Raw genomic sequence first — 72,089 nt, 5'->3', positions numbered from 1 at the left:
ACAAAGAGAACAGCTAAACTTCACCAAAGTGAGCAAGGCACTGAGGTTGACTAAAAGGCACAAAATCTGACTGTTGGAGCAGAGCTGACTTAACTTTTACTGCCTTTGAAACTCAAATCCATTTGGTAAGGGAGCTTAATCATCTAGGAAAAACAGTGATGTGAAGAACAGGATGCCATATCTGATGGATTTGTGAAGGCATCAGGTTACTGAAGCTTTAGCCAGCTCACGGGAAAATGCTTTTCCTCTTATTCCACAGTGCCTGCGTGTCAGTATCAAATCATTCCCACACTGTAAAACATGCCTTAAAACCCCACGCCTTCCAGGAGACCAAGGTTTTGGCTTTTGGAAGGTTTTCTCCAGAGTCTTAAATCGATTCCCAAAACAGCAGTTTCTCTGCGGCTTTGTGCAAACTCAGAATCCTTTGGCTCGGGCTGCAACAGTAATTGAAAGAAGAAACAGACAGTCATGTATGTTGGCAGATCTCATTGACAGGACATGCCCTCCTTTCTCATCATGGTTTTATGGCACTACAATTGTTTTTTGTCTCATGTGAACATGTTTATCATTCATGCTCAATCTTTTGTTGCTGCTTAGCTATTTTTCCTTTTTATATTTTGAGAATAATTTTAAAGACATTGCTAAATACTGAATGACACATTACACAGAACGTGAAAGTAATGCATTATGGGATATATAGATATTTATAGCAGAAATACATACAATTTTTTTTTTGTGTGTGTGTGAGAGAGAGAGATACAGAAACAGAGAGACAGAGAGACAGAGTTTCTCTGTATCCCTGGCTGTCCTGGAAATTAATTTGTGGACAAGGCTGGCCTTGAACTCACAGAGATCTGCCTGCCTCTGCCTCCTGAGTGTTGGGATTAAAGGTGTGGGCCACCACAGCATGGTTAATTTCATATTTTCTTGTGTTTTTATTATTTTTTTTCAATTATTTTACATAGTAACCACAGTTTCCCCTCCCTCCTCTCTTCTTGTTCCCTTCCCCCACCTTCCACCTACCTTCCCCATTCACTCTTCCATTCAGAAAGGGGCAGGCCTCCCACGCGAGTCAACAGAGCATAGTATATCAAGTTAAGGCAGGACCAAGCTCCTCCCGGGGCATCGAGGCTGGGCAAGGCATCGCAGCATGGGGAATAGGTTCCAAAAAGCTAGCAAATGTGCCAGGGACAGGTCCTAATCCCACTGTAGGGACCCCACAGACAGACCAAGCAACACAATGATCACCCACATGCAGAGGGCCTAGGTTGGTCCCATGCAGGCTCTCTAGCTGTCATCCAGTGTCCCTGAGCTCCCACTAGCTCAGGTCAGCTGTGTCTGTGGGTTCCATATCATGATCCCCTGGCTCATACTATCCCTCCTCCCTCTCTTCAACAGGATTCCCAGACCTCCAACCAATGCTTGGCTATGGGTCTCTGCATCTGCTTCCACCAGTTACTGGATGAAGATTCTATGATGACAATTTGGGTATTCACCAATCTGATTACAATAGATGGCCAGTTCAGGCACCCTCTCCACTATTGTTAGGAATCTTAACTGAGGTCATCCTTGTGGATTCCTGGGAGTTTCCCTGGCATCAGGTTTCTCCCTAACCCCAAAACAGCCCCCTCTATCAAGATATCTCTTTCATGACTTTCCCCTTCCATCCTGCCAACTCGACTAACCTGATCCCTCGTGTTCCCATCCCACCATAGCCTATCCTCCACCACCAACCCCACCACAGTATCCCAGTAGACCTTTCTATTTCCACTTCCCAAGAAAATCCATGTGTCCCTCTTAGGGTCCTCCTTGTTACCTAGTTTCTTTGGGGCTGTGGATTGTAGCCTGATTATCCTTTGCTTTACATCTAATGTATACTTACAAGTGAGTACAAAGCATGTTTGTCTTTTAGGTCTCGGTTACCTCATTCAGGATGATTTTTTTTTTCTAATTCCATCGATTTGCCTGCAAATTTCATGATGTCACTGTTTTGTTTTGTTTTTTTGGTTTTTTTACCACTGAATAATACTCCATTTGTAAATGTACCACATCTTCTTTATCTTTATCCCATTCTTCCGTTGAGAGGCATCTATGTTGTTTCCTGGTTCTGATTATTATGAATAATGCTGCTGTGAATATAGTTGGGCACGTGTCCTTGTAATATGATTGACCATCCTTTGGGCATATGCCCAAGATTGGTATCATTGGCCCTTGAGGTAGATTGATTCCCAGTTTTCTAAGAAGTCACCACACTGATTTTCAAATTGTCTGTACAAGTTTGCACTCCCACAAGCAGTGAGGTCTTCCCTTTACTCCACGTCATCTCCAACACAGGCTGTCATTAGTGTTTTTGATCTTAGCCATTCTGATAGGTGTAAGATGGTATCTCAGTCATTTTGATTTGCATTTCCCTGATAGCTGAACATTTCTTTAAGTGTTTCTCAGCCATTTGAGATTCTTTCGTTGAGAGTTCTGTTTTGAACTCTACCCCATTTTAAAGCTGGATTATTTGATATTTTGATGTCTAGTTTTTTGAGTTCTTTATATATTTTGGAGATCAGCCCTCTGTCAGATGTGGGGTTGGTAAATATCTTTTCCCATTCTGTAGGCTGATGTTTTGTCTTATTGAAAGTGTCTTTTGCCTTATAGAAGTTTTTCAGTTTCAGCGGGTCCCATTTATTAATTGTTGTTCTCAGTGTCTGTGCTACTAGTGTTATATTTAGGAAACAGTCTCCTGTGCCAATGCATTGAAGGCTACTTCCCACTTTCTTTACTATCAGGTTCAGTGTAACTGGATTTATGTTGAGTTCTTTGATCCACATGGACTTGAGTTTTGTGCAGGGTGATAGATATGGATCTATTTGTATTCTTCTATATGACAACATTCAGTTATGCCAGCACCATTTATTGAAGAAGATTTCTTTTTTCCATTGTACAATTGGGGTTCTTTGTCAAAAATCAGGTATTTATAGATGTGTGGATTTATGTCAGGGTCTTTGATTTGATCTCATTTGATCCACCTGTCTGTTTTTATGCCAGTACCATGTTATTTTTATTACTATAGCTCTATAGTAGAGCTTGAAGTCAGGGACGGTGATGCCTCTGGAAGTTCCTTTATTGCATAGGATTGTTTCAGCTCCCCTGGGTTTTTTGTTTTTCCATATGAAGTTGAGTATTGCTCTTTCAAGGTCTGTAAAGAATTTTGTTGGAATTTTGATGGGGACTGCATTGAATTTGTAGATTGCTTTTGGTAAGATTGTCATTTTTTACTGTGTTAATCCTGCTGATCCATGAGCATGGGAGATCTTTCCATTTTCTGATATCTTCTTCAATTTCTTTCATCAGAGACTTAAAGTTCTTGTCATAAAGGTCTTTCACTTGTTTGGTTAGAGTAACCCCAGGATATTTTATATTATTTGTAGCTATTGTAAAGGGTAATGTTTCTCTGATTTCTTTCTTAGCCCATTTATCATTTATATTTAGGAGGTTTAGTGATTTTTTTTTAGTTAATATTGTATCCCACCACATTACTGACGGCGCGTATCAGCTGTCGGAGTTCCCTGGTAGAATTTTTGGGGTCACTTATGTATACTACCATATCATATGCAAATAGCAAAAGTTTGACTTATATCTTTCCAATTTGTATCCCCTTGATCTCCTTTTGTTGTCTTATTGCTCTAGCTAGAATTTCAAGTATTATATTGAATAGATATGGAAAGAGTGGACAACCTTGTCTTGTTCTTGATTTTAATGGAGTCGCTTTGAGTTTCTCTCCATTTAATTTAATGTTGGCTGTTGGCTTGCTGTACATTGCTTTTTATTATGTTTAGATATGTTCCTTTTATCACAGATCTCCCCAGAACCTTTATCATGAAGGGATGTGTGGGAGACAAGCTCCCACGTTTATTTACCCCAGGAACTCTTGAGGGATGAGGGATAAGAGATTTAGATAGGAATAAAGAGGGAGGAGAAACAGAGAGAAATGCAGGATAACCTCGGGTGGGCCTGCATCCTTATCCTTCGGCCCCAAACTTTATTCCAAAGGGCTATTTATAACAATGCCAAGGGGAAGGGACTCCCCTTGCTAGTTACAGTCAAGTGTAAACCCCTACAAACACCTGGTACTCAGGCCCGTGGTAAAATCACCCTCTTCATGCAGTCCTGCTGGGTAAAGCTACTGGGAAGCCTAGATGGGCTTTAACAGGAGTGTTAGATTTTGTTAAAGGCTTTTTTGGCATCTAATATGATTATATATATATATATATATATATATATATATATATATATATATATCAGTTTGTTTATATGGTGGATTACATTGACAGATTTTGGTATGTTGAACCACCCCTACATCTCTGGGATAAAGCCTACTTGGTCATGATGGATGATTTTTTTTTTTTGATGTGCTCTTGGACTGTTTGTCAGTATTGTATTGAATATTTTTGCATCAATATTCATTAGGGAAATTGGTCTGTAACTTTCTTTCTTTGTTGCAGCTCTGTATGGTTTGGGTATCAGGGTAACTGTGGCCCTATAAAAAGAATTTGGCAATATTCCTTCTGTTTCTATTATGCAGAACAATTTGAGGAGTATTGGTATTAGCTCTTCTTTGAAATTCTGAAAGACTTCTGTGCTGAAACCATCTGGCCCTGGACTTTTCTTGGTTGGGAGACTTTTAAAGACTGCTTCTATTTCCCTTGGGGTTATAGGTCTATTTAAATTGTTTATCTGGTCTTGATTTAATTTTGGCATGTGGTACTTATCAAGAAACTTGTCCATTTCTTTTAGATTTTCTAATTTTGTGGTGTACAGGTTTTTGAAGTATGACCTAATGATTCTTTCTATTACCTCGTTGTCTGTTATTATGTCTCCCTTTTCATTTCAGATTTTGTTAATTTGGATGCTCTCTCTCTGCCTTTTGGTTAGTTTGGATAAGGGCTTGTCTGTTTTGTTGATTTTCTCAAAAAACCAACTCTTTTGTTGATTCTTTGTATTGTTCTCTTTGGTTCTAGTTTATTGATTTCAGCCCTCAGTTGGATTATTTCTTGCTGTCTACTCCTCCTAGGTGAGTTTGCTTCTTTTTGTTCTAGAGCTTTTAACTGTGCTGTTAAGTCAGTAGTGTGAGATTTCTCCAAATTCTTTATGTAGGCATTTAATACTATGAACTTTCTTCTTAGCACTGCTTTCATAGTGTCCCATAAGTCTGGGTATGTTGTGGATTCATTTTCATTGAATTCTGGGAAGTCTTTAATTTCTTTTTTTTATTTCTTCCTGACCAACTGGTGATTCAGTTGAGGGTTGTTCATTTTCCATGAGTTTGTAGGTTTTCTGTAGTTAGTGTTGTTGTTGAACTCTAACTTTAAACCATGGTGATCTGATAAGATACAGGAGGTTATTACAATTTTTCTGTATCTGTTGAGATTTGCTTTATGACTGAGTATGTGGTCAATTTTAGAAAAGGTTCCAATGAGGTGCTGAGAAAAAGTATATTCTTTTGTGTTTGGATGAAATGTTCTGTAGATGTCTATTAAGTCTATTTGAGTCATAACATTTTCTAGTTCCCTTGTTTCTCTGTTAAGTTTCTATCTGGCAGATCTGTCTATTGGTGAGAGTGGGGTGTTGAAGTCTCCCACTTTTATTGTGTGGGGTTTGATGTGTGATTTAAGCCATAGTAATGTTTCTTTTACAAATGTGGGTATCCATTTATGTATTTGTGGGTACTCAAATATGTATTTGAGGCATGAATGTTTAGAATTGAGACTTCATCTTGATGGATTTTTTTTCCTTCAATGAATATGAAATATCCTTCTGCATTTCTTTTGATTAATTTTAGTTTGTAGTCTATTTTGTTAGATATTATGACAGCTACACCAGTTTGCTTCTTAGGTTCACTGATTGGAAGATATTTTCCTAACCCTTTACTTTGAGGTAATGTCTGTCTTTAAAGTTGAGATGTGTTACTTGTATAGCCAAAGGATGGATACTGTTTTTGTATCCATTCAGTTAGCATGTGTCTTTTTATTGGTGAATTGAATCCACTGGTATTAAGAGATATTAATGCCCAGTGATTGTTAATTTCTGTTATTTTTTTGGTTTTGGTGATGGTGGTGGTAGTCTGTGTGCGTGTGTGTGTGTGTGTGTGTGTGTGTGTGTGTGTGTGTGTGTGTATGTTCTTTGGGTTTTGTTGGTGTGAGGGTATCTATTACCTATGTTTTTGTGGATGTAGCTAACTTCCTTGGTTTGGAATTTTCCTTCTAGTACTTTCTGTGGGGTTGGATTTGTGGATAAGTATTGTTTAAATCTGGTTTTGTCATGAAATATCTTGCTTTCTCTGTATACAGTGATTAAAAGTTTTGCTAGTTATAGTAGTCTGAGCTGGCATCCATGGTCCCTTAAAGTCTGCAAAACAACTGTCCAGGACCTCCTTGCTTTTAGAGTCTCCATCTAAGAAGAAGAGAAGTCAGGTGTAATTCGGATATGTCTGCCTTTATATGTTACTTGGCCTTTTTCCTTTGCAGCTCCTAATATTTTTTCTTTATTCTGTATGTTTAGTGTTTTGATTATTATGTGGCAGGGGGACTTTTGTTTTTGGTACAGCCTAGCTGTCATTCTGTAAGCTTCTTGTGCCTTTATAGGCATGTCCTTTCATTTGGGAAAGTTTTCTTCTATGATTTGTTAAATATGTTTTCTGTACCTTTGAGCTGGAATTCTTCTCCTTCTTCCATCCCTACTATGCTTAAGTTTGGTCTTTAATGGTGTCCCAGATTTCCTTGATGTTTTGTGTTAGGAATGTATTGGGTTTAGTATTTTCTTTGACTGATGAATCTATTTCCTCTATTGAACCTTCAATGCAAGATATTCTCTCTTCCATCTCTGTAGAGAGCTGTGCACGGCCGTGCCTCAAAGATGGCGCCAGCGTCCGGCTTCTGCCTTCCCGATGGCAGCTGCTCCTTATTTGGCTAAGGCTAGGATCTGGCTTGCTTCCGCACACCTGGACCTAATCTGGCTTGCTTGCGTATGTCTGACCCTATCTGCATTGTCCACGTGGCACTATGGGGTTGATTGCCCAGTGGCTATAAAGGGCGTGGGCTGGCTTTCGGGGGGGGGGGGGTGGGGGGGGTGGGAATAGAAGATCGGAGGAGATAGAGGAGATAGGAGATGGGAGATCGGATGTAGAGAGAGATCGGAGGTAGAGAAGAAGATGGCTTTCCCCGGGGTCAGAAGATTGTTTCAAGGTTCTTGAATAAACTGCTTGGAGAAGAGCCTGGCGTCGTGTCTTCCTTGCTGGTCGAGGCGGACGCAGCACATCTCTTGCATTCTGTTGGTGATGCTTGCACCTGTAGTTCCTGTTAGCTTCCCCAGATTTTTCATTTCCAGAATTCCTTCAGTTTGTGGGTGTTTTTGTTTCTGTTTCAATTTTCAAGTCTTGAACTGCTTCCTTCCTCTGTTTGATTGTTTTCTTGGCTTTTTTTTTTTTCTTCCGAGACAGGGTTTCTCTGTATAGTTTTGGTGTCTGTCCTGGATCTCGCTCTGCAGACCAGGCTGGCCTCGAACTCACAGAGATCCACCTGGCTCTGCCTTCCAAGTGCTGGGATTAAAGGTGTGTGCCACCACTGCCCAGCTTTTTTGGCTTTCTTGAAGGGATTTATTGATTTCTTCCAATTTTTGTGTCTTTTACTCAGTTTAAGAGAATTTTTCATTTCCTCTTTAGGGGCCTCAATCATCTTCATAAAGTTATTTTTAATATTTTTAAGGTTGTTTTCTTGTGCTTCAACTGCATTGGAATATTCAGGTCTTGCTGTGGAAGGATCACTGGGTTCTGGTGGTTCCATCTTGCTCTTTCAGTTGTTCAATGCATTCTTACACCAGCATTTACTCATCTGTTCTTCTAAGTGTTGTGGGTCATGCCTATGTCTATATAGTCTGTTCTTCCAACTGGTGTGGGTTGGACCTGAGCCTGTTCTTCCAACTGGTATGGTTTACATCTGTGCCTATGTAGTCTGCTGCGGTTGCAGGGGAGGGCTAGCCTTGGGGACGATGTTCAAGTTCATGGGGTTGGGTGGTGGAGTGGGTCTTGGAGGGAAAGAGTCCAGTGAGTGGTGAGGGTCCATCCGGGAGGCAGATCTCTCCCCTAGTTGCAGGCTGGTGGGGACTGCACTAGGGCAGTGGAGTTCCACTAGAGATGGGGTTGGGGCTCAGCTACCTTGCTGGTGCTGGGACGAGAGGGGGAGGGGCATGGGATGTGCCCTGGGGTTTAGGGTCTGGACTTTGGAGCAGTTCAGGTGGGAGGTCATTCACTCACCTGTTCTTCCACCTGGAGTGTGTTGTGCCTGTGCCTATGTAGTCTGCTGGGGTTTCAGGTGGGGCTGGCTACATGGAGGATGTGTAGGTGAATGGGATTGAGCAATGGAGTGGGTCTTGGAGGGACCAAGGTCAGTGGGTGGCCAGGGTGGTGGTGCAGCCTGGAGGCAGATCTCTCATCTGCTTGTTGGCCGGTGGGGACCATGGAAATTTATAAATTCTTGTGAATTTGGAGTTCATATATAAGTATGTGGTCTTGGGGGCATTTCCTGTTATTTTGGGAGGACAATACTTATATAACAGAAAAACAAACAAAAAAAACTTTTAATGAATTGCAACTAATTACAATATAGCAAGAATCTGTTTTTGCTTTGTTGGGTTATATTTTCCCTAGAAATAGTACCCTGAGCTGTAGAAACTGAGGGGAGGGTTATATTTTCCCTAGAAATAGTACCCTGAGCTGTAGAAACTGAGGGGAGGGGTATTTTCAAACAGAGGACTCAAGTGAAACTGGGTGGAAGAAGTGAATACAGAAGTTATCTGCTGTCTAAATGCACCCTGCTTTTTCCCCCCTGTTAACTGGGTTTCATCCTTTTTCCTTGAGGGGGTGGGATGCTTGCCATTGCAATCACTATCCTTATGACTAGAACCATACTTATGCTCCAATGCATGTGTGAATTAATCTTTTTGATAAGGAATTTTATCAAGTATCAATAAACGAATTTTGAATAGGAAAATATTCTTTTCTTTGCAGAAGGCAAATCATCACCACGTTGCTTAGAAAAAAGTCTCTGTCTTTTCACTTATGCTAGAAACTGTAATTGAAAGAGAATCAATCAACCCATTATTAAATTTTATCATATTATTTTATACATTAATCAAGATATTGTCCTTGAACTGTCCAATGATGTCTTATAATAAAACTATATTTGTTTTGCAGGTACCATACACCATGTCTCGTATAGAGACAAGCTCACATCATTATTTTCTCCATTTCTCACAAAAATAAACTAAAGCAAGGTGTAAGCCATATGCTTGAGGCTACAGTTAGTAAAAATTGTCATGAATTCCGACCCTCACGTTCTAACCTAAAAACATCGGGTAAATTAATACAAGTATATGTCACATCTTCCTTTTTAAACACGCAAAGAAAAGAGAATCATTGTTCACTTGTATTTGACACTGAGCAATGAATGGACCTGTCTCTAGAAAGGGCTGACAACTGTATTAGTAGTTGAGTCGATGTAAGTGGTGCTACCAGCTCAACTGAGAGGTTCCAAGGAGAGAGTTTTTATCAGATCCAAGTGTCTCCTAAATCATTTGGATGTAGTCATTTACCCTGTGGCACCACTGCCGTAAGTCATAGGCCCTTATCAGTCTATGAATAATGGTGTGACTATTTTGCAGGCAGGTAATTACCAGTTCCTTTAGCTTTAAGATATGCTACATTGGAGTATAAGGAGAAAATTTCTAAAAATAAAACAGTGGGTTTGGGAGGCCTTACACACTCAGCTTCGAGTAGATGAAAATCCAGGGGGGATCTTTAGTAATAGTCAATTGCTCTGTGGCATTTGGAGCTGTTCCTCTATAGAGTTTATTGCCATGGCCCCTGCAATGAAATCTGTCAGGTATTCAATCCAGAAATTATAAGAAAGGTGCTTTAAATGACATGAACAAATACATACAAAATGAAGGGAAATAAAGACTTAAAACACAGTGAAAAAAACTTACATAGTTTGGTACAAGGAAAAGTGCACGGTCTCGCCACCTCTCTTCTTACTACATCTGAGTACAGTCCCTGGCTCTGAATTTAAATTATCCAGTAAGTCACCAGAATGGTCTCACCTAGAATTTGACAACAAGTAACTAAATAGCCACTTGGATCACTTTGATCGCAAGTTCTGCTCACTTTATCCTCAACATGGCATCCAGATTGATTCTTATAAAATTCCATTCTCTTCCTTACAGCCCTCAAAGCCCTCACTACTGGCTGTGAGACAGTATGTTAGCCATCTCTCTGAGGCATCTCTGAGTTTATCTCTACCCATAGTCTTCCTTGATGATTTCATTCCAACCCCATGGACATCTTGATGGTCCAATATGCTAGGCCTACCTTGATGCATGCTATATATACACAGAAATATCTGTTCTCTTATTAACTTATAATGTGTAACTTTCAACACCCTTTGTAATTTTGATGTTTACTACTTATTACTTTGTGCATTATTTATCTATGTTACATGACTAGATGCTGGTCTAAACAGAGACTATTGTCCTTTCTGAATACAGCAGAATAGTGCCTAGAAAATTATAGACACTTATTTCAGGCTTACAGAATGAATGAATAGGAATAGATGCATATTTCTACCATATTTAAACATACTGTTAACCCAAGTATTGCTCTAAATGAAAATGATGGTCATATCATAAATTGGCATTCAAAGTCCTTTTCATTGGCTTCACAGAAAGTGAAGTGTGATGCTGGGGAAGGACCTTGGCTCACAAGCTTACCAACCCACAGAAGCCCTGTCACGACCAGCCCAGGTAACTTCAGCTAAGCCACCATTGCATTCTAACCCTTACTTTTCTCATTTGTGGGACTTAAAAATCTTCAACGCCTACCTCTCATGGTTGCCATGACAAATGAATTATTTTCTATATGCAGTGTGCTCAATAAGTAGTACCAATGGTAGTAATAAATGCAGTGGCTTTTACAAATAGGTAGCCATGGAATGGTCTGAAAGAATCAAGTATAATAACTCTTAGTGTTAAAATCAATATTTCTGGATAAATATTAGTTATAAAAATTACAAAAATAGGCTTTTGCTTTTCTAGAATCCCAAAGATGATAATGCACAAACACCTCATCTGGTTAATACAAAGTGTAACTTCTCAGATTCATCAAACCTCTTACCCTAAGGACTCTTTATATACTTAAAAATCACTGGGACCTCAAGGAGTAATGTGAGTTATTCCTGTAGATACCTAATACATTCAAAATTAGAATTAGGGCGGCAGCGGCGCACGCCTTTAATCCCAGCACTCGGAAGGCAGAGGCAGGCGGATCTTTGTGAGTTTGAGGCCAGCCTGGTCTACAGAGTGAGATCCGGGAAAGGCACAAAGCTACACAGAGAAACCCTTTCTCGAACCACCCTCCCCCCCAAAAAAAAAATAGAATTAATGACATTTGCACTATACATTGATTCATTTAAAACATCAACCGTAAGCCCTTTATGGTTCTAAAAAAATCTTTTAGGAATCTACATTTTTTTTTCCAACACCATTAATAAGAAGGGTAGCATCGTTACAGGTTCGGAAATCTCTTTAGTGTTTCTTAACAGAAACCAAGCCCTCTTGTCAGCTTTCTGTCCAGTTTCTAGAGCTATTATATTGCACATCACACAGCCTTTGGGAGACCTCATAGTACACGCATGAGAAATGAAAACAAAACAAAAAAAAAACCAAAAAACAAAGACAATTAGCTTCCCAGTATGATTTTGAAAAGTGTGGACTATGAGGTGGTTTTAGAAACTTTCTTCTCTTAATTCTTTGAAACACATTGGGATTCACAAGGCTGGGTTATGGGCTTTTCTTCTTGGGGATTGATAAGAATACAACATTCTATAATTTTCCACAAATCTTTTCAAACCTTTCTGATCGGAAAACGTAAAAGATGGAAATTATGCCTTTTTATCTCTTTCCTTTCCCTCCTCACCTGAGGAAATTAAGTCACACATCAGAGATTCAGTGTTCCCAGTGTAGTGAGCACCAAACTGTGGCGTCCAGTATTCAACCCTGGCTTTATATGGTTCTTAACATAATTGTATGAACCCCTGAAAGTTCCGTGAAAAACAAACACTTTGAAAAAATAAACTCAGAACAACGTTTTCCCCCTTGGGCATCATTAAATGCAATCCTAGGAAACAAAAGTTAAGTGTCATTTGCTTTCATTATATAGCCACAAAAACAAATGACAAGTTTTCCATTAAAATGCTCACGAATCAGCGTTGGAAACTAGAGATAACTAATCAATATGTACTAAAAAAAAAAAAAAAAAAATGGAGGTCATTTTCCTAAATAAATCACCGCTTGGACCGAATTTTAAAGCATCATAAATGTTATATAATGAATAACACGTGTATCACTCCCAGAGCCAAAGTAGGGGAAACGACAGTCAGCAGTCCTCAGTCCTCTGTTCCCGGCTTCAGCTCCTGCCTGGAAGGAGGCAGCGCAGACCTGCAGAGGAGTCATGCTACAGCCCCTCGGGGCTTCTGCTATCTCTGCAAACCAGGGTCATGGAAACCTTGCCATCAATCTAAAACGAGCAGATTTTTCAAGAAGGAAAATGCTTGACAGTCCCTCGAGACAGAATTTTAGCTGAAGCAAGCTAAGTCCTTGCGGAAAGATTTGAGGCTTGGGTAACTCGGGTAGAAGTGAGTGTGGGGAAAAGGATCCAGAGGAACACTGTAGAACTTACTTTTGCATCTGCGTGCCTGGGGCAAACGCAGGATGAGCTGAAGGAAGTGGGCATGGTGGTGGAAGCTGGAGTCCTGTCACCTGGATAGTGACTAAATAGCATGCTCGCCTCCCCCACCTCTCTGAACCACAGCCTGAACGCCACAAACTCTCCAGGCTTACACCTCTCTAAGCTTACACCTGAGTGATCTCTCTGCCTGGCTGGAAGGATGCTTTGATGTTGGTTAGGACTTGCCAGGCTCTTGAGCACTGCCAGTGGCCTCTGAGGGAGCCAAGCAGACTCTGGACTGCTGAAAACAAGAAAGGAAAGGAGATTGGCCTGGGAGAGTTCCTCTCCGTTCTTTCATTGTAAATGAAATGAAGCCTAAGTACTCCCCAAACATGTCTAGACCAGAGTGGTATTCCTAACAGCTTTCATCCTGCTGTGCCAAGCCTCCTGGCCCTCTCTGAAAGTCTGTTAAGTCTGGCTTAGGAGAGCTCTGCAGGCCTAGGGTTCTCTTTGATCTTCTTTTGTTTTTCTTCTTCTGGTTTCTGTCCCATAGGCTTATAGCAGATGATGCCTCTTCCTACCTCCCCACATGGGAGGAGGCTGTTTCTTCATTCCACATGTCATCATCCCACGTGGTTTCCATGGGCTCCATGCCCTGGGAGTAAGAGGGACTCCATCCTGGGGACCCTCAAAGGTTCTTGTCTTGTTCAGCCAATGCTCAAAGCTCAAAGCTACAGAGCTAGATTACTGGGTCGACAGGATCAGGATCCTTCCAATAAGGAGAAGAGTGTTTGCCTTTTTTTTTTTTTTTTTTTTTAATAGGGTAGCATATTTGAGTAGTGTGCCTGACTCCACAGATTCCAACACTGTTGACTTTGGGCAGGAACTTGGAAGATAACCCTGGAATATGGAGAAAATGAATAAGAGCAAAGCTTGAGAAAGGAACTCAAGAAGGGAGGACATTCATATGACCCCAAACCATGGGTGGTCTTCTCAAGAAAGGCCACGAAACAAAAGGGTCAAAATAAACAGCACAAGGAGCCTGTAGGTCACAGCGGCACATGGTGGCACTCCTATGGTGAGGTGGGAAGTGCAGACATGAAAGCTGGTCAGAGGCCCGAGTGGGTGGGCTAGCCTAGAGTACAAAGTACAGTAGCAAAAAAAGTGAGATCCTGCATCACCGAGGTGAAAGTTGAGAACCAACTCCTGAAGAGTCACCCTCTGACCTTTAAACATGTACCATGGTGTGTGTGTGTGTGTGTGTGTGTGTGTGTGTGTGTGTGTGTGTGTGTGTGCAGGTGTGCATGCATGTGTGTCTGTGACTGTGTGTGTGAGTGCATATATCTATGTGTGTATGTGCAAGTGTGTGTGCAGGTGTGTCTGTAAGTGTGTGTGCACATGCATATCTGTGTGTCTGTATGTGTGTGTGTGTACAGATGCATATCTATATGTGTGTTTTAAAAGACTGAGGGTGGTGGTTTAAAACTACAATTACAATGCTCTGCAGGGAAGAAAATACATAAAGCTAGGATTCTCCAGTTGGTGAGAGAGAGGAGAGATACTGCAGGCGAGGGACATCGAGATCATGATGTGAGGACGTGCAGAGATGACTGGCCACACTAGTGGAAACCCATGAACTGTGGACTGGTGGCTGTGGAGCCCCCATGGGACTGGACTAGGCCCTCTGGTTACGGAAGACGGTTGTTTGGCTCAAACTGTTTGGGGGGCATCCAGGCAGGGGGATCGGGATCTGTCCCTGGTCTATGGGCAGGCTTCTAGAAACCGGTGCCTGTGGTGTGACACCTTGCACAGCCTTGGTGCAGTGGGAAGGGACTTGGACCTGCCTAGGCTCAGTGTGCTGGGCTCTGCTGACTCCCCATGGGAGACCTTGATTTGGGGGATGTGGGGATGTGGGCTGGCTTGGGAAAGAGGGCTGGGGGGTCGGAGGAGGAAGGAGGGAGGAGGGGGGATCTGTGGAAGGTATGTGGAGTGAGTAGAAAATTTCTTAATAAAGAAAAAAATAAAGAAAGAAAAAAAAGCTAGGATTCCCATTCCCATTTTGTTAGTATCCCCTCTCCATCCTTCCAACACACCTTCCCCTAACACAGTCACAATTTGAAATTCATGTCTACTATGAAGCAATTTCCTTCTTTTCTAATCTTACCCCTGTATCTTTCTCTTCTTTTTTTTTTTTTTTTTTTTTTTGGGAAAGGAGGTGCTCACCCCAGAGCTTCATACATGCAACCAGATTACATCCCCAGCAGTATCTTACTCTTCTAAATGCTATCGAAGTTTTACTATGTTATCTCATTGTCAGCTATAATACCAAAAGGTCCTTGTATAAGGTAAGATCTCCTCACATGTCAAGAGCAGACAAAATGAGAGGGAAATATCTGTGAAAGAAATTGGAGGAAAGGTGTCTGAAAGACTGGGTGTGGGGGATGGAGGATGACACAAACCTTAACCCCATTGACTAGGAGAGGCCAGGCAGGGCTGGGACATCTTCCTGTCCTGGGCAATACTGGAAAGGTCTCAGAGCCTGCTGTGAAGCTGGAGAGCCAACACTTGTGAGTAAAGCAGCCCGGTGTTTCTGGGAGATGAGTCTGCTTCAGAAGTCTGGAGTATAGGCAGTGAATCTCAGAGCACAGCAACCAGTTTTCAAGGAAGCTGCACAGTGGCAGGGCCTGTCAGTTACTTCCGAGTGCTAACTCCAGTATTCAAAGGAATCAGTACAATAATCGGTTATTAAAGGAGTAAGGCACCAAGCTTCATGCTGAGCCCAAGTACACATATTTGTTATACAAATGTGATGCCTTTTACAGAGCTCAGAATGTAAAGGTAAGAGGAATGCAGGGAATATGTGCATGCCACAGAATGGAGCATGCTAGTGTGGAAGCATATCTCTAATACTATAGGATCTTGGTGATTAAGTCAGTTTGATCTGGTGATACTGGTGATATAGCAGCAAAGAGGGTGAAGGTTAGGATGTGCAGCCTGGAAAATTTTAGCAATGAAACCACCCGGTCTTGGATTTTTCTTTGTTTAAAAACATGTATCATTCATTTAATCTCACTGCTTACTTTTGGTTTATTTAGGCTTTTAAAATATCTTAATTCAGTTTTGTCCCATAAATTTGGCCATTTCCTCCAGATTTTCCAATTTATAGCATATATTTTTCCCCAAAATCATCCCCATGGATGAATTTATATGGTATTAGTTGTTATACCATCTTTTTAATGTAGTTTTGTTCTCTCCCTCTCCCTCTTCCCAAGCCTCTTCTTCTCCTTCCCCCTCTCTCATTTCTCTCTATCTTCACATGTGTTTTGGTTATTGCTGTTTTGTTAGTCTTGCTAAAACTATTAATTCCCTCTTTTCAAAGGAATTTCCCCTACTGCTGTTCTTTAAAGTTCGATTCATTTGTTTCTCACTGTGCTTTATTTTTCTTTCTTCCCACTAATTTGGGTTTGTTTTGTTCTTTCCAAGTTCTTGAGAAGCATCCTTGGTTTGTTTATTTGAAGTCTTTCACTCTCGCTCTTATGACATGGACACTCACTGCTGTCAACTTTCCCCCTTAGTACAGCATTGCTGTGGACCACAGCTTTTAATATTTTGTGGTTCTACTTTCATTGGTTTCAAAGAATTAAAAATTTTTTCTGACCTCATTGGCCCACTGCTCAACTGTTTATTATTCTCTCTTCATCTATGTGTCATTTCTAAAATTCTTTATTTTATAACTAGAAGAGACACAGCATATGACTCCATTCATTTTTTAATTTGATAACTCTATTTTCAGCCTTATATATGGTCTACTCTAGAGAAAATTTGCAAGCATTGATGAATAGAAAGTTCTACAATTATATGTAAGTCTTATTTCTAGTAATACCTATCATTTTGTTCATATTCCAGTCATTTTGATACTTTGATTAATTTTTCTTATTCATCATCAGGGTATTTTATAATGCCTAATTCCTCTCTGTTCTCTTCCATATGTCTATTTTTTCATATTTCATCATGATGGAAATTATCTTCCTTTCACTTTTGGATCTTCTATAAGGCTGGTTGATGAACATGATTTTCTTCAGTTTTATTTATCTTAGGTCTATTTCTCCTTCATTTCAGAGTAGGAGATAGAGGTATAGTCATTTGGTTGGTGTTTGTTTTCAAGATGTGACATATGTCATTCCATGTCCTCTTGATCTGTAGAATTTCTACTGAGGAATCTGCTGTTACTGGAACATAGTGACTCTAATGTATAAATTAAAACTTTTGTGTGTCTGGGGAGGGGGTGCACAAGCAGGTCAAAGGAAGATGTAGGGTATCTTTGTTATTTTCTTTCTGCCTTATTGCCTTGAGATGGGTCTCACTGAACCAAGAGCTTGCTGTTTTAGCTAGTCTGGCTCAACACTGAGCTCCCAGGATCTGCCTGTCTCTGTCTCCCAGTGCTGGGGTTACAGGCATGTGAATGTCTCCATGCCTGGCTTTTCATGTGAGTGCTTAGAATTTGAACTCAGACCCTCCAGCTTGTGTAACAGGAGCTCTTACCCACTGAGCCATCTCCCCCACCTTGTTTGGCATTTTTCTCTTGCAGATTTAAAAATTCCTTCTTTTTGCTGTATTTTGACAGGCATATGTAATGGTCAGCATGTCTCCTGATTGTGCCTTATTGTTGGGAGTCTGCACATATTTGTTTGTTTGTTTGTTTGTTGTTTATTATATATGGATGTCCACATCTTGCCTGAGATAGGGGACATTTTCTCCAAACTATTTTATTGAATAAGTTTTCTATTTCTTAACCTTTATTTTTTGCTCTCCACACATGACAAGATGAGGACTCTAGATCACTTTGTATGTAGTCCCAGTAATCTTGAATACCTCCCTATTCTCTGGTGTCTTCTTTTTTCTCTTTGACTGTGATGTTCCTGCAGAACAGTCTTCACATCTCAGTATTCCTTCTCACATTTGGCCTAGCTTCCTGAGCTCCCACTCTGTTTTCATTTGGCTTACTGAATTTTTCTCTTCCTATTGTTTTTGTTTGATTTCTAACTCTATATCTTTGCTGTGTCTCTCATTCATTCATATTCTGAATTGTTTTCCTATTTTCATTCAAATCCTCATCCCTAGTCTTTTGGAAATCAGCAATCACTCTGAGTTCTTCAGCAAGAGTTTCATCTTTACTATATCTTTGGAGTGAGTTACCAGAGAACTATGATCTTCGGGGCATGGCCTGTCTCCTGATTTGTGCACCTGGGATGCCCTTCTTTAGTACACAACTTTCTCTCCTGCAAAGGTGTCAGTTGTTAAGCAATTTTGTGTTTATTTCTAGCTGATAATCATGACAAAAGTCTCCATGTAGCCTCCTTAGCTGTGGTGAGTGTGGCCACAGTATATACACCCCAGTGTCAGGGAGACCCACTGCCACTGAAGGTCACGCAAGAATAGAAAATGTTGTGTAGATAACAGCGTATGGGATGCATGTAGTAAGGCTATCCCTATTAATAGGAGTAGTGACCCCCATGATGTGGTGGGGTTCCATCAAGCACTGTTGATGCTATTTATGTCACCAATAGGTGTCTCTGGTACTCACAGTTCAGTAGTGTTGAGAGGCTAAGTCAAATTCCTCTGACTAAACACTGGTGTGGGCCCAGATGCTTCCTGAGAGGCAGTAACAGGGTGACAGCACCCCTTTGTGGCACTCCCATCTGTTCATCAGCACAGAAGGATGAGACAAGGTACGGTGATGATAGGGATCTGTGCAGGTTTGGTGACAGCAGCGGTTTATACCGCTTCTCTCTGCAGCTACTGTGGGCCTGCCTGCCCAGGAATGTCACTTCAGCCTAGATAGAGACAGTGTTGTGACTGGAAGGTTTTCTCTCATGCATCCTGTTAGCTGTTTCAACCTTCGTTGACTGGGAGTGAGTGATGCCTACAGTCACAAAACTTACCTTAGCTGATGTGTGAACAAAAGGAGAATATAGGTTGGCATCAGGATATGTTTCTCTCCAGATACTGTGTGCCTCATGGGCAAGATGACAGTTACAATAGCTGTGGTTCCCAAGAGCACCCAACACTCTCTACTGAGTGAGAGAGCCATGGAATCAGAGGTGAGGTGAGGTGACAGGCACCATACATGATGCTGGTGGTAGGGACAGAGGGAACCACATGAGTGTTTTCTTCTGGCTCTGCTGTGAGGCCAATGCATGGCTGAGACTTTGTCCTCCAGATCTCTAGTCTTAAGATAATACTGCAAGATTTTAATTCTATGCCAATATCCAGTAGAGAAAAGCTCACTTCTTTAAATTGAACAAGTCATTTAAAAGTGTACTTTTCTTCTGGATTCATCTATATGTGGTTTCTCCAGTATTTAATAAAAAGAACAATGAAGTGATTCCTTTAAGGCAACAGTTTAAACAAACATCCATTTTTCTTTGTCTACAAGGACACAGCTCTCTCTCCATTGTTGACAAGACACACACTCTAGGTTATTTTTGAATGGTTTCACCCCAAGCATGTTGTCTTAGTTTGGGTTTCTATTGCAGCAACAAAACACCATGACCAAAGCAAGTTGGGGAGGAAAGGGTTTATCTGGCTTACACTTCCACAGCAAGGACATCCCACCCATGGCTTATGAGCTATTGACAATTTATAGTTACTGAGAGAGGAAGAGTCACTTTGTGTTAAAGGTATGACCTCTAGTAGGGCAATCTAGCTCTGGAGGATGGCCCCAGAATATTTCAGAAGTACTAATTCCACTTGATGGGTTAAAAAAATACAGGACACAAAGTTGACTAGGTAGGGAAGTAGGGTTAATCTAGAAAAATTTGAGGGAGGGTGGATGTAATCAGAATATATTGTGTGAATTTCTGAGAGAAGTAATAAAATATTATTAGAAAAGAAAATACTTGTATAGTACAGATATGGCCTGAACTTCAAATATTCCATGCCAAAAATTTCTTTGGCTTCTAAAATTCCATATTAGTAGTACATTAGGTGACATTTTAATAAGTGCTTGGGACAGCATGTTGCCAAGCAGATAACCTTTGAAAACTAGATGAAACTAGCTACTTCAGGGTGAAAAGTGATGTACTTAAATTGTTATCGTGCTGTGCTGTGATTTGACAACATCATGTTTTAATTATAGTCCAACATTATTATTTCTTTCTGAAAACACATGCTTTTTATTAAAAAGAAAACATTTCCCAAAAGTTTCAAAATTTGGAAACAAAATGGCAACTTGCTTTAAAAAAAAAACCTGCTAAAACTACCATAACCAAAAATATGGGCTTTATTCAACACTACTGTATCAATATCATCTCATTACTAATATGAGATTTACATATTTGTGCAAGAAGCTAATAATAGAGCAAGATCAAAGTGGGCATATGTGAACTATATGCTATGTGGAACTTTTACTTAAATTTAAGTTTCTTCCAGAAATAATTTATTTAAGATAGCTTTTAAGTAACATTTAATTATGTAACTACTCTCATTATCAACACATAAAATATTTCCATTGCACCTAAAAATTCCCTGTGCCTTTTACCTGGTCCATGTATCTGATCCAAGTCCCTGTATACCATTGACTTGATGTATTTTGACTATGGATTGTATGTGCTAAAATATCTAGCCGAAAAGATAGGTAACAAAGAGAAGTTTTGGAAGTTTTGCATGTCAATTGTGAAAGTAAAAATGTGCATATGAACTATCAGAAGTGAAGAAATCTTTTAATAGATTTCTCAGCAGACTAGGCACAGTGGAAGGAACCCTCACTGAACAAATGAGGACAGTAGAAATTATTCAAGTGAAAACACAGCACAAAAACTGAGAAGAAAAGAGCAATCAAGACCTGTGAGACAATGCCACAGTCTCTAACGTGCAGTATTGATGTCCTCCTTGGAAGAGAAGAGGCAAACATTCCAGAAAGGATAACCAAAAGTAATGGTGAAGAGTTTTCCAAAATCTGGCCCACTCTGGTAATCAGATTAGTGAATACCGTAACTGTCATCATAGAGCCTTCATCCAGTAACTGGTGGAAGCAGATGAAGAGATCTACTGCTGGGCACCAGGCTGAGCTCCAGGATTCCAATTGATGAGAGAGAGGAAGGATTCTATGAGCAAGGGACATTGAGATCATGATGAGAAAACATACAGAGACGACCAGCCACACTAGTGGCAACAAATGAACTGTGGACCAATGGCTGAGGAGCCCCCATGGCACTGGACTAGGCCATCTGAATAGGTGAGACAGTTGTTTAGCTTGAACTGTTTAGGGGCCCCCAGACTGTGGGATTGGGATCCATCCCTGGTACATGAGCAGGCTTTTTGGAGCCCAGTGCCTATGGTGGGACACCTTGAGCAGCCTTGGTGCAGGATAGGGGGCTTGGACCTGCCTCAACTGAATGTAGCAGGCTCTGCTGACTCCCCATGGGAGACCTTGCCTTGGAGGAGGTGGGAATGGGATGTGGGTTGAGGGGGAGAAGGCTGGGGTGCGGGAAGAGGGAGGAGAGGGGGATCTGGGGTTGGTATGTAAAATGAATAGAATATAAAAATTTTAAAAAAGTTTTTCAAAATCTCTCGTGGTGCTCTGGAGTGAGAAATATTCCCCATTGCCCCCTTTATCTGGACACTTGGCACTTGGTCTCCAGTTGGTGACACTGTTTGGGAAGGTCAGGGAACCTTTAGGAAGTGGAGCCTGGAGGGAGGAAGTGCTCGTGGGAGGGCGGGGCTTTTAGAGTTTGCACTTGATTTATTTCACCTCTCTCCCTTTTTCCCTCCTCCTCCCTCTCCCCCCACCCCACTGTTTCATTTTGCATTTGAAGATGTAATCAGCCAACTTCCTGCTTGGGCCACATGCTGCCACACCTCCCCCACCGTGATAGACTCCCATTCCAGAACTGTAAGGCAAAATAAACTGTCTTCCATAATTTGCTTTTAGTCAAATCTCTAATTTGGATTCGGCCACCTATAACACAGAAAAAGAACAGCTCAAAACTCCCCCTGGGCCTGTACTACACTGATCATATTAAAATTCAGAATGCTCAGGAAAAATAAATAAATAAATAAATAAATAAATAAACAAACAAACAAACACTTAAACGAGCACTGATTTCCTTAATATATGTGCGGCGTAGGGATTTCTTGGCTGAAACCTGCAATTATACATTTGAATGAATGACAGGTAGAGATGAGAAAGGAGAAGCATGATGTTTCTTATGCAGCTCTCTTAACCCCCAGCCTTTCTCTGAGGAGTGGTGGGCTCACACTTGGGAAGAGCTTTCTTGGATGCTAATTCAAAGGAAGTTCAGATCGCTAGAGTCCTCCTCTCCGTCATCTTCTGTTCTCTCATGCACACAGAGGCTTACATTTCAGCACAGCTTCTCCTGTGCTTTCTTCTTCAGTCACCAACTCCTCTGAAAGCAGACCTCTAGCCTCCAGGGTCACCTGGCTGACCTCTGCCAGCCTGACTTAGTGCTGATTTGAATTATCAGCTCTTCTGTGAGGTCTAGAGAGACACTGCCATGGTTTTCCAGCTTCTTTCAGTGGAATACTTTACAGAAATTACTGATCCACATATATCACAAGTGCAAAGCCATCTCTTAAAGAGAACTCATAAGCCAGTAGCGTAAGATGAATTGTAAATGGTTAGTACAATTTTAAGGTGTCAAGTTCCTTACAAAATTCCAGTCGAAAAAAAAATGTGACATTTTAAAATGTTAACTCAGCAAATATAAAAGAAATGAGGTTAAGGAGCAGGTTACAGACCTCTTCAATGCTGACAGGGGGGTTGGGCACCCTTCAGAAAGGAATTTTGATGATATCAGTAAGCATATTATTCTTCATATGACACCATGATTTCAACTCTAGGTGATTTATTTTAAGGAAATGATCCAAAATATAGACAACTATATAGGGTGCATATAATTAACCAAGAACTACTTTTAATCAGGAAAATATTTTATATTCCCTGCATGGTCATAGTTAATTGAATCATAGTATATAAGTAAGACAGAAAATTATGCAACTTTCCAATGTAATTTATAAGTATCCTTCCTATGGTTTTAGTAAGTGTCAAAAGAAAAAAATATAAAGCCATACTATGAATTCAACTACTCTAAAAACTAAATAAAATAAACTACAGGAAAAATATTTCAGATATTAGTATTGGTTAGACATATGGGAGATATTTTCCCTGCATTTTTATATTTTCAATCTTTTCCCAAATTTTGTTCTGAGAACAAAATTCTTTGACAATCAGAAGTGATCAGAGGTAAAAAAAATTTTTTTTGAATTATGTTAGTATTAGTCACAGCAATTATCCAGAATAAATAAGAGCCTGATGGTTTAATATTGTAAACTGGACAGGATCTGGAATCCCCAGGAGACAAGCCTCCAGGTATACCTACTAGGGATAACCTTGGTTGAGACAGCCTCTGGCCATACTTTTGAGGGAACAGCACAGAGGGAAGACCCTTCCAGTCGCAGATGGCACCACTGCCAGAGCTTGATTTCTAAGCTGCATAAAAAGAAGGAAGCTAGCTGCAAAAAAAAAAAAACAAAAAAAAAAAAAAGCCGGGCGGTGGTGGTGCACGCCTTTAATCGCAGCACTCGGGAGGCAGAGGCAGGCGGATCTCTGTGAGTTCGAGGCCAGCCTGGTCTCCAAAGCGAGTACCAGGAAAGGCGCAAAGCTACACAGAGAAACCCTGTCTCGAAAAACCAAAAAAAAAAAAAAAAAAAAAGAAGGAAGCTAGCTGAACGAGTGAGCGTTCACTGTTCTCTTCCGTCTGAGGACTGTAGACATAGTGTGACCAGTTGCATCAACCTCCTGATGCCTTGATTTCCCCACCAAGATGGACTGTACCCTGGAACTTGAGCCAAAACAAAAACTTCTCTTCTTTCATTTGTGCCTTGGTTAGTTCTTTATCAACTTGACCATGCTCAGTCATTTGAGAAGAGGAAGCTCTTTGAGAAATGTTCCCCAATCAGACTGGCCTGTGGGCATGCCTACGGGACATTTCCTTAGGCAATGATGAATGTGGGAGGGTCCAGCCTTCATATGAAGGTGTTTCTGGAAAGTGAATGTATAAGAAAGCAAACTGAGCAAACCAGGAGGAGCAAGCCAGTAAGCAGCATTCCTCCATGGTTTCTGCTTCCGTTCCTGTCTCCAGGTTCCTACTTTGAGTTCCTGCCCTGACTTGCCTCAGTGATAAAGTGTGAGCTGACAGTTGTAGAATGAAATGAACCCTTTCCTTCCCAAGGTTTTGGTGTTTAATCACAATAGAAAGTGTAACTAAGTCATGTTGCTTTTGCTGGAGTATTTCATTACAGCAACGAGACAAGTAACTAAGAAAGAGAGATAATCCTGGTTAATTTAATTTTCAGATAATTAAGTATGTATGACTTGCTGAAAACTCTGAATAGCACGACTTTGAGGAATCTTATCATGAAACAATGCTAAAACATACACAGATCAGCTTTTCTTTGGAGATTCATACCATACTTCAAATATGACAGTTTTGAAAGATCACAATTATGAATTACTGATCTGTCCATCAAAACACTTCTGTCTCTTCATTGTCTTTGTCTTATCATACTGAAGGTTTGTCCATCATTGTTTGCAGTGCTTTTCAATTTTTTGCATTTATTTATTTTACATTTGCGTGTATGTGCCCATATGTATGCACAAATGCACGTACACACATGCTCACATGCATTTCCTGTAGAGATCATAAGACAACTTACTGGAGTTGGCTTTTTCCTTCTACCATGTGGCTCCTAGCGGTTCCTATTGGGTCTTGAAGCCTGGAAGGAAGCACCCTTACACTCTTAGCCATTTTGTCAGCCCTACAGCCTCTTGGTAATTTCTTCCCACTTCATCCAAAATCAACTTTTCCTTCATGTTTTACAAATCGGTCACAAAGTCACCAAAAAGCATATAACTTTGCTAAACTTTCATCCAAGTCCTGCAGTTGGGACTTGTACACAGATCTGTACTCAGCTCTCTGATTTCACCTCCCCCAACGCCTTCTCTCTAATTCCCCCTCAGGGTATGATGGAAATAGTGAATAATAGTAATTATGGGTTGATTTAATACCATTTGTCTAGTCACTCAGAGGTAGCTTAATCTACATTTCTCCCTCTTATACTGATCAGTAACACACTCCGTTTTCTACCTAATGAGTATTTGGGCACTCAGTTGCTAGTGCCACTTTCCTGTCCTTTCATGCAGGGTTTTCACCCTGTGGGTTCCCTGGCAGCCACATCCCATCACTATGGTGCCCTCCCTTCAGATTTGACACAGCAGCATAAGCAGCTGCAGCACAGTGCTTGTTCTGGCTCAATAGGAGAACAATGGACTTGGCAGCAGGAGCTGACCAGAAGGAGCTGTCAGTGAGGGACGGACCCTCTCCTGAGCTCTGTAAGTGCCCACTGCCCCACACCCACAAGGGGGAGGTGCTTCCGAAGCTGACACAGCAAAGCCTGCACACCAAGCAGTGAATGCCTAGAGCTTGGCTCTGAACCTGATTTCTTATTTGACTGGGAGAGATAGAAGAAGAACAAAAGCACCCATCGGTACACAGTGGCGTCTCCCCAGCCTTGGAAACATTTCAGAAGGATTTAAATCTTCGCTTTACTGGGACAGACTTGGTGTGACTGAAGCTGGGAGAGTTTCTCAGACTGCATTGGATCAGTACACCACGGACACTGTAGTGTATGTCATGGATGTGTGTGTGTGTTTGTATATATGCTTACAGAATGCTAAATTTATAAAATCATATATTTCCAACACCCCCAGTAAACACTCATATACAAATAAAAGTTGAAATATACATGAGCAGGATTCATAAAAGTTGTGTATAAGAATCTGAAAACTGAGAAAGATTGTTTTCTAACAATTAGTTCATGTAGGTCAAATACTAGTAAAAAGGGTTATATTTTATGAAACTGTAGTAGGTATTCTTTAGCAAAAAGAATAGTTATTTAGGGTAATAAATAACTGAGAATTTCTACTCTATTCCATCATTATATTATGAATCAGAAAAATCATATTTTAAAAATAAAGACAACTTTTATCTTTTTGTAAGAAAAATGCAATCTGGGAGCTGGAGAGATGGCTCAGCAGTTAGGAGCACTGACTTCTCTTCCAGAGGATCCGGGTTCGATTCCCAGCACCCACATGGCAGCTCACAACTGTCTGTAACTCCAGTATCTGACACCCTCACACAGACATACATGCAGGCAAAACACCAATGCACATAAAAGAAAAAAGAAAAGAAAAGTACAAACTATTGTCACTTCAAACATCCTGACAGTAATTGTGGGAGAGAGAGAGGCCTCTTGCTAATGAGCCCGTCACTCCCTCCTTTGCCACAGTCCATGTCATAGACACATGAGCTGGAGTACTCACACTCACAGTGTGAGCCCTACTCTCTCTCATCTCTTATGTTATCACCTTCATTCACAACTTTGAACTTGCAGAGGTGGTACATCAACTAAAGCGTACAGAGCTGCAAAAAAAAAAAAAAAAATTAGCTTACGTTCACACAGAATTTTGCACCTGCTCAGCAATGTTTGCTGTGTGGTCTAAGCGCTTTTCCTCTGGCATAGGCTTTGTTACTTTAAAAAAATCACCAGCTGGCAGTGCCTGGATGTTAAGCAGGAAATTTAATACTCTCCAAGTGTTTGAAAGGTCTCTCATGGTGCGTCCCACTCACTGCTTCTTGTGCCTTCTAACTTGCTTGTAACTGTGATTCCTGTTTACATTTGTTTGTTCTGATTCAGTTTTTATCTGTGTTTTTTAAAAAATAATATTTGTGTGTGTTCTTCTGAGACATTTGAGTTCATTTCTCAAACTTTATGAAGTATTTTAGATACATGAAAACATGCTACATACATCTTTTTGGTTACGTACACTCTGCCCTTCTCCATCCTCCTACATCCCTGCTCAGTTAACCCTTTAACCACCACTGGTCCCTTCTTTCCAATCACATATATTCTACTATCACTCCAATTGTATTTTTTCATTGTGTTGTGAAACAGTAAGCTTCCATACAGCACTTTATACACCATTCCAAAATGCCTTCTAAACGTTTAGGTTTATACATGTACCGACCAATTTTACTCCAACTTGGCACAAGCTAGAGTCATCTGAAATGAGAGAACCTTAAATAAAAAAAAAAAAAGGCCTCTATAAGTTCTGGCTGGAGGGCATTTTCTTAATTAGTGATTGATGGGTGAGAGCCCAGCCATTTTAGGTGGTTCCACCCTCGGTCTGATGGTTCTGGGTTCTATAAGAAAACAGGCTGAGCATGTAATGGTGTGGAAGCCAGTAAGTAGCACCCATCCATGACTTCTGCATCAACTCTGACCTCCAGGTTTCTGCCCTGTTTTAAGATCCTGTCCTACCTTCCTTTATGATAGACTATGATGTGGAAGTGTAAGCCAAATAAACCCTTTCCTACCCACCTTGCTTTTGGTCACGGTGTTTCATCCCAGTAATAGAAACCCTATCTAAGACAGTACCCTGGACCTTAGGTGCTCTCCCCTTTGGTCGAAGCAGCTTCTCTTTGCTGTGGGCAGCATTCAATGCAGAGGTGCATAATGGGTCACAGTCTTAAGACTAAGAGACCGAGTGTTTAGCCTTTCACCATATCTGTCAAACACACACACACCAACATACACACACACACACACACACACACACACACACACACACACACACACACACGCAGGACCCAGGGAACATGGTAAAAGAGAAAGTAGACAGAATGTAAGGGCTGGGAGATAGGACAGAGCACTATGAAAGCTGTCTTCTGGGCAGGATATGGCCATGGCATTAATTACCTCGCACCAATTGTGCTTGGACTCTTCTATGAGCAGTAGATCAAATGAGGCTAAAGACCCATACTGTAAGTCAATTGATAACCTGAGATTGAGCTCTGTCTTGGGAGAAAATGCTATGAAAAACTTTATCTGAAAGTGTCAACACATACATTGTCACCATCTCAGACAAATGCTGGTACTGGGGCAAAAAGTTGGGAAATGGGTATTTTCCTTTCTTAGATGTGTATAGAATGTCTTACTAAAGAGAAAAGCACACATTCATATTATTTGGGAAGAGAAAATACAGAGTTGTGAGGATATGTGTGTAGGAGAGATTGTGATTTTTATCTTTAGTCATTTCTGAATTTTTATTAGTGGGAAATACACCAACCTTATGTAAAAATAAAAAATATTTTACATTTTGCAAAATTAGCGATTAAAAGAAACATAATTTATTTATATTGGGTTAAGTTTTGAGGGAGCTTTTACATGATTCTGCCTATACTATCAAGCATAACTGCTTGATTCTAATAATTTAAATCTGTCTATTTTTAAACAGCTCACCAGACTGTCTAATTTTATTTCTCGTGGTGTTTATTTTTCATGTTAATACTTACCTATTAGAGTTAAACAACTTCAGATAACCTAAAGAAAAAATCAGATCAAAAGTGCAAGCACTTCAGAATCTGAAGAAGAATCTTGACATTAACAGTTGTGTTTCAAATTAGCTAACAAGATCCTATGAGCTAGTCAACAGGAGAAGCCCCACCTGCCCCCTCCACAGAAACAAGGACAGAGTGAAACCCAGACTGGATGCATAACATCAGGCGTGACTGGTGTGTCCAAAGAGGACAAAGCAGTACAAGAGCCAGAGAATTTGTGTCCGAGGAAGTTGCAAAATCATCCCATATCTGAGGTCATCTTGTCCTTGGATTTCAAGGACATTTTTCTTCCTGAGCTGAAATCTTGGCTTCCCAAGAAGACAGCTGAACATAAAACCACAGGAATAAAAGATGGTTTCATCCTATCATCTTCATTAAGGCTAAGTAAACAGGCCAAAGTGTTCACAAAACAAGGCTACATATGGGTCTCTGAGTGAAGCCCAGCATTTGTGGAATTATTACTGGATGCTATAGAATGGAACCGGTTTCTCCAAACACCAGTGACCTCAGATAAACGTGGCCCAGTGGCATTCAGTACACAGTTAAGGGTCAGCCCTTAAAGATTCCGTGATAGAGTTAACCATATAGTTACAGGTTTGTGTGTGTGTGACTAGCTGTTAAGCTGATTAGTTGGCTCCAATACAGTACCTCTGAGGATTTATACCTTCATTGGTTGCTAAGAGGGGCATGAGAAATGTTGCATACAGTCAGCCCCTCATAGTTATAGTTTTTATAAGTAGGGATTCAGGCAATGGTGGATCAAAAATGCTATTTTCAATGTTGTGTTATGTCATGGACTATGTCGCTAGGACTCCAGTGGTCGCATCTATTTAGAACATACACAGACTTTTTCTCTTGTCATTGTTTTTAAAACAATATAGTATAACAACTATTTGCATAGTGTTACATTGTATTACAGATTTAAAGGATATAGAAGACTGTGCATAGGTCATATGCAAACATGATGTCATTTTATACAAGGGAAATGAGCGTATGTGAACATTAGTATCCATTGGAATCTTAGAGCTAATACTGAGGGATAAATTTTTATTACATTCATGTGTGTGTGTGTGTGTGTGTGTGTGTGTGTGTGTGTGTGTGTGTGTGTGTGTGTACATGCTATGGAGTATATGTGGACTCCAAAGACAACCTGTGGGAATTGGATCTCTCCTTCCACCAAAGCAGGTCCCAAGGATGGAACTCAGGTCACTAGGTTTGGCAACAAGCAATTTCACCTGCTAAGCTATCTCAGCAACCCTGGGAAATGAATTTCATCAAGATTCATGAACCTACAGAGAACCATGTGCATGGAAGCCTATTATGGTCATAATACTGCTTTAATTCTTACTATTATAGAATATGATTCAAAAACCTTCAATAGGGCTTTCAAGTTCATCTACTTATGAAAAAAATTCGTTTTAAAGCCCCCATTGTCTGCTTTTAGATTCTCAATAAATTCATCTTCCTATACTTGATATTACTGTTTCTGATGAAAGTGGTCATTCTTCCACTTTTACTATATAATAATTTTATAATCCTTCCTTATAAAATTATCTCTAATCATTTTTAATTCATTTCTGTTTCCATTTTATCATTTGTAATTTCACTCTTTGATTTGGAAATACTTGTGGCATGTCTACTATGTATAGATTACAATAGCTGTAACTATGAATTCTTAAATGTGACTGCTTTTTTGCAACTTATATTCTTCAGTGTGCATACATGGGAAATATTTTTAGCATGTAATGAATACATATAACGTAATACCTCTTATATCACCAATAGTAATTTATAAAATTTTATCCTTTAAAACTTGATGAAAATATTATTTTTCCATTCTTTTGATTTTTCTTAAAGGTCAACAAGTGCTTCCTAGATAGCAAGTTCAACAAACATGACTGAATTTATTCTTTCAAAGTGATACATTTTAGGGCACCTAGATTAGGTTTTAGTAAGGCACACTCAGACCTAGCAGAAGCCAAATAACTCTCAGAGTACCCAGCAGCATTCTCTGCCTTGAACTTTCTTTGATGAAGGTATGAAGGGATGGCAAATTCATAAGCTTGACAGACTCTCACTGTTCACCTTCATTCTATACTGATATTGTCAGTATGTCCTAAATGTCCTATACTAATCCCCTTTTGATAAATTATAGAAACTACAGAGTTAGAACTATGTTTAAGTTTTAACTTTGCATCTTCTAACTTGCTAATCACGGCCTTTTGCACAGTTGAGAAGACAGCTTTCAAGTCTGATAAAGAAAAATCTCCCAAAGAGCAAGAAAAGTCATAGAGAAAGATTCTTGAAATTTTCTTTTCAAAAGTATTATTCAAGTATTTTCCTGTTTTCTAGAATATTTGTGCTTTCATATTAACCTGCCATTTAGACCATGTTCTTGCAATGTACAGAAGTGACACAAGGTAAATGTTTGATAAGTCATTTTCTTGGTTATGTGAATATGAAAATTGGAGAAAGTTCAAGGCCAACAACCTCCTCAGCTAAGATTGTGCTAGAACTTATCTCCTCCAATTTATCACTAAACATATCTGATGCAGCCAGTTCTCCAGGGACCAATGCTCATTGCAATGGAGAAACTCTTGAATTTATTTCACTTATAAAGAATGAAGCATCGTTTCCTTCTTTGTCAGCACAGAACAATGGGGCACATGTCGCACGTACTCAGTACTTGGGAAATAGAGATTTACATGACAGTTTTCATTTCCTACAAAGTCACAATGAGTTCCACATGCAAAAAGGAAAACAAAGATGTCTCCTGAGAATTGAGTTTAGAGGAAGCTGTCAGAATGGTGACCACACAGGCTATTTCACAACTTCATCTAATGGTCACTTCATTCTATCATGGTAAATTAGAACTTAATAACAAATTCAACGTGTACCATCATTTTTGGCATAATTCTTTCTATAGACCTGTCCTTTAATTAGATCAAGGTTTAAATGTTATGTAATAAATATCCAACATTGTTTTTTGTCATCTATATCATTTTTCCTTTCAAATAATTTTTCCTATGCCTCCATCTTCTTAGAAAAAATGAATTTTTATCAAATTGAAGAAACTTTTATTTCTGAAGGAAAATTCTATAAAAAGCAAGCAGCAGTAAAATAGCAAATAAAATATGCAAGCTCGAAATGAGAAAGGCCCTCCTTGATAGGCTCAGTGTAAGGCAGCATCTAAATTATGACCTAATTTTTATTCTAATTTATTCTAATGTGTTTACCATTTGCAGAAAATACTTGGTATTTAAAAATAAGAGATCAATGTCAATGACAATAGTTCAATAAGACTGAACTAATGGCCTGGGGGATGGTCCAGTCTGTACAATGTCTGTCATATAATAGTGAAGACTTGGGTTTGGATTCCCCAACACCCATGTACAAACGTCACAATGAGTTCCACATGCAAAAAGGAAAACAAAGATGTCTCCTGAGAATTGAGTCACATGCACTTACTTATATCTGTAAACCTAGGACAGGGTAGGAAGAGACAGGTAGATCTTCAGGATAAGCTAGCCAGCCTGTCTAACCAATCCATGGGTGCTGGGTTCTGTGATGAGCCCTGTCTCGGAAGATAATTCAGAGACTGATGAAGGGAGACACTCAACAGCACCCACTGGCCTCCCCAGGCATGCACGCACAAATACATCATATGCACACATACACACACTCACCAGTAAGAGGTGGACAAAATTTTCCTTAGTGAAGACAAAACATATGAGCAATATCAAGCTTTAGGAAGTTCAGAGATATCTCCTGGGGTTTCTCAATGTTTCTATTTTAGTAAGACTTCAACTTTAAATTTGTGTTCCTAAATATATAATACATTCAGAGAAGAGTGTAACTTAGGTTTGTTTCCTTGCATGTATGTGTGACTTGCACATAGTTATCCTATATACAACCTTAGGTAACTTTTAAGACAACTATAATTATGTTTAATGGAAAATATAATAAGACATTTTATGGCAAAACAGTTTGAAAAATCAAAGATGTCTCAAATGAAATTTAAAATCATTTTAAAGGTGGTAGAACTACAATGTAACATTAAAAGCCATGGAAGCTAGAGCAGTACATTGGAGAATATTTATATTTAAATTCTTATAAAAAGAAATAAATCAGTATGAATAATAGTAGAAAATAATAAATTAATATACAAAATTTAAGAAATAAAATTCAAAACAAACAGAAGGAAGGAACTAACAAAGAAAAAGCAGAGACCAATAAATTAGAAAGTCGACACATGTTTTTAACAGTAAAATGAAAGTCTAGTTCTTGCAGACTATCAGTAGAGTTGACAAACTTTTATCCAGACCGACCAGAGGAGGAGATGGTAGGTAGAAATGATCACATCGCGACAGAAGACATCACTGCAGACTCTTTCGACATCCAACGAAACCTTAATAACTCAAACCATAAGTTTGAAAACTTAGATGACAGTTTCCTGAGTGAATCAAACTAAAAGGTGGTCAATGAAAAACTAGATCAGTTCTAGAGTCCTGTATCCATCAATTAAATAAATCTTGAGTTGAAAACTTCCCAGTGAAAAAATAGCAGATCCAGATGGTTTCACATGTAAACTGGAGCACATTTTCAAGAGAGAAGAGTGGGGGACACAGATGACCGGAGGGGTGGACATAGACGGGAGGGGTGGGCCCAGACGGGAGGGGTGGGCACAGACGGGAGGGGTGGACACAGACGGGAGGTAGTGGGGGGGGACATACAGAAGGTGGGTCACAGATAAGAGGTAGTGGGGGAACACAGACAGGAGGTGGGGCTAACAGCAAGCAGATGTGGAACAGAGTAGGAGATAATCTAACTGCCTGAAAACACCAAAGGCCTGCCCAAAGTTTTTAGGACGTGCTACCAGAGGCTTCCGTATCCTCAACAGAGTTAGCTCCCACCCTACGCCCTCAGCACTTCAGTCACGAACATGTGGTACAGGAATCTCTACACTACAGTCAGTGCGGGAGAAAATACAGGCAGCCAGTTCCACCCACAGGCGTCAGAGAAAGTACTCTAGTTTAAGTTCTTCAGAGATGTGCCTCAAGGAAAACAGAAAGCACTCAGGATACCGCTTGGCTTTGTGGATTAGCAAAAGCACCGAGAGTTGTGTCTAGGGGTACAGCCAAGGGGTACTGAGCTTGCCTAATGGGCCCAAGGCCCTAGCCCCAGCACTACAAAACTAAAAGGAATGCCCGCCCTCGCAAGAGTGAGGAATTGAGCAGACACATCCATGGAACAGATTGGAGAGACACTCGGGATCCGGCAAGGCTGACTAAAGTGTCTCTTTGAGGCACTTTAAATAAATGCTTCCTCAGCTGAGGAGACAACAAAAGTAGTTCAGGGAACATGGAGAAAATATAAATATTCTTAAATGAATCATTTCTTTTTATTTTATTAAATAAAATACTTATTTTATTTTATGGTGTTTTGCCTGTATGTATGCCTGTGTGAGGGTTTCGGATTCCCTGGAGGTAGGACTACAAGCAATTGTAAGCTACCATGTAGGTACTGGCAATTGGTTCTGGGTCCCCTGGAAGAAGAGCCAGTGCTCTTAACCACTGAGCCATCTCTCCAGCCCCAGAAATATTTTCAAAATATATTAAATAAAAACAAAGCCGGGCGGTGGTGGCGCACGCCTTTAATCCCAGCACTCGGGAGGCAGAGCCAGGCGGATCTCTGTGAGTTCGAGGCCAGCCTGGGCTACCAAGTGAGTCCCAGGAAAGGCGCAAAGCTACACAGAGAAACCCTGTCTCGAAAAACCAAAAAAAAAAAAAAAAAAAAAAATGATCAGGGGGAAATTCAAGTCAGCACTCACAGCAGATCAACGTTTTCAAGTCCAAAATGCAAAGCGAGTACCTTAACTGTGCCTCAGCAGAATTTCTCTATTTTGGAGTCATGTGGGAATGTATTTTCAGCAATAGGGGTACTAGTTTAAAAAAAATAATGATGTCTAGTAAACTGAACTTTCAAACACTGGGCTGATGAGATGGTTGAGTGGTAAAGGTGTTTGCAGCACAAGGCTGGCAAGCTGGGTTTGATCACCAGAACCCGCATGATGGTGGAAGAAGAGAACCAGCTCCAGGAAACTGGTTCCGGCCTTCACATGTGTGCCATGGCACACACATCCACAGATATACATCATGCACACATGATAATGAAACAGCAATAATAATATATTAAAAATCTAAACTCTGTAACATTTCGATGCACTAAGTTGATAATTACATCTAAATAATCTAATAGTGTTTAAACAGGTAATGAAGATTTGTAGGGTGGTTCCAAATGATCAAATTTAAGAGAAATATAAATACACATAAAGCATTTATAAAAGTGAAGGATGAAAACAAACTTTCATTTTCTAGCAATGGATCCCAGCAATATTTTAGCTTCCAAATAATATCCCCAGTTGTCCCTATGAATTAGTGTGATTCTCGAGTTTTTGGAGAGTGTTGTACCATTTATTTATTAAACATGTTTGAATTCACCTATATAAGACATTGAGAACTTAGATGTAGTTTGGTAGTAGAACATTTGCTTCGTATTTAGGAGATCCTCAGTTCAATCACCAGAATTTACATAAAACAGTACAATAAAAACAATACAGGATAGCTAGGTAAAAATAATAATAGCAAATATGCACATAAAAATTTCTTTTCTTTTAATGAAGGTCCATCCATGTTTTCTGCCATTTGAGTGACACGTCACTATCAGTCTGGAGATTTAAAATAAATAAATAAACAAACATTTCAGCTCTAACCACGTAAGTCAAGCTCTGCAGGGTAGAGCTGGGCTGTGTCTTTTAGCACCTTCGGGGTGACCCCCAACCCTGTGATAAAAAAAAAAGTGTGGTTTTTACTCGATTAATTTCATTTTCCTTAATTCTTGATATGAATACCTAATAACTTTTTTATCAATTCCTTTAAAAAAAACCCTAAAAGACTATTTAAAATGTCTTTTATGTCTAATTTTGCTGGGTAGTTAAAGTTGTTAAAGTTTATTTCCTAAATAATCTAGGACGGGGTTAAATTTTGCTTTACTCAGTATTTCCGTATTACTGGGTTGTTTATTGTTGCTTCTGTTGCTTGTTTTGTATTGTTGTCTTAGTTAGAGTTTCTATTGCGGAGGCAAAACACCCTGACCAAAAAGCATGTTGGGGAGGAAAGGGTTCATGTGGGTTACACCTCCATATTGCTGTTCATTACAATGTTCATTACAAGGAAGTCAGGACAGGAACTCAGATTTGGAGTTCCTGGAGGCAGGAACTGATGCCGAGGCCATGGGCGGGAACTGCTAACTGGCTTGCATCACATGGCTTGATCAGCCTGCTTTCTTATAGAACCCAGGGCCACAAGCCCAGGGAAGGCACCATCTACAATGGACCAGGCCCTCCCCCACTGATCACTAATTGAGAAAATGCCTTACAGCTGGATCTCATGGAAGCATTTCCTCAGCTGAGGCTCCCCCTTCTTCTCTGATGACCAGCTGTGTCAAGTTGACACAAACCAGCCAGTACGATTGTCTTGTCTTGGTTGAGGCAAGGTCTTGCAACCTATGCCAGAGTGGTCTAGAATCCACAGTCCTAACTCAACCTTCTAAGGGCTATGATTACTAGTATGTGCCTCCATGCACTACTGAAGGCGTTTTTATTGAAAATTTCTGGTGGTTAGATTTGGTTTGAGGCAGACTAAACATTTTTATTAATATCTTTATTTTGTCATCGTTATGAATAACTATAACATCATTATTAGAACTTTAGTTTAAGGTACCTGGAAGCTCAAGAAATAATATGGTATCGTATAAAATTTAAAAGCTTCTACAAAATGAAGAAACCACTCCATGAAGAGACAGCCTGTGAAATAGAAAACATTGTTTGCTAGCTATGTATATGATATGACTAATATCTATATCATATAAAGAAACCAAAACACTAAATACCAAAAGAAAAGCCCCAAACAACTCAAGTAATCAATGGGCTAACAACATGAACAGGCCATTCTCAAAAGATAAAATATAAATGGCCAATGAACACATAAGAAAAATTCCACATCCTAAGCCTTGAAGGAAACAAGATTAAAACTACACTGAGAGCTCATTTCACCACAGGCAGGAAGACTGTAAAAAAGAAAACTGATGACAAACTCTAGTGAGAAGGGAAGCAGTGAATCCTTGTATTTACTGGTTGGAATGTAAATTAGTCTAAGCACTATGGAAATTTATACAGAAGTTCCCCATAAAGCTAAACGTGGGCCTGCCTTCTGACACAGATGCACCAGATCTGACTGTTGACTCAAAGGACTCTAAATAACAAGCCACAGAGATATTTGGAAATTCATGTTGGCTATGGCACTAGCGCCTATACCTAAGTTATGGAATCAGTGGAGGTGACCGTCAGCAGGTGAATGGATAAGAAAATGTGATACCCATGCCCCCAGGCACACACAATGTAGTTTTATTCAATAATCTACAAGAAGGAAGTTACATAGTTTGCTAGAAAATGATCCAACTTAAGACCAGCATATTAAACTAAGCCAGACTCAGAAATATAAATACATATTTATATGTCTTTACCTGGTTGTTCAATTCTCTGTCCACGTCAGGGGACAAATTCAGGCAATCCACTAGATAGCCACCAGCACCCTGTTACACCATTTTAAATCTGTATTGTTTCACAGAAAAGTTTGCTAATGTCATAACTTAATTCAAGAACCCACCATTTTGTATTGGCATTTCCTAGCCTACAGTCACTAAAAGGTCTGTGCTCAGTCCATTGGGTTTAATTGTCTCTGCTTCTAAAATTATCTCTGCTATCATCAAACTTCCCACATGCCTCCTATTTTGCATTTATCAGTATATTATTGCTTTTTTTAATTCAGGAGTTTATCACTTTGCTTAGGTGCTTCTCATGTATAGACATATTTTGTGATGTTTTCTAATAGCAGTATTCAATAATATAAATTTAGTCATGTTTGTGAATATGTTCACTAGTATGCATTCAAATGCATGTTCAATGCCCCTTCTGGGTTATCTCTTATCTTGTTTTATTTTTATGTGTAGCTAATTGTGAGTTTTTTACATCTTTTTCTGACTGGAAAATTTCTTTTAATATTTAAGAGTAAAAAAATATCTGCAGAAGGCTAAGAGAGCATTAACTACATACATAGAATCCAGATGTCTTCATGGCAATGCATGGTACAATCCAGGAGGAGGAGGAGGAGGAGGAGGAGGAGGAGGAGGAGGAGGAGGAGGGAGGTGGAGGAGGAGGAGGAGGGAGGTGGAGGAGGAGGAGGAGGAGGAGGAGGAGGAGGAGGAGGAGGAGGAGGAGGAGAAGAAGAAGAAGAAGAAGAAGAAGAAGAAGAAGAAGAAGAAGAAGAAGAAGAAGAAGAAGAAGAAGAAGAAACAGTCTTGTTGACTCTACCAACAAATAAATTAAATATAAAAAAGGGTTCCTTAGATGGTTTAACCAGGAAATGATCCCACCAAAGTAGCGTTTGTTCACTGTGAGAGCATCAGAAGAAAGACTTAGAAATAAGGAATGGAAGCAATACAACCAACAGTACAGAGCTGTAGCCTTGTCCACAGAGATTCCCTGGATCCTTGGCTCCCCTCCCTGCCTGTTCGCTCTTACTCAGAGGAAGATGTGGAGAAAGCAAAAAGGTGGACTTCCAGACGTCACCTATCAGGTTGGTTGGAGACAAATGAAAAAGAAAAATATAACTATCAGAAAAGGTGGCCCCAATACTTTCTACATTTCCCATAATTCAACTTACTGTGGAAAAGAAACTGCAGTGTTCTTAGACCTGTAAAGGCCTCCAGTTTAAAGGTGGTTAACTACACAGACTTGTGTAGCCTATTGAAATACATTACTCCAATAAGACCACTTATGCCCTTGTTAGTAATTCAAAAAGTCTTCACTTTATTTTATTTGTAGTTAACTTTAAAAATACAGTAATACATTTAAAAATATTCCTTCTTAACTATGAAACAAGAAAAGTGAAAAATACTCTTACAGGGTTTGCTTTGCCCAGCCATACATTTCAGTGTTGTATAGCTGCTTTCTGCATCTCCACATATTGAATAGTTTTAAACATATTGAATGTTTACTTTAAAGAAGTTTTTGCTTCTCTCTGTGTGTGTGTGGTATATATGTGTGTACATATAGGTGTGGGTGCACTCCTCTGTGCATGTAAGTGGAGACCAAAATATCCACTTTAGATATCTTCTTCTGTCACTATTTTTACACTTTTTATATTTATTTTATTTTATGTATATTAATGTTTTGTCTGCATAAACATGTGTGAACTGTGTGCATGTATGTATGATGCCTTAAAAAACAGGAACAGGACATTAGCTTGCAACTGAAGTTATGGATGATTGTGAATCACCCTGTGGGTGCTGGGAATTGAATTTGGGTCTTCTTCAAGAATACATGCTCTTAACCATGTGTATGTACCATCTCTCCAGCACCCTATATCTTATTTTTGAGACCAGGTCTCTCATTGACCCTAGAGCTTATCTAGACTGGCTAAGTCAGACAGTCAACAGTATCCACTGGCTCCTATTCTTCCCTCTCCAGTGCTGAGATTCTGTACACAAAGCACCATGCTGCCTATTTTATGTGGGTGTTACGAATATGAATTTAGGTTCTCATCCTCACACAGAAAGTGCTTTACCATCGAGTCATGTTCCCAGACCTCAACAATTATTTTAATGTGTGTAATACTTTATAAGACATGACATGGTAATGACTCAACCATAGTTGTAATTGGTTACTAGTCTCATAGGAATAAAAGTTTTATTTATTTTGTGCTCTTCCCCATTAGTGATATTTTGAAATCTGAGCACCCAAAATGTGATCAGAAGAATGTATTTGGACATAGAGATTGTAATGAATTGATATTGGTTTATGATGGCCTGATATAACTGGTGTCATTATAGAAGAGGAAAGAGATACAGACCTACACCCACACAAAGAGCTGTGTCAGTGGAAGCCCAAATTGAAGTTCTGTTAAAAGGAAAAAAATGTCAGCTATTGCCAGAGAATTATCAGAAGCAGGAGAAAGACAAGAGTTCTCCACCCAGAGTTTCAAAAGATATACTAGTTCTCAATACTTAATTTCAAACATATGTTTTAAAATAATATTTTATTAATTTGAAAATTTCATAGAATGTTTTGATCATATTCATGTACTCCCAACTCCTCCAAGATCTCTCTCTATCCTCATCTCTTTACCTAACATTGACTTTCCTCCTCTCCTCGCCCCCATACAGTTAAGTTTGTGTTACTCAGCTATTTGGAGTGGGGACTGCTATGGAGTGTGGTAAACTTACCAGGGGTCACACCATTAGAAAAGCTGACTGACCCTCCCTTTTCCAGAAGTTATCAAATTTGAATAGCTCCTCAGCTAGGGATGGAATTTTGTGCCCACCTTCCCTTCTCCATGCTGGGATTTGTCTGGCTGGAGGTGGAATGAGTCTTGTGTATGCTGTCTCAATCCATGTGTTCCAGTGTGAAATTGCACTGCTTTTGTCTGGGGGGAAAAACTGTTTTCTGAAAGTCAACCCCCCCTCCCCACACACACACCTCTGGCTCTTATAATTGCTCTACCACCCTCTTCCCTGAAGTTTCCTGAGCCTTGGTGGGAGGGATGTCATATATATGACCCATTTATGGTTGAGTGGTCCACAGTATGTCACTCTCTTCATGTTGAACAGCTGAGGATCTTTGTGTTGTTAATTGCCATCTACTGCAAGAAGAAGCTTCTCTGATGAAAGCTGAGAAATGCGCTGTTCTGTGAATACAGCAATGAGTCATTACAAAACATTTTAATACTAATGTCCATTTAGCAGAATGATAGTTTTAGGTTCTCCCCTATAGCCTATGGCCTATCTAGCCACATGGTCTTTGGCCTCATGACGGGAATGGGTTCCATCTCATGAAACAGGCTGTGATGGTTATTTGTGGTTGTCAACTTGACTTCTGAAAATAACGAAAACCCAAATGACTGGGCACACTGTGAAGGTTTTTTTTTTCTTAATTAAATCATTTGCAGTGAGAAGACCCACTTCTAATCCATATCTATTAGGTGGGAAGACACACTTTTTAATCCAGGTCTTTTGAGTGGGGAAGATCAACCCTTAATCTGGAATACACCTTCTGCTGGCAGGCTATGTAAAGGACGTGGAAGAAGGAAGCTTGCTCTGTGTCTGCTTGCTCTTATTCTTGATAGCAAGTCAATTCCTTCACTGGCATTAGAGCCTACTACTTCAAGACTTAGGCATATACTGAAGACCAGCTGAGACAGCCTTGTGGACTGAACAACTACTGAAATCTTGGGTCTTCCATTGTAGACAGCCATTATTGGACTAACTTAACCACAACCTGCAAGCCATTCTTTAAAAAATCCTCTTGAGATAGAGACAGAGTTAGAAGTAGAGATAGATATAGTCATTCTATAAGTTTTTTTTTTATCAACATGCATTCTAACCCTAGGTTTATTCAACAGTCCTTTCACGCTACACAAGTACAAACACAACCTTATCTAAAATGCTACAAAGTTATAAAACTCAAAACAAATTTTATAGTACTGACTGTACAATAAAAGCAAAAAGAAGCAATGTATACATTGCCAAGGTTAACCTGCAACATCATCATGAATGGCAGGTGATAACGAGGGTGGCGGTAGGTTCCATGAGGACCCTGTAGACCTAACTGGCTCACCAATTTCAGAGAGTAACAGAGACATGGGGACAGGAAAAGAGAAAGGTGTTTAACCCTACAAGTTGAAGAGGACTCCGAAGGGGACACGGCAAGGGCACGACCAGGTTGCCTGACTGGTCCCAGGTCACCTGTGGAAAACGGTGTTTTGCCATTTGAAGGCTTGCTTGTCCCAGGTGGCTCGCTACCAAGCAGATTCTCAAGAACTGGAAGGGTGAACTTTCTAGCCAGAAAACTACAGGGTACCTCTATGGGCACAGTTCTGAATCAACAGTACCTCTGCAGCCAGAATCCTCCTGCAGAGGAAATATCTCCACTGCTGTCTTCGAAGCCCACCTGGTATGGGATCCTTCCCTACAGACCCTCATTTGGCTAGAGAAAGGACAAAACGGAGTTGGGGAAACATAAGTTACAGAGGTACGAAATCAAGGTCCCTGCTTATCGGGAGGAGTTGGAGCTGGAGCGGCTCCTATGGTGGCGGCGGCCTGGAGATCGAGACCTCCTACGCACAGGGGACCTGCGCCTTGGGGAGCGAGACCTCCTTCTCATCCGTGGGGGTGACCTGTGCCACATGGGTGGCGGCGGAAGCATCCTCCTGGGTGGGCTAAATCGCCGTGGGGGTGGCCGAGGCCAGGGTGCCAACCCAGCAGTTGCAGTGATCAATTTGTCCTCCATCCATGTGCTTCCGGCCTTCTCCGCTTCATCTGGGTTCTCAAACTCCACATGTGCGTAGCCTTTGGATACATGAGGATGCATCCTTTCTACAGGCATGTCAGTCATTTTTATTTTCCCATAAGCAGAAAATATTCCCATGATATGATCCTTGGTCACATTCCTGGTGAGCCTCCCAATGTGCCCTTTGGTGGGTTTAGGTGAAGGGCTCCCGCCTTTTCCTCTCCTTTTCATCTCTTTAGGTGGTTTGGATTTGGAGCCGGAACGCCGCCGCCTGTTGTCATGCCCGGAAGTGCTGGAGCTTCCCGAGCGGCTGGACGCAGAAGAGGAGCTAGAACCACTGCTTGAGCCTGTGCTGGTGCTGGAGCCCGAGCTGGAGGTTGAGCTGGATCGAGACCTGGTGCTGCTGCTCCCACTTGAAGCACTCAGTCTCTTCCGAGTCTTATCCCTGCCACAGTCCTTCTCACTTGACTCTTTAGTGGCCCCTTTATCTTTAGAGCGATCCTTGGGCTTCTCGACAGAGCGGTCCTTGGCGTTTGGTAGGAGAAGGAGCCCTAGTGCTGGACTTTTTATTATTTTCTTTGACTCCTAGCAAGCTCTTCTTTTTCACTCCTGATAAATCCATTCTCCCCTTCTGAGGTGTTCGAAGCAGCAATGTCGGCTTCACTTATCTGAACTCTCACTTCTAACTCGAGTCTGAGAAACGATCCCTAATCGATTGCAATTTACTCCAAAGAGCAACATCTTCCCGAGGCCGCCACCTCCTCCCGCTCTTCTCAGACCCGGAGACCGGCGCAACTCTCTCATTCTGTAAGTTTTATTCCTCTAGAGAGCCCTGACTAATACAGAGGGCTTAGATTCATCAGATAATGGTTGCTTACATCCACAACATTCATGTCATTATTGCATTAGTGGCCATATCTTGTTAGGTTAGTCATTATTGCAGCTTTCATGGCTCACATTGGCTGAAATTGATGACTATTTTTCTCATAGCATGCACACCACCTTCCAGCACTATATAAGCTAGCCACTAGGAATAGAGCTTCCAAGTTAGTACAAGCATGATCTTTCCTCTTTCACTGAGTCCAATAAATGATGTCTTCAGCAGTAGGGTCTTCCTGCCAAGTTCTGGAAGGTAAACAAGAACATTGGCAATAGTGAATAATGCTTGGGGAGGTATCTATAGATTTCATAGGCCAAGAACTAACAAAGAGATAGCCTAAAGAATGGTAAGGCAATCTAGTTCTGTTGTTTTAAATAATCTCTACTCATGCTACTTTTTTATGGAAGCCTTAGAAAACTAATAGACTAAGTTAATAACATCTATGATTTTTAACTGTTTTCCAGTTAATTAACATGAATTTATTATATGCTCCCCCAAAGAAATTTTGATCTCAGAATTGTCCTCAACCTTTGTTCTGGTACAGATTTAGATATGTATTGTTTATGAAAGAAGATCCATACTTCTCACAAATTCTCAAAGTCATCTGTGACTTCTATCCCTATAGAAAACTACCACCCAGAAACCTGTTATAAATCCTGCTTATGATATCTCTAAATGAATATCTCTATATTCATTTTGAATACTTCTTTGGGCTTTTAGTATTTATGTTGAAGTCCTGCCTTCTGTATACATTTGAAACAAGGTCAAAATATTTATGTGAGTAAATAAAGTAATTAATAACTTTAATAGAATAATACCTCACTAACAAATGTGTTCTAGCTCAAAAAAATAGTCACATTTGATGACTAAGCCAAATGCATTTTGAAATAGATTACAATTACTCTCAGAGCAGTTGACAACGACAAGGAAACAGTGTTTTCTGGTAGCAGGGTAGTGGCACATGAGAATTCAGAAGTTGAGACAGCATGTACAAGTCCTGCACAAACTCAAAACAGGCAAAATCCCAACATGGAGAGGGGAGGTGGGCATGAATTTCATGCTAAGGAGGGATTGGCCATTGATAGCTACTGGAAAAGAGCTGACTACACTCCAGTTTAAGGCCATCCATCCAAGAGTGTATCATCTGCACCAACCATACTTGATGGGTAGGAGAAGAAGAGAAGAAGGAGGAAGAGGAGGAGGAAGAAGAAAGAGAAGACACAGTTTTTAGTGAGTAGAGAGGGGCATGAATCTGGGCAGAGTGAGGGGAGGAGTGAATACGCCCAAAATACCACTGTACAGATTTCTCAAAGAACTAATTTTAAAAATGCTTTATAGAGTCAGGCTCAAAAGGACCTTGCTGTTCTCTGGACAGAAAGAAATAAGGCTACAGGCTGCTGTTTCAAATGAGCTGCAAATTCTTTATCGGTTCCTGTTTTGTTTTTTTTTTTCAGTCTTAAATCAATACTTTATTGTGTTTTTTGTTTGTTTGTTTGTTTTGTTTTGGGGGATTGTTGTTGTTGCTGCTGTTTTGTATTTTTTCTATATGAAAAATTATGGACATGGAGTTCTTCTTAAAAACTTTAGGTAAAATCTATATTTCTAACATCCGTTCATTCTGTTTCTGAAGGTATGTGCTGGCAGTCATACAGAAGCTCTATTGGAGTCTTTCTAAATCTGCTTTCTAAACAATATGTTTCATAGTGGTTACAAGTTCCCAATTTATTACCGAGAGAATTCCCTAAAATATCTCTAGTGTTGGTACATTTTTTTCCATACTATAAATTCTTTGCTTGGTTGAATCAGTACTTGGCAAAGGTGGGATTTTTCTCAGGTAGGTTATGCCAGGTAAAGTAGCTATAGGAAATGTGCATGAAAACACCCTCTTGTCTCTTTATATCATAATGTTTTTGTATATCACTGACAACTTTAGCTGTGCATGTGTTTACTTCAGAGTGGGAAAACTAGGTTTTTGATAGAAATATCACTTGGAAAAGCACTTGATTCTCTAAATGGCCCATCACTTCTTATTTCAGTTATTGTATTTCATTGTAGAGACAAGAACCCTCATTCTAAATTTTAAAATGCATACTTACCTTTTGCTAGTTCCGCAAGCCTGCTCACACACTCTTAGTAATTATATGGTAATGCCTTTCTACATTTCAGACATGTCTAACATGATTTTATTTGTTACAGAAGAATTGTATTTCCTTAGTTTTTTGATGTGCTGCTCCATGAGCAGGAGCCTACAGTGAGTGTGGATCACCAGCATCAAGGGCTGGCCCTGATTTTAGCAACAGTTCTACAACAATTATAGAAATGTCTTAAAGGCTTCTGTTGCTGAGAAGTTTCTTTATAATAAAAACATAGATAATTCATAGTCATTTTAATATGTTTTCAAATGAATGACCTTCCTAATACTAAACAAGTCTTAGTCAGAAAGCTAGAACTCCTTGACCTGGCAATTTATACACTTCTCAAACTTTCCAATAATATCAACAGGACAAGACAACATTGCTGCCAACTGTGGCTGAAATGTTCAAAAAGCTTTGAAATAAAGGATGACCTCACACTCTGCATGCCCTTCTGCAGACCAAGCTCCAGTATTGCTTCTAAATAAAGCCCCAAGCAGCTTAGCTGAAGATTAGCAGATGCAAACATTTACACAAATATATTTAAAAATGAAGACTCAAAATTCAATTTATAAGAAGCAAATAAAAATATAGGAAGAAGGGAAAATTAAGGAGTGAAGTTATATGTATTATTATATCAACTTTTCTGTAATTTTATAATTTCTTTTCTATATACTTTCTTTTAAAAAGTAAACTTTTTCATGCAATATATTCTGATTATGGTTTCCTCTCCCCCAACTCTTCCCACACCCTCCCTCACTTCCTTGCAGATCCTTCCCACCTCCCCACCCACTCAAATCCAAATCCTTTCTCTTTCTTATTAGAAAACAAATAGGTATCTAAAAAAATAAAATAAAAACAAACAAACCAGAATGGGACAAAAACAGAAAAAAAAAGAGTCAAAGAAAAAGCACAAGAAACATACAGGTGCTGAGACACGTATAGAAATCCCATAAGGACACAAAGCCATAAACTATAATATATAAGCAAAAAACCTGTAAGGTAGAGAGGCAGAAGGAGATGGAAAGACTCAGACACAGCATTATGTGGAAAACAAAAACAAAAACAGAAAACCCTCCATAAACACTACTGAGCTTGTTTTGTGTTGGTCATCTACTGTTGCACATGCCACATACAGCCTACCTTAAATGTGGTTTGTACGCTTGAAGGCAGAGTTTTCCTGTGCCAGGATCCACTCTTGAATAACCACTGAGTCTTAATATTAATTGTAAGTGATCGGCCAATAGCTCAGGATTGTTACTAACTAGTTCTTACTTGTTAAGTTAACCCATTTTTCTTATCTTGCTTTGCTACATGACTTATGGCTTGTTACCTCATTTTCTACATGTCCTGCTTCCTTGGCATCTGGCTGGCATCTCCAGACTCTGCCCTTCCTCCTCCCAGCATTCTCCTAACCTGGCTCTCCTGCCTAACCTTATTCTGTTCACCTATTGGCCAGTCAGCTTCTTTATTAAACCAGTCACAGCAACATATATTCACACAGTGTAAAGGAGTATTCCACAGCATATACTCAGTGAGACTTGCTTGGAGAAAACTAATTTTTTTCCTTTGTGACCGGGTTATGAGTTGGAGATAATTTCTGGGTTAGGGATGAGGGCTTGTGTCCACTTCTCCTTTCAGCATTGAGAACCCATATGGTTTAGATCTATATAAGATCTGCGTGTGCTGCCACAGTCTCTATGGGTTCATAGGTCCATTAATCCTGTCGCGTCTGAAAGAAACTGTTTCCTTGGTGTCCCTTCACCATTGGCTCTTATGATCTTTCCGCCTCCTCTTCCTCAGAGTTCTCTGAGCCATAGCCAAAAAGATTTGATGGAGACACCCCATTTAAGACTGAGTATTCCGAAGTCCCTTACTCTCTGCATATTGTTCAGTTGTAGGTCTCTGTATTTGTTCCCATCTATTGCTAGAGAAGCTTCTCTGATGATGGCTAAGCAAGGCACTGATCTATGAGTACAGCACATCAGTTGAAGACATTATTGCTAGGTTCTGGTAGCATAACAGTAGTATTTAGTTTTTCCCTCAGTCCATGTCCTATATAGTCTCAGGTTCTTGGCCACCTGAGCAGTGTTGGGCATGAGTGCGTCTCACAGAGTGGGTCTTAATTCAAGCTAAATAGTGATTGGTTACTCCCACAACTTTTTGCCACTATTGCACCAGCATATCATACAGACAAGTCACAATTATCGATTAAAGCATTTGCAGCTGGATTGGTGTCTACCTTTATCTTCTGGCAGCGTGCAGAGTACATTCCAGTACTGCGAACACCAGTCCATATGAGTGAAGGCTCTAAGTGCTCAATGAATTATGTAGATGCTGTCTTCAGCACTAAGGCCCTACCACCAGTTTGTGGAGAGCAACCAATAGCCTTGGCAATTGTCTGGGTTGTTCAGGGTTCCCATGAGACCCCTTTGGCCAAGTAACCCATTCCCAGAGCTGAAAATTTCATTTAGTGATGAGAAATGTTGAGTTGGGCCTTTGTCTTCCCAGTTATTTGGTGATTCCCATTTAGATTTCTTTCATATATGTGAGTATTTTGACAAGCTTCTACCGCAGTAGATTTATATACAACCTCTCAAATGGCACTTAGTTTAAGCTGTTCCTCTCCATAGTCCCTCCCTTAACTCCCTTCCCCTCATAATTTGAAGTTTTAAATTTTAAATTATAAAAAAAAATGGACTCAGCAGGTTTTTTTTTAAATTAAGAAGGGCTGGAGAGTTGTCTCAGAGGTTAAAAGTGTTCGCTGGTCTGCCAGAGAACCAGGGTTCAATTCCTAGCACCCGCATGGTGGCTCATAACCATTTGGTAACACCACTTCCAAGAGATCCAACACCTTCTTCTGGCCTTTGTAGGCACTGCATTCACATGGTGCACAGACACACAGATAGGCAAAATATTCATATACATTTAAAAAAAGATGGGTCCTGAGGGAAAACCTACTACTAGTATTCTAAGTTGAACATATAATAAAATAATTCCCAATGACATATTGCTATAACCATAGAACAGTGCATTACTCAGAGAAGATTCTTCTTGCAGTGGATGGTAATTAACACATAGACCCACAGCTGTATAAAGTGGAGAGTGAGAGACTTTGGAGCACTCGGCCCTAAATGTGAGGTCTTTGTCAAACATCTCCTCTCAAGTTTCAGGGATTTGTGCAGATAAGAAGGCAGAAAGACTGTGAGAGCCAGAGGTGATGTGTGATCCAGGGAAACAGCGTTCCCCAGGCACAATTCTCAAAATACCATGCCAAGTTTTAAAAAGAAAGCATGGCATAAAAAGATACACATATGAACTCCCATAGATTTTGATGGTGTGCACACACAAGACTTGCAGGAGTTCCAACCAGACAAAACCCAGCACTGAAAAGGAACGTAGACACAAAGTCCCTCCACTTACAAGGGAGCTATTTGATAGATAAAGGCTGAGAAGAGGGAGGTCAGTCTTCTCCAATCAATTGGTACTGGGTGCATCAACCATACTCTAGGTCAGACCCCATTCCTAGGAGTACCTGGATGTGCAAAATGGACCCATTTTTTTTGTGTGTGTGTGCCTTTTGGTTTGGGGGGGTGGGATTTTTTAGTACTTTTTGACTTTTTTTATTATTTTTGTTTTTTTCATATTGATATACTGTTTTGTGGGCAGTGAGTCAGAGAAAATCTGGGAGAAGTTGGGGTAGTATAAAAAATATTACTGAACTATATTGAGGAAAAGTTTTAAATAAAAATAAAAGAGAACATGAAGTTGGAAGAATGTGGAAAGCTAGGGAGCAGATCTGGGAGAATTAGGAAAAGGGGTGGAACGTGAGTATGATAAAAATACATTATGTGAAATTCTCAAATAATTAATATATTATATTAACTTGTTAAATGCAAAAATACAAATACAAAGTACTACAAAATATCAAGGATACAACAAAAGATAATTAAATATCTGGGAAAGAAGTTAAGAAGCAAATGCATCTTAGAAAATGAAATGAAATACCATGTTTATAGATAGAGATATTCAAAGTCATTAAAGTGATTTGAAGAGAAAGCCAAAAATAGAAGATTTGAACCTCTGAGGCAGGGAAAACAGAGAATAGGACTCAATGAGTCTAAGACCTGGAATTTATAAATATCTGTAGAGAGAGAGAGTGAATAGCTCAGAGAAAGGGTTCCAGGAAGCTTCAGGAGGAGTCTTTCTAAACCTTTGACTAAATAATAAGCCATACATTCAGAAGGTGTGGTTCCATGAGAAAAAAATATATAAATGTTTACATACATTTAAGAGAGGACAGAACAACCAGCAAGAAATGAAAACTGGACAATCAAGGAACTTGCAAAGAACAGACACATATTCAACATCTAAGTAGCCTGAATGCATTAAAAAAAAAAAAAAAAAAGCTCGTTTAAAGTAAAGGACTCCAGGAAAATCCTCAGAAATGCCAAGTCCCCTACCCAGGGCAGTTACTCTAAACTTTCTCTAACAGAACCTATTAGTCTTGAAAGAATCTAATTGATCCAAAAGAAAATAAGTGCCTGTCAAAACAAAACCCAGGACTCTTTAAAAGAAAATCAAATATTTGTGGCTTTTACCATTCATACTGTGCACACAAAAAAAAAGAGGAGGAAAGGAGGAAGGAATGGAGGTAGCGAGGGAGGGAAGGAAGGCAGGCAGGAAGGAAGGGACAGTGACCCACTAGACAGGAAATCAGGATAAAAATATACCTTGGAATAACAGAGCTAACAGAATTGCTGGATAAGCCCTTAAAGTAAACATTATATCAGTGCAAACATTGTATCTAGGGAAACTGAGGCACACAAGAATGAAGGGTTTAGCCGGGTGGTGGTAGCGCACACCTTTAATCCCAGCACTTGGGAGACAGAGCCAGACAGATCTCTGTGAGTTTGAGGCCAGCCTGGGCTACAGAGTGAGTTCCAGGAAAGGTGCAAAGCTACACACAGAGAAATCCTGTCTCGAAAAACCAAAAAAAAAAAAATAAAATAAAATAAAAGAATGAAGGGGTTGATTAAACCTACAAAAGTGAATGTATTGGGTCAAAGAATAGCTGGTGTGAGACACAATTCTCTAAACTGGAAGGAAAGGAGGATAAAATCAGCAACAATGTAAAAAATGTATTTGTGGTGGGCCAACTTACAGTCCTGGTTCTGGGCCTGGATGGTAGCTGGGTTGGTCAGCCCACCAGCTTTCCCTATACTTCACTACCCAGGTGAGCTGTCCAGCACTGCCTGGGCAAGCTCACCCAGTGCAGTCTGCAGCAAGGGGCGGGCCCACCTAAAAACTACCCAATCTATGAACTGTTGGAGCAGGTGAAGGGGACGAACCTACAGATCCAAAACAGCAGGATCTCCACAACACAGGACGACAACAGGATATCCAAGAGGAGCCCCAGTGAGAGCCCATTATCTGCAGTGTAGCAGACACCAGAGGCCTGGAGCTAGACCAATGACTGTGGCAATGAACACTTGCAAGTAAAGATGAACGGACTAAGGTGCTGCAGGATGTTCTGTATGGCAAATGTGTTGCTCTGATTGGTTGGTAAATAAAACACTGATTGGCCAGTAGTCAGGCAGGAGGAAGTATAGGCGGAACAAGGAGGAAAATAAAGCTGGGAAGTGGAAGGCTGAGTGAGAGACACTGCCAGCCACCGCCATGACAAGCAGCATGTGAAGATGCCGGTAAGCCACGAGCCACGTGGCAAGGTATAAATTTATGGAAATGGATTAATTTAAGCTATAAGAACAGTTAGCAAGAAGCCTGCCATGGCCATACAATTTGTAAGCAATATAAGTCTCTGTGTTTACTTGGTTGGGTCTGAGCAGCTCTGGGACTAGCGGGTGAGAGAGATTTGTCCTGACTGCGGGCCAGGCAGGAAAACTCTAGCTACACTAAGGGGTAAATTATGTGACTCAACCGGCCACACTACAGCCTCCACGACAAGATTCTTCTTATTTTGTTTGTCTTGTTTTGTGTATTTTCTTTGTTTTGTTGGGTTTTTCTTTTAAATTTGGTTTTGATTGGGGGTTAAGGTTGCAAGGGCAGAGGGTGGCTGAGAGGAGACAGGGAGATGAGTGAGACTGGAATGCACTATGTGAAACCCACAAAGAATCAATAAAAGTTTTTTTTAATGTATTTGTAGCCAAGTAATGGTCAAGATTCCAAACCAGATGCCCTTTATCTGAAAATAAAAATTTCACAGAAAAAAAAAATATTTCAGAATAAAGAAAAGTGAATGCTGTATAGATTTTGAGCTATATTATAGGTTAAAAGTAGAAAAATAAGTACAGGATAGCATTAAAGATACAAATTATACTAACACTGCTCATTTCAGTGACTAGAAACCAGTACTGATTTATTGTGGTTGGGTCTGAGCAGCTAATTTATTTATTGTGGTTTTCAGATAGGAAAGAAATATGGTCTAAGTAAGATCTAGGATCTAAACCGGATACTAGGAAGAGATGAGGTCAAATAAGAGTTAACTCAAAGAATTCAGAGAAATGACTGAAGGGGAGGTGATTGTATCACAGGGAGCTAATTACTTCAGAAGATAACCTGTTCTTATGGAAATGATCTTATTAGAACTGAAATAATATCCAATTAAGGTAAGGATTAAACGGTGCTTATCAACAAATATGATACGTGTGTGTGTACTCTACATTGAAGCAGGGATGAATGTAATCTTTCTATTGATGGGTAGACAGAAGTCAAGTCATATGTTGGTCTTTAAGAGGAGCATGTGGGAGGGGGAGCGGCTCTTTCTGAGCTCTCAGTTACAGCGGGCCTCATATAAACAGGAAAGTGTCTGAGTGCTAGCAGGGTTATAGGGTGGATACATTTGTCTGGCCTGCCAGACTTGCACATCAAGTTGACTGGGAAATTTCATCTTTACCTTAAAGCATTCTTCCTGTTGAAATTTGAAATGTATTGAGAGAATGATTCTTACAACTCTTTCTTTCAATTCTTGTGTGGACAGCTAGTTCTCATCTTCCCGAAAGTAATTTTTATAAAAAGAAAGGTGAGAAACGTTAGGTCACAGAGACATTATGAGAAGTAGACATTAATGACACACAAAAAAAAAAGAGCTGAGAGCCTATGACTCATGGTTATAGTTGAGGTCAACACTGTGTGCCATGTCTTGTATATGCTTAGAACAGGCAGCTGTATGTAAGGTGTGGCTGCGTGTTCTAACACGAGTCCAGGCACGGGCTTTCCCTAAAATCTGTGAATTTTATTGCTCATAACAGTTGGGCTTACGCCAAATTCCATCAAAGGAAAGGTAAAATTGGTGTGTGGTAAACTCAGTCCCCTGTTTCAGCACCTAAGACAGAATACTGAATAGAAAACAATGTTAAATATGATCTCTGAATGAGTTGGAACAGGAGGCTGGGGGCAGCGTGAGAAAGTAAAGAAAGGTGTCTAGTGTTTGGTTTCTCTGTCTCTAGGTAATTAATTCCTTTCTTGGAAAAATTCAAACTGAGTTGACAGCTGTAAGTAATAGGCTTGATGTTAGAGCTCAAAATCAGATTAGAGCTCCTTTTCTATTTTCTTGCTTCAGGATTTCAGTAACTACTGTTCATACTTTACGTGTATGTGTGTGTGTGTGTGTGTGTGTGTGTGTGTGTGTGTGTGTGTGTGTGTGTGTCTGTGTGTGTGTCTGTGTGTGTGTTTGGTATGTATGTGTATGTGGTGTGTGTGTATGTGTTTGTGGTGTATGTGCATGTGGTATGTGTGTATGTATGAGCGGTATGTGTGTGTGTGCATGTGCATGTGTGTAATGTGTGTGTGTTTGTGTTATGTATGTGGTGTGCGGTATGTATTTGTGTGTGTTCACAACTGTCTTGCTCTGGGTCATAACAATAGGAAATAAAGGCCAAGTCTCAAAAGAGGTCAGGGGTTTGAAACTTAGCTCATCCTATAGGACCTCATACTTACATCTTAGACCTATGTCTTTAGCAAGAACGACTCTGGAGTGGGCAAAGGAAAAGCACATAAAACTGTTTAAGTGCTGAGCGTATATCATTATGACTCTAGTTCACTAGTTTTGACAAGATATTTCAATTATCTGCATTGATTATGTTAGAAATTACCATTAGTTCTACTGATTAAAACTTAAATACCAAGACTTCATGTGTGTGTGCCTGTGTGCCTTTGTACCAATGAGTCTACTCATGTACTAAACTATGTCACTAAAGATTTATGATTAAATATATTTTTAGAATAAAAAATGAGTTAGTGAGTGATGTCAACAAAATGGCAAATTACAGAAATCCTAAAGTTCTGTTCTTTGAATAAACAAAATCACTTTGAATATGCCAGAAATAACATTATATGTAAAAGGAAATGACCTAATTGAAAGAATGAAAGGAATGAATAAAACTTAGTGAAGCTTCAAGCAACTGTAACTTACCATGTGGTATACCAATATAAACACAAAGGACCTCAGAAAAAGATGCAGAAAGAAAAAATATGAATAAATAATACCCTCAAACATTTCAAATGATTGTGTAACACATAAATAAGAAGACTGAACAAGACCTTCAGAAATAAATTTGAAGAGATCTGTGCACAAACATGTTATAAACAGTCAAAGAAATCAAAAGAGAAAATATGAAGACATTTTGAAATAAATGGATTTCCAATAAAGACACAACTTGGTAAAAATATATGGGCTTTAAGGGCTAGGGAGACAGTTCTGTGAGTAAACACTTCACCAGGCAAGGATGGGGAACTGAATTTGAACCCTCAGAATGCACCAAAAGCTGTTAGAGCAGTGTAAAGTGTGTCTGTAAGCCCTGTGCTCCTATGGGAGAAAGGCAAGTCACAGAAGCCTGTGGGTCAGCTAGCCCAGCAAAAGATGCATAAAACATCAAGAGACTCAGCCTCAAACACAATGCAAGTCCAGGGCCTGAAGCTGTCCTCCAACCTCCACACACTGGGATGTGTGTGTGCCTGCATTAACACACATACGCACATCATATACACACAAACATACAAGTTAAAAACAATGTAAGTGATAATAATTCATGTGCTTCAGGTAAAACAGTGCTGGAAGGGAAACCCATCACTTTACATGCTTAATTTTGAAAGGAGGAACAGTGTTAACCAAAATGTATCCCCAGAAGATATTCCCATAATCAATCTTATGGAGGCAATTCCCCAGCTGATGCCAAATAATGCCAAATACGTCTACGTTTGTGTCACCTTGACAAAAGACTAACCAGCACTCCAGGCAAACATCATAAAAATCAAACTCAGACAAAGATCTAGTGTACAGAGCATAAGATCCCTGCATCTCAACCACCAACTAAGAGCAGCAGATTTAAGTTGATATCACTTTAGAGAACAAATACTCAGCAATCACGTGGAAACCAGCTAGCACAAGCATAAAGAAAGAAACTAGAGTTAGAAGCTCCCCCCTCTCACTAGCATTCATAGTGATGGGAGGCGCCATGCTAGCAGTTTGGATAGGAAACTCTTCAACAACCTAACCCAGCTATGCATCCTGCATGCTACTCTACTCACCTTCCAGCCAAAATATGTCCGCAGGTGTGGTAATGTCCCATCTGTTCTCGGGGGAATGAATTCCTTTCTTGTCACCTCTGAGGCCTGTTTATGGGAGGGAATGCATTCCTGGCACAGTAAACCTGATCAAAAGCAATAGCACACATGCCCTAAGTGGTCATTTACTATGTTTTGTTCAATTAACATATTTAAACTGCCTTCTAAATGTTTATGATTATTCCTATAGGTTGGTGCAGCTCCCAGCCTTTAGTCATTGAAACTGTTCTTACTGCCCTTCCACCCTGGTCAACTGCTGTTCCTTCCTACAAATCCCTTTCTGATATTTATATCTTTTTGTTTTGTGACTGAGTTCAACCACAGCTGTCTGTGCTACCATGACTATCTACTGGAGCCTGGTAGGCTCACCAGTGATGACCACAACTGAAGACAATGACTTGTACTTCTCTCAGGAGATGTTTAGAAGGGTCCCATGAGTCCCCAGTCAGTGATTAACTGTAGATAGGTCCAGTCTTATGGAGGCTCAGTGCAGGCAACCACAGGTTCTGTGAGACCATAGCCATGTCATGCTCTAAAGATAGCATTTCACAGTGCTTCTCCATATCTTCTGGGTCTTACATTCTTTTTGCCCCTCTTTCAAGATGTTCCCTGAACCTTGGAGGCGGGGGATGGTATAAATGTCCTATTTAGGTTAGATCACTCAAATGTCACATATCCTCAGCATCTTGAACAGCTATAAGGCTCTGAATTCATCAGTGTTCAGTGCAATAAGAAACTTCCCTGATTAAGTCTGAGAGCAAAATCTGTCTATGTTTACAAACACAAACCAATTTGGCTCCATGTCAGTTTAACCAAACAAAAGGACTAAGTTCACTCCTGGGACCCTGGACTTCTCCAAACATGTTTTTATAGTTTTTGCTTTTGTTTGTTTGTTTGTTTTTAATAAAGTTACGGGACAGACATAAATTCCTTCCTCTTGAATGGGCCTCACATCTAATCAGAGAGTGGTTGGTTACCCACAACAGTAGTGTCAGTTTGGTATTATAGTTTTAGTGTGGTGATATTTTGTTTGTGCTCTAACAAATAAAGCTTACCTAAAGATCAGAGGTTGGAGCTAGCCACTAGTTAACCATAGAGGTCTGGAGGTCTGTACAGACAGACAGGAAGTGATATGGCTAAGCGGGAGAGGAATATAAGGTGGGTGGAGACAGGAGCTGGCCCCCCTTTTCGGTCTGAGGAGTTGAGGAGTCATGGAGGTAAGAGGTGACAGTGGTTGTTGCTTTACTTCTCTGATCTTTCAGCATTTACCCTGATTTCTGACTCCATTTTTTTTTTTTATTATTAAGACCAATTAAAATTCACACTACATCTGGTGTCCAACTTTGGGGGACAAATTCATGAAAAAGCCGCTTGCCAGTGACTTTGCAGCCACCGGTACATAGCGCTGCATGCAGCGGAGGGTGGGGCTGGGGGTGTGTGTCACAATCTCTCTGCCTAGATTTTCCTCTTTTTTCACTAAGCCACTGAGCAAGTTTGGGATTTTTTTTTCTGTTGCAGCCTCTCTGGAACAAACTCCACAGGCATGTGGGCTCAATAGGCTGCTGCTGCCGGGGTTAGGCCTTCACTACCAGCCAGCTCTGCTTTTAGGCAGTTCCTGTTGCATGTGCTGCACATGATCCCCTGTGTCTGTTTTTCAGACAGTGGGTTCCCTTTCCTGGTGGCTTGTGGGCTTTCTCTGTACCCCCTCTTCAGATTGCTGCCATACTAGGTAGCTGCCTTGATACCCACTTGGGCTTCTACTGTTCTACGCAGCAGCAGTCAGCCTCATACTTCACCATCATCTGAATCACCATTGTTGGCAGATTTGGTGAGACAACTGGGAATTCTTAAAGGGAGGAGTTAGTTAAAAGAGAGAGTTTTTTTCCCACGTTAAAAAATGAGAAACATTATTACAATGGAGGGAGTTAGGTCTCTGTATGATAATATGCTGCATGGTTTGAAAATGGAACAATTAAATGAGAGGATAATTAATTGAGATGGGATTTATGTAATGACAATTATAAACAGTATCATTTTTATCATTTTTGTTTCATCACTAAAAAAGTTGGTTAATATGAGTGCCATGATACAAGTTTTAGAAAAACTTGTTAAAACAGATCATAGAGATATTCAGACCTAGATGGAGGAATTTAAAAGAGAACCAATCTCAGTATTGCATTATAAGGTTAGAGAGGACTAGACAAAGGTTTTCAAACAACCAACTTCAATTTCTCCTGTACCCTTATAGGAATTGCCAAATGATAGATATCCCCAAGGCTGTGTAAGAGCTGAATGGGCTCCTGTGGAAATGTTAAATTTAAGGAAATTCAAGGAAGTGATAGTCTCATATGGCATGCATTCACCTTTTATGAAACAGATGTTAAACTCATGGTCAACTTGTAATAGAATTATCCCTCAAGACTTGGTTACAACAGTCTTGGAGCCTGGTCCTCAATTACAGTGGAGGACCTGGTAGAAAGATGAGGCTAAGACCATTGAACAATTAAGTAGGGCTAGAGGTTTCAAAATCTCCCAAGACCAACATCTTGGAGAAGGAGATTATGCTAATCTCTATATGATGACCACACCATGGTTCTATGCCATGCAGCAGCTATGGATGCTTGACACAAAATTGAAGAAGTGGGAAAGAAAACTGAATCATTTACTAAAGTTATACAGGACCCAAAAGAAACCTTCAATGATTTATTACAAAGATTGACCTCATCAGTAAATAGAATGATACCAAATTTAGAAGCTAGATAAACAATAATTGAATCTTTGGCTTTTTTCTAAATGCTAATGCACAAGGGTATTTAGGCCATTAAAGCCAAGATCAGTACTCACAAAGGAATGGATCCGAGATATAGTCAACATTGAATCTCATAATCATGATGATGCTTGGATAGGAGAGGTGATTTCCAGAGGTTTGAAGGAAAATCAAAATGTCAAGTGTTTCGCCGGGCGGTGGTGGCGCACGCCTTTAATCCCAGCACTCGGGAGGCAGAGCCAGGCGGATCTCTGTGAGTTCGAGGCCAGCCTGGACTACCAAGTGAGTTCCAGGAAAGGCGCAAAGCTACACAGAGAAACCCTGTCTCGAAAAAACAAAAAAAAAAAAATGTCAAGTGTTTCAATTGTGGTAAACAAGGTCACCTAAAAAGGGATTGTAAACAGGGCTTTCCTAAAAACATTTTTTTTTCTGAGAATAACCCAAATAGAACACCCCTCCCTTCTGGAGTACGCAGACAATATGGCAAAAGCAGACATTGGACTAATGAATGTAGATCAACAAGGGACAGTCAAAGTAACCCTTTTTCATCAGGAAATGCCTTGAGGGGCCTCTCACAGGCCCCCATGTCAAATTTGATTCAGTTGTTTCCTGCCATTATGGAGAAAAGTTGTAGGCGAAATTCTAAACAGTCTTAGTAAATAAGAAACACAGAGCCAAATACAGAGGCAAATAGCCAAAGATATCAGAGAGCCATGACTACCTCATCTTACCAACTCACCACTGTCACTTCCCTACAGGAGAGAGTTTCTTTCTACCTGACTTGTGTTTTTATTGCCTTTCTGTACTGCCTTCTCATTGGCACTAAACCCAACCACATGACTTCCTCATCATTGCCTGTCTATACAGACCTCCAGGTCTCTATGGTTGGTACTGGGATTAAAGGCTCAGGTCACCATGCTTGACTGTGTCCTTGACGACCCAGAGACTCTACCTGCCATATGATTGGATTAAGGGCATGGGCCACTACTGCCTGACTACTGTTCCTGGCTCGCTATGACCTCTGATCTCCAGGCAAGCTTTATTTATTAACATACAAATAAAATCGCTTTTCAGCACAAATAATAAAATTTCACCAGAGCAATTATGGAACCTAATGCCTATTGTAGAAAAAAAAAGCAAACAACAACAACAAAAAACCCAGCAACAACAACAGAACAAAACATGGTGTTATGAAAGATAGAACAGCTATAGAAGAGAGAACAAAAATTCATGAGAAAATAAAAAACAAAAATATTGGCAAACTTCTATAAATGAACAAAGACCAAAATTAAAAATACAAATAAATGATGTTGTCATTGAAGGTCTTGTAGATATAGGTGTGGATGTAGCAATAATTGAACCAGAATCTTGCAGTTCAAATTGGCCTATTCAGGATGTAAATGGCCAGCTTTTAGGGATTGAAACATTATCTCAGGTAAAACAGAGTGTGAGATGGGTCGAATGTATAGGGCCAGAAGGACAGAGAGGAAAATTAAAGTCATATTTGGCTAACATAACAATGAATTTATGGACACATGATTTGTTACAGCAATAGAATACTCAGATTAACATTTCTCCAATCTCAGAAACAAACTATAAATTAACATATGTTTCTGGGGAAAATATTAGAAGGTATTATAAAGAATAATCAATGACTCTTCGGGTTGTACAAGAACAGGGCGCAACATCTGCTGAACTTTCAAAGACCCCAACAGTCCTACCTTTAAAATGGTTAACAGCCAAATCTGTATGAGTTGAGCAATTGCCTTTAACACCAAAGAAATCACAGGCCTTAGAACATCACCTACAGGAACAGCTAAATGCTCAGCATATTGAAGAATCAACCAGCCCTTGGAATTCTCCTGCATTTGTTATTAAAAAGAAAGCTGGAAAATGGATAATGTAACAGATCTAAGAGCTGTTAATAAGGTGACTCAGCCAATGGGCTCTCTACAGCATGCAATATTTTTGCCTTTTATGTTACCTAAAGGATGGCTTCTTATAGTTATTGATTTAAAAGATTGTTTCTTCACTATACCTTCACAAGAAAAAGACAGAGAAATATTTGCCTTCATGGTGCCTACTTATAATAGTTCTCAGCCTGTTAAGAGATATCAAAGGAAGGTTCTCTCACAGGGAATATTAAATAGCCCCACCCTGTACCAATATTTGGTATGACAGCCATTGGAAATGATATATAAGCACTTTCCTCAATCTATAGATTACCATTATATGGACAATTATCTGATTCAAATGTAGATACTTTAGAAAGAATGAAGACATAAAGAAAAATTAGCCTTGTTGGGGATTACAAATTGCTTCTGAAAAAAATACAAAGAGGAGATTCTATTAATTACTTAAGATACAAAATTGGTCTCCAAATATTAGACCCCAAAAGGTGCAAATTAGGCGAGATAAATTATGGACTCTTAATGATTTTCAGAAATTGCTAGGAGACATTGCCCATCTACAGCTCACTACTGGAATAACAATTTCAGAACTGAGTAATTTGTTCCAAATTTTAAAAGATGACAAGGACTTAAATAGTCCAAGAGAAATGTCAGCTGAAGCTGAGAGAGAATTGACTTTGGTGGAAAAGAAATTACAGGATGCACACGTGGATCATTTTGATCCAAAGCTTGATTGCATTCTGGTTATTTTGCCCTCTATGCATTCTCCTACAGGGATTTTAATGCAGAGGGAAGATATTATATTGGAATGTTTATTTCTACCAAATAAACAGAGTGAAAAATTAAAAACTTATGTGGAAAAGGTCTCTGGGTTGATTCTAAAAGGAAAATTGAGATTTCATCAATTAGCACAAATAGACCAAGCAGAAATTGTAGTATCTTTAATTAATGCTGAAATTGAATAATTATGGGCAGAAAATGAACATTGGCAAAGAGCTTGTAGTAATTTTTTGGGAGAGATTAACAGCAAATGTTCCAAAAGCAAGAGAATTCAATTTATAAATTGAACTGATTGGATTCTTCCTCATATTGTATGGGGAACACCAATTTCTGGAGCCCCTATTACTGATGCAAACAAATCAGGAAATGCAGGTTATAAATCAGGAAATTTAAGCAAAGTGATTCAAAGCCTGTAGCTAGAGTTTCCCTGCCTGGCCCACAGTCAGGACAAATCTTTGTCACCCACCAGTCCCACAGCCGCTCAGACCCAATCAAGTAAACACAGAGACTTATATTGATTACAAACTGTATGGCCGTGGCAGGCTTCTTGCTAACTGTTCTTACAGCTTAATTTAATCCATTTCTATAAATCTATACCTTGCCACATGGCTCGTGGCTTACTGGCATCTTCACAATGCTGTTTCTCATTGTGGCGGCTGGCAGTGTCTCTCTGACTCAGCCTTTCACTTCCCAGCTTTATTCTCCTCCTTGTCCCGCCTATACTTCCTGCCTAGCCAATGGCCAATCAGTGTTTTATTTACCAACCAATCAGAGCAACACATTTGCCATATAGAACATCCCACAGTAAAAGCCCTTATGATTCTGTCAAAAAGTCAGAATTATGTCGGGCGGTGGTGGCGCACGCCTTTAATCCCAGCACTCGGGAGGCAGAGCCAGGCGGATCTCTGTGAGTTCAAGGCCAGCCTGGGCTACCAAGTGAGTTCCAGGAAAGGCGCAAAGCTACACAGAGAAACCCTGTCTCGAAAAACCAAAAAAAAAAAAAAAAAAGGTCAGAATTATATGCTATTCTCATGGTATTGATAGATTTTACAAAACCTTTTAACATAGGTACTGACTCTCAGTATGCAGAAAGAGTTGTTTTACACTTTGAAACTGCTGAATTTATTTCTTATAGGACAGAATTAACTTTGTTAATTGTACAATTAGAAGAAATAATCAGGAATAAGAAATCATCCCTTATATATAAAACACACATCAGATTCCTTACAGGTCTGCCAGGCCCTCTAGCACAAAGTAATGATGAAATTGATCAACTATTGGTAGAAAATATGCTGGAGGTCTCAGAAATTCATAAAAAAAAAACCCACCATGTCAATAGAAAATGTTTGAAAGAAGATTTTTCCATCACTTGGCAACAAGCCAAGGAAACTATATGGAAATGTCCTACTTGTCCTTTATACAACCAAACCCCACTACCTGAAGGAAGTAACCCAAAGAGTACTCAAAGAAATGAAATTTGATAGATGGGTATGTTTTATTTTGAAGAATTTGGAAAATTAAAATATATACACAACACCATAGATACATATTCAGGACTTCAATGGGCAATGACTTTGAGTTCTGAAAAGGCTGATTTTGTAATCACAAATTTGTTAGAAGTTATGGCCATCATGGGATAACTGTACAAATTAAGATTGACAATGCTCCAATGCAAAAATAATGCTTTCCTCCCCAAGTTGCTTTTGGACATAGTGTTTTATCAAGGCAAAACCAAACAAATAAACCAAAAAATTCCTTAAGACTAGGATTATCTGCATTCTATCACGTTAATGTATTTATTTGTCCATTATTTCACCAATATTATTGACTTACTGTACTTCTATAAAAAGTCACAAGCATATCAATCCTGTGTCTTTGTTCTCATTCAGTACAGCTTTGACTGCTGTGGAATTTTTTCTTTTCTTTATGAAGTTCAGAAGCATCTGTTTTACTGTCTACATGGCAATTTTCTATGACTTTATTGAGTTTGCATTGAATCCATAGATAAAGCTTAGGAAAAGCTGATATGTATGTTGCTTTTATTCTTTGGCTCTTTGAGGGGCCCACCAACCAGTTCTCAAATAAGTACACAGTCTTATTCTTACTTAAGAATGCCTGACCTTAGCTTGGCTTATTTCTAGCAAGCTTTTCTTAAATTATCTTGTCTACCTTTTGCCTCTGGGCTTTTTCCTTTTCTTATTTCTGTATATCTTACTTCCATTCATACTCTATGGCTGGCTTGGTGGCTGGCCCCTAGCATCCTCCTCTCCTTGTCCTTGCTCCTTCTCCTTCCCAGATTTCTCTTTCTATTTATTCTCTCTGCCTGCCAGCCCCACCTATCCTTTCTCCTGCCTTGCTAATGGCCATTCAATTCTTTATTAGACCAACCAGGGTTTTTAGACAGGCAAAGTAATACAGCTTAATAGAGTTAAACAAATACAATGTAAAAGAATGCAACATATCTTTGTATCATTAAAATAAATGTTCCATAGCGTAAACAAATATAACACATCTTAAAATAATATTCCACAATACATGTAGACAACAGTGAGCATTCTTCTCCATGAACTTGGAATATCCTTTATTCATTTATTTAATTTTTTATTTTATCAGAGTTTTGTGGGATTTTTCATACAGATCTTCTATCAATCATGATATATTTGTACCTAAGAACCCCATGTGGAAGCTTCAAATGTAAATATTATTTATTTAAGCTTTTTTCCTTTTTATTAAAAATTTTCATATAATATATTTTGATCATGTTCCTTACCTTTCCCCAACTCCTCCTAGATACTCCCATCTCCTTACCCACCTAAATTTGTTATTTTTTTATATTTTTTAATTCCAAATCCACATGTTTGTTGATGTTCAGGAAAGCAATTGGTTTCTGTATATCCACTCTACAGTCTGCACCCTTGCTATAATTGCTGATTTCTCCAGTATTTAAAAATCATTAAATGTTGAAATAATCTTCATTTGCAAAAAAAAAAGATCATGGAAAAAAATTAGTAGGTAGCTTTCCCATGATCCTGCATTCAGTTTTAGCTTGTATTCTTGTATTATATAACTATGGAATTATTCATCAGTCCTGAGAAAATAAATGAACTATAATATTATTATAATAAAATAAGCTGAGATTCAGAATGTATTGAGAGTTCATTAGATCTGCTCATTTCCTTCTCTGCATCAGGAAATTACCCAGGATTGATTACTTTTACTAACTTGAATTACTCTTTTCAAGGAAACCAGGATCAGCACCCCCACATCATGTCCATTTTATATTCATCTTCACATTACAATTGTTTCTTGAATACTTTTTATTTTATGAGTTCTGATCATAACTCCAATTTACTATTGTTAGCTTTTAAAAGTGTATGGTCAAAGCACATCGTATACTTGAAACTCATATGCAATAATAGTGCTAATTAAAAAAACAAAAAAACTGTTTATTTAGACTTTAAAAGATAGTAAAGCTGGATAGCTTACACTTCCTTTCACTACACTTTGCCAGTCTACATCTTAAATGTATTAAGTTAATATTTATAAAATTTGATTATTTTATGTTTATTACGGAATTCCTCTCTTAATTCTCATTATATTTTTATCTACCTAAATAGTCCATTGACCACCCTGTTTGGAATTTCATTTTTCTAGGAAGCTTTTTTTTTTTTTGCCTCACCTCCTCTTCTCATTCTCTTTATACTTCAGAATTCATCAGTACCAGTGTTCACAACTTCCGCAGACCCTTGAGTGTTTTTTGTCCCTCTCACTCCTCCCGATTTCTATTGCTCTTCTCCCCACAATTCTTTCATGTTCAAATTTTCTCTTGCCTTTTTGAAATTCAACATCTTGTTCATCACTATCCCACTCTTACAAAATCCCTGTCATGTTTTCATCCCTAGACACTAGCTCAAATTTCTTAGTTTCATATACATAAACTATTTTTTAATATAAAGAGCCCCACATTGATCAACAAATCTCTAGGCCTTTGCATCTTTGATGTGTTAAAATAAAGAATCAAGCAAAATAAACAAAACTGGGAGCTCTATGAATGAAATTCAACATGAAACTGACTCAAAACTCATTCATAGGCACCAGAATTTATTAGCCGTGCTTTGAAATTGAGGTTCACATGTACCAAGATCATTTTCCTTGATATTAAATTACTCTTAATAGAAATGAATAAATAGCCAAGTACTCTACTACATTCTAAATTACTAAGTCATCTTGGACAAATTGAACCAGATTAGTTGTGTTTTCTTCTCCCTAGACTCAATCCATTGAAAATAGTCTCAAACTTCCTGTAAAATTACAAGAGCTTGTGTGCGCAATCTTGTGTCATACATGTGATTTGGGAGGTGATTCCATAGCTATTATTTTGATTGTGGTGTGGTTGTATGTGGCAGTTGTATGCATAAAGTATTTTTTCTAAGTCATGGCAATAATTTTAAAAATAGTATTTATACCCTGCGCTGACATATTTAATGTGTGTAGAAGGAAATTTTTGATGCCTAAAATTTGAAAAGGGAGATACCATGTTGTAAGAACTGATTCTGGGGTAACCACAGTCAGTTAGCTGAAAGCCTGAAGGACGCTGCATTTGTCACAGAGCTGAAGAACAAGAAGCAGCACACAAGGAAACTACAGAACATGCCAATTGTGAGTTCTGCTGTTCTAAGATGCAGAAATAAAAAAAATTAAAAGGCCAGTCCTGGCCCCTGGGATTTCCTTTTCTCTCAGTCCAACTCTTTGGACTCCAGTCAACCCCAGCAGCTGGTATCCCAGACAAGCCTTAGTAGGTCAGGTTAGAATCCTGCCATTCCCACTCAGCCCTTCATCTGTACTCACCACACACAGGGGCGTTTCAATGAGACTTTAAGAATCAGAGCTCTGCCTATTCTTCACTTTGGGCAAGATTCATCTTTGTTCCTCAGAAGACAATGGCCGTGTTCTTTTTTCCTCTTGGTTGAACTCTTGGCAACCTACAAAAAGCAGAGCATCTGCTGTGGTCCCAATTTCCCACTGAACTTAATTTGCTCTTATTGTATACATCAACTCTCCAAATGTGTCTGAAATATACTTCCAGCTTGTGAGTGAGTACCATGAGCTTCGTGGCTGGAATGTGTGTCTGTCGTAAGCTGAGTAGGTTTAGGAACTAGAGATACGTCTTAAGGACACAGATGAAGAAGCTGATCCGAGTCAGAAGCAGGGACTCAAAGCAGCTGGCAGTCCCTGTACTCCTACAGCAGCTCTCTTGCCCTTCTTTTCTGGCTAACATGAGTATTCCATTATGGAATGGTGAAGGGGTCTAAAGTCATATAATGCATATGACCACAGACTACAAAGATATTTCAATTCAGTGAAGAATATATCAGAACACACGATTTACTTGCTCCAGTAAACACATATTGGTCATTTACTGTGTGCTAGCATGCTGACAGATCATGCCATCCTTCCCTTTTTTTATCTCACATCTTCATTAGTCCTTTGTGACTATGTCTGCCTTGCCTTAGGTATATTTCAGAATCCAGCCACTTCCTACCATGACAACCATCACCCTGCCCTTGGGCTATTGACATCTCTGCTGTGAGCTGTTAACAGACTCCCCTAACTGAATGGCTTCTGGTTTCTTCCTCTATTACCTGTTCCCCACACAGCATCCCAGGGCAAAACTGTTAGGTTCAAGTTACCAGTGGGATTGGATACTTGTTCAAAGTACCTCAATGGATTTGAAACAGATTAAAAGCAAAACCCAAGTCTGCTTTCTCTGCGGCCCATGTGGTCTTGCCAGGGCTAGGTCACTTTATTTTATTTGCAATTGCCCCTGTCCTGTTCTCTCCTCTCTGGCCATTCTGGCCTCTTTTCTGGTCCTCAAACCTCTTCAGCAAGTACACATCAAGACTTCTTCAGCAAGTATGCATGCAAGACCTCTTCAGCAACTACGTATGGAAGTTGATTCTCTGGCAGCTGCAGAAATCTCTCTGCCTGAAATTTTCTTCTCTCACATAGGCATGTGAATCATCACATCAACTCACTCATGTCTTTTCTTGAATATTGCTTCTTCAGCTGTATGTGCTGTTCAGATGCGTGTGACAGTTTGCGAACCATAATCTCCTCACCGATTCCCTTTCCCTGCTTCACTTTTGCCTCACACACTTGGACATTTTAGAGTGTTCTTGTTTCCTCAGGTACAGGTTCAGGAGTCAAAATGTAAAACTTCCTATACTGGTAAAAGATCTGAGACAATCAACTTCTTTGGAGAAAAGGCTCAATTTCTTCCTGTTTCAGATGTCTTGCTGTGGAGCCTGGGGAATGGCAGAGTTAATGGCTTGTCTCATGAAAGAAAGAGGAGTAGGAGGGATAAGGGTCACAATATCCTCTGCAAGAATATGCCCCTTAAAGTCCTCCCTTCTTCCTAGTAGGTGCCACCTCTTAAGGGTCCCACCACCGACCGTTTACTATGAACTGGGGACCAAGCATTCAACATGCCAGCCTTTGGGAGCCACTGATGTAAACTACATCCAGTTTCTTATGAAGCTGTCTTATTGGGCGTTCTACCTCCAGTTTCTAAAACAGCGCTGGATCATAGAAACTATTCAGTGAGAATCTGAACAGACTCACAAAAGAAACTGTTGATACAGTGCTAGAACACAGATAACTTCATAGACAGGCCACCTGTTCTGCAGGTGGTCTCTGGCATTGAGGATTGGATTTGCAAACTAACTGGCAAGGAAATGAACCCCTATACCAAAATACAGAGATCAGCACAACATGCATAAATAACACATACAGTCACCTACCTAACCCACCCTTTTAGGATGAGAAGCTCAGGGAACTGTACCTTGCAGGAGAAGATAGGAATCCTAGGCAGAGAGATTACTGCCCTCTCTTCCTTTCAGCTCCCATCTTTTTCCGTGCTAGGAACAATAAAAGGCATGTCTAGTAAGGCAGGCAGTAAAACACTCATGTGGGATGCCATACATATGATATCCAGAGGAAGCCTCACTGAATACAGAGGATCCCTCAGGGGAAAACCAAGATGAGTGAATGTTGAAGAAAAGAAATAGAAATGAAATGGTCAGGTGCTTCTTCAGGAGCTCGGGTGATGATCAGTTGCTAAATGACCACAGTGACAAGAGCAATAACGATGACTCAGTTGACCAGAGAGGTGATGGGAGGAGTCCACAGGATGTGAAGTTCATGAGTTCTGGTTGGTGACGGAGGAGAAAAGCCTAAGAGAAGAAAGACAGGAGAGTGGCTTCGCTGATCTGATAGATGAGGGTCCCATTAAAGAAGAGGAGACAGGCATGACAGTAGAGAAAACTGCATTTTCACACTCTGGTTTAAGGTTCCCAGCAATAGCTACCTGTCCCCTTAGCATGTGGTTGGTTGGATCTAGAGACCAAATATTTAATTTTGAGCATATAAAGAATATATACATAGATAAAAATAACTAATAGATTTCCACATGGGTATGTATGTATCACACAAATTCAATAAGCATTTTTTTGGGGGGGTTTCAAGACAGGGTTTCTCTGTGTAGCTTTGGAGCCTGTCCTAGAACTCACTCAGTAGATCAGTCTAGCTTCAAACTCACAGAGATCTGCCCGTCTCTGGCTCCCAAGTGCTGGGATTAAAGGCATGTGACACCACCACCCAGCCCAAAAAGTATTATTTTATTACCAATCTAATTTTATCAGTAATCCCCCTGTGTCCCTAAACCTAGGCTGCAGAGATGTATCAAAAGTTAGCACTTACTGCTGTTACAAAGGACTCCAGTTCCATTTTAGTACCCTCTTGGTGGCTCACAACTTTTTTGTAACTCCAGTTCCAGCATACCAGTACCCTCTTCTGGCTTTCATGGGCACCAAGCATGCATATGGTACACCTACGAACATGCAGGCAAAAGACTCACACACACAAGATTTAAAAAAATAAATATTTTTAGTTATAAGAGCAGTCTCAATGCCATTTTCACATCAAGAAATAATAATATCAGGGTGAAAATTTATTACAAACTATCCTGTTATGTGAAAATTTCCACCACTGACTATGCATGAATTTTAAATGGAGTCAAAATCGAAACATTCAGGATGTCTGCCAAGATTTCATTTAAAATCTATTTTCCTGTTTCCCTCTATAGATTTTCTCACTTCTTCCTCCTCTTCTTCCTTCTGTCTTTTATCCCTTCCCTCTTTTTCTTCCCCCAATTTAAAGTTCATGGTTTTTTTCCCAAGTTTAACACACTTTCCATTTGCTGACTATGCCCAAGTGATGCACTTCCCTTTGTAGTTCCTATGAACTGTACACTATGCCTATATATTTTATCAACATCAAGTTTATTCTTTCAACAAGAAAATTCATAGACAACCCAGACATGTTTTTCTACCACTAGGCACAAGATGTCTGTTTACGGCCCATTCCTTGATATTAACAGCTACTGATGTTCGGTACCTGGGTCTGTTATCTTATTAAAGACAGTGACATTCAGTCTTATTAATGCTTTCCTACATTTCTGTTTCCATGAAGAAAGAATAAGAAAACAGAAATAACCATGTTAGGTTGTCCTTTCTAAGTATAAATTAGGACTGAAAAAAAATGTATACTAACTCTTCCATGAGGAACTCCTGAGTGGGAATAAATCTAGACAACCCCAACTGTGACCACAGATGACATGAGTCACCTGAAAGTCACCAATAGAGCATTCGAGGAGGGAGGGTGTTTCATGGAAGAGAGTAATCTACAGTGACCCAGATAATGAATACTAAAGTCCCTGCCAAGAAGTGTCAGAGAGTGGAGCACTGGCAGGTAGCCCAGTGTGTGGGGCACAGGGGATTGGGTGAGTTTCAGGTCCTCAAATTAGCAGTTCAAATACTGCCCGTTGAAAAGTCATTGTGTGGTAGAGGAGTAAGGTAGCAGGAAAGTAAAAATTCTAGGTTGAAGAAAAACTTGGGGCTGCCAAGAGGGCTCAGCACTTGAAGATGCTTGCCTCACAGTGATGCAAGCCCGACCACAGTGATGCAAGCCTGACCACCTGCGCATGCGAGTGGAAGGAGAGAACTCACAAAGTCCTCCTCTGGCCTCTGACATATGTGCACTCTGACACACATGTTAAAAACAATTAATAAGTAAATATTTTGAAGTTCAATCTCTATGAATTTTTTCCTCATGGAACAAGCCTTGGAGAGAAAGGTGCAGGCCTACCTCAGCTTCTTACCAAACTGAACTCACCCAGCTTACACTAAAGCCATTTGGGAGTCTTGGTTTGGTTTTGGTTTTCTCTTAAGCTCCATAAAATGGAGACTGCATTTCTCACATTATGTTTTAAGTTCTAAATAAATAAGAATATACTCGGCAATCTGTATCTACAGGTTCCACAGTTATAGATTCAGCCAACTATGGAGGGACAGGAAGGAGAAATGGAATTGTGTTTCTATACAATAGCAAGTAGATGATAATTACAACAGTAAATCACTTAGAAAAGCATGGAAAAAATACCAAATCTAGGAATAAAAATAGCACAGTAGAGAGAAAACTATAAAATCTTCTTGCTATAAAATAAAGAACATACAAGCAGGGAAATATCTCACATTTATTGTCTTAAAGCTACAGTATTATCAATATTTTGATTTTTCTCCAGATTTAGTTTGATTCCCTTTAGTATACCAGCGATTTCGGGGGGGGGGGGGCGTGTTGAAATTAACCAGCTGATTCTAAAAACTTGTCTGAAAATACACAGGATAAAGAAGAAATGAGGTAGTCATGAAAAATGAAAACAATGCCCAATCACTTCAAACCCCAGCTGTTGAGACCTATCATAAAATTATAGATGCTAGGGCTTGGGGTATAGCTTTTCATAAAGTGTTTTTCAGACAAACACAATGAGCTGAGTTTGGCTCCCAGAATCCACGTTAAAATGACAGGTATTCAATGGGCATGGTGGCATATACCTTTAATCCCAGCAGTTGGGAGGCAGAGGCAGGCAGATCTTTGTGAGTTTGAAGCCAGCCTGGTCTACATAGTCAGTTTCAGGAGAGCCAGAGCTACATGGTGAGACCTTGTCTTGAAAAAACAAAAGAAAAAAACAGGTATGATGGATCATGTGTGCAATCCCAGTGCTGAGGAGGCAGAGCCAGGAAGATTCCCCAGGCTCACTGGTGGGCCTGCTTAGCCAAGTCAGCAAGCACCAGCCCATGAAAGATCCTGGCTCAAAAGGCAAGGTTTGACCTCTGACCCCTGCACGCATGCACACATGCACATATCCACATATCCAAATGCATTGTATGGTGTAAGGAAAGACAAACTGGCCATTGTAACAGATAGAGTCCAGAAAGATACCTAAAGAATCCTCCAAGTATAATAATGGTACACAGTATAGGATCCTGTGAGAAAAAACTATCTTGGATCATTACTCTTGTAAATACACACACACACACACACACACACACACACACACACACACACTCACGGAGAGAGATAATAGATCAGAAGATGAAACCAAAAAGAGAGATACTCGGGTCATCTTTAAAAAATTAAAAACAAAACAAAACAAAAAAGACAGGTTTCTTCAACAGGACACAAAACTCGATAGCCTTGAAAAGGGAAATTAACAAATTGGACTATGAAAAATAGAAAAATCTGTTTGTCAAAAGATACAAATTGCAAGAAAGAAAATAAACACAGAGGAGATGTTTATATTGCATATATGCCATGAATTACATGCTCAATGTTTAAAGAACTGTAATAGAGAATGTGTTTTTATGAGTTATAACTTGGTTAGTCACGACCTTCTGAGAGCTAACTTGATCATGGTTTTTCTCTTCCAAGGCTTCTTACACCCACATTCTTGGCTACCTGAACTTTTACTAGGTGTCTCCTTTAAATATTGATGTTTAAATACTTCTTAGCTTCTCTCATTAACTTTGTGTTTTTACTACACAAATTTAATGTGATCTTGGTGACTGTCTTCCTGAGAGGTGCTGAGCCAGAAAACATCATGAAGCATGCAACTCTCGCACAAACTGCTGGGGAGAAGGTATGCAAAACCAGAGGCATGTCTCTCCTCCCATGATCTCCAGACAAGGGAGAAAAGTGGTTCATGGAAAAACACCTAATCAACTAGGAACTCAATTCAGTGCAATCTTTTCATTTGCTGATGGCAGGAACTACCCCGTCAAGAATGCTACACAAGTCCCTGTGCCTAAAGGCTACTGCCTGGTGTCCCCCCAAATGTCCCTAAAACATGACTCTCCCTTCACAGGGTCACCTGGTAGTAAATCTTTTCCCTGATTCCAGGAGACAAGTACCTACAATAGGATCCCAAACTCACTGGAACTGAGACCTCAGCTCAGTTCCTAGGTTCCTCTGTGCTGATTAGTTGCTCAACCTTGACTCTGGAGAATAATGTCACACCCAGATATCATTCATGAACACTGGCCTATAGGTGCATATTTGAAACTCCTGAGCACATTCACAGACAGAAGCTGTCCTGGCATTCCCCCATAGGAGTCTGTCTATCCTCACATACTCTGTGCAGGTGTTGGCTTTCCCTTGTCAAATGCTGATGTTGCAACTGTATCCTGGACGCTCATTATTTGTGCCCTTGCTTCTTTACTTAGCTCTGCAGCATTCATTCCAGCCTACAAGTTGGAGACCAATTGTGTTGCACCAAAGCCCTGATCTTGCTGCATTCTCATGGGATGAAAACACTCCCCTGTCTTTATGAAACTTTAGTGCAGGTTAACCTAAAGGACTTTAACTGCTGTATGCTTCTCTCTTTTGAGGCATAGGGCATTCATTCAGTTAGCTTCCTTATACCCAGACCTCCCATTTTCCTCCATGATGACCTTCCAGTTTATTTTAGATACCCCTGTGTGGCATCAAAGCACATCTTAGCATCCTCTTTTGCTTTTACTAGAATGATATTGTGAAGAGATTGCTATTATTAACCCATAATTGTGGTAAAATTACCATTTCAAATTTGGTGGGTGGTTTTGTTGTTGTTGTTGTTGTTGTTTTGCCTTGTTATATTTTAGAGACAGGGTCTCACTGTGTAAACCAGGCTGTTCTTTAATTCACAACTATGACTTAAACTCATGAGCACTGAGTTTTGGGGTGTTTCATCAGCTCACTTGGTCAGTAATTTTGGAGTGTGGAATTCATGCCATTAATCACATTTATAATATTAAACAACCATGTGCATTATCTATTCAAAGTATTTTCATTTCCCCCACTTAGAAACACCAATTAATCTATTAGTAGTTTAAAACTACAATAGGCTCCTTTATCTGGATCACTAGTTAAAGAAAAATAGATTCAGCAATCTTTTACAAAGATTTTTCTCAATATTTTGCATATGATGTATCTAAATGTCTATGCATGTTTT

General features: G+C 39.7%; 1 pseudogene; it reads right to left on the bottom strand.

Moving 5' to 3' along the window:
* Positions 1 to 40,753: 40,753 nt before the first annotated feature.
* Positions 40,754 to 42,428, bottom strand: LOC128108858 (RNA-binding protein with serine-rich domain 1-like; annotated as a pseudogene).
* Positions 42,429 to 72,089: the final 29,661 nt, after the last annotated feature.

Source organism: Peromyscus californicus, unplaced genomic scaffold, assembly GCF_007827085.1.
Source record: "Peromyscus californicus insignis strain IS unplaced genomic scaffold, ASM782708v3 Scaffold_13__1_contigs__length_99412109, whole genome shotgun sequence".
Lineage (NCBI taxonomy): Eukaryota > Metazoa > Chordata > Mammalia > Rodentia > Cricetidae > Peromyscus > Peromyscus californicus.
This window is presented reverse-complemented; position numbering and strand designations above follow the sequence as displayed.